Raw genomic sequence first — 72,089 nt, forward strand, 5'->3', positions numbered from 1 at the left:
GTAATTCTATATAAAATATAAAAATCCAGCAAAGAGAGCAGAATCCTCATACAATGCCCACAGCGGGTGTGTAGACCCAGAAACAAATCCTCAAAATATGAATCATACAATTGGGCTAGATTGACCCTTGAAGACCCCTGTTTTTTTTAAATGGCTCTATTCATTGTTGCAATATTGTAGAGGTAAAAATTACAACAAAGTATCTTTTATCAATTGGGTTGTTTCCTGAGGACTGATTATGGCTATTCATCTAATACACATAGTTTAATTCTGGGTGAGCATTAACCAATCTGTCTAGTCATTGTAATAAGCATGGGATTGGATCTCCGATTTGGCTGTATGGCAATATTTGGAAGTCTCAACTGGAACTTTGGAGGGGTATGTTAGCCTCTATCACTAAACAGATGTTGGAAAGGTATTCTTATATGGTCTATATAGAGTCAATGGTTGTCTGACCAAAAATGTACCCATTCACATAGAGATAACCTGCAGGAGAAATGCATTTTACACTTTATCTGAGACCTTATCTTCTTAAAACTGTGAAAAAGGAATATAATAGCAAAAAAGTAGAGGTGTTCACCATACTGACCAATCAAAACTTTTACTTTACATTTCCAAAAAAATTCAAAGAATTAACGTAACTGACCGCTGTTAACAACTTCTACACATTAGTTCTGATATTCTTTATCCCAATATTCATGAAGTAGCCCCCATGAGCCATTTGCCCAAAAGTCCATATTTGAAATATGATAACTAGTTCCCTTCTATATTGTACCAACAAATACATTACTACCATGAATATGCTACATTTCTCCGCTATTCCATAAAGAAATAACAATCTATAAAGAAATCTCCTAAATAAAAATAATGTTTCAAAGACAACCACCAAGTACTGGTTCACAAAAACTTCCACTTCTTAAAGTAGACCTGAAGGCAAAACTTTTTTCTTTTTGATACGGTATACAGGTACACAGGGGAGAGAGATTGGGACTTTAAATGAGGTGTGTGTAGACTAGATGGTTGGAAAGTATAGGCACGTAAGCAATATATATATATATATATATATATATATATATATATATACAGTGCCTTGCGAAAGTATTCGGCCCCCTTGAACTTTTCAACCTTTTGCCACATTTCAGGCTTTAAACATAAAGATATAAAATTTTAATTTTTTGTGAAGAATCACCAACAAGCGGGACACAATTGAGAAGTGGAACAAAATCTATTGGATAATTTAAACTTTTTTAGCAAATAAAAAACTGAAAAGTGGTGCGTGCAAAATTATTCGGCCCCTTTACTTTCAGTGCAGCAAACTCACTCCAGAAGTTCAGCGAGGATCTCTGAATGATGCAATGTTGTCCTAAATGACTGATGGTGATAAATAGAATCCACCTGTGTGTAATGAAGTCTCTGTATAAATGCACCTGCTCTGTGATAGTCTCAGGCCGCGTACACACGGGCGGATTGTCTGCCCAACTTAGTCCGCTGAACCGTGTTTCAAGTCTTTCGGAATTTCTGTAATTTTGTCCGTCCAAACTTGGTTTCAGCGGACAGTCCGCTCGTGAGTAGGCAAGTTGGACGGACTAAGTATGGCGCATGCTCAGAAAGGATTTACATGGCGAAAGGTTGCATTGCAGTGTATTGGACGTCGTATTTCTAGTCCCGTCGTACGTGCTGTACACGTCATCGCGCAAGCTTTCAGCGGACTGTCTGTTCGTCGTGTGTGGTCAAGTCCATCCATTTAAAAGTTGGACGGACTGTCTGTCGGATTGTCTGACGAACGTAGTTGGGCAGACAATCCGCCCGTGTGTACGCGGCCTCAGGGTTCTGTTGAAAGCGCAGAGAGCATCATGAAGACCAAGGAACACACCAGGCAGGTCCGTAATACTGTTGTGGAGAATTTTAAAGCCGGATTTGGATACAAAAAGATTTCCCAAGCTTTAAACATCCCAAGGAGCACTGTGTAAGCGATCATTTTGAAATGGAAGGAGTATCAGACCACTGCAAATCTACCAAGACCTGGCCGTCCCTCTAAACTTTCAGCTCAGACAAGGAGAAGACTGATCAGAGATGCAGCAAAGAGGCCCATGATAACCCTGGATGAACTGCAGAGAACTACAGCTGAGGTGGGAGAGTCTGTACATAGGACAACAATCAGTCGTACACTGCACAAATCTGGCCTTTATGGAAGAGTGGCAAGAAGAAAGCCATTTCTCAAAGATATCCATAAAAAGTCTTGTCTAAAGTTTGCCACAAGCCACCTGGGAGACACACCAAACATGTGGAAGAAGGTGCTCTGGTCAGATGAAACCAAAATCAAACTTTTTGCCCACAATGCAAAACGATATGTTTGGCGTAAAAGCAACACAGCTCATCACCCTCAACACACCATCCCCACTGTCAAACATGGTGGTGGCAGCATCATGGTTTGGGCCTGCTTTTCTTCAGCAGGGACAGGGAAGATGGTTAAAATTGAGGACCATTCTGGATGAAAACCTGTTGGAGTTTGCAAAAGACCTGAAACTGGGACGGAGATTTATCTTCCAACAAGACAATGATCCCAAACATACAGCAAAATCTACAAAGGAATGGTTCACAAATAAACGTATCCAGGTGTTAGAATGGCCAAGTCAAAGTCCAGACCTGAATCCAATCGAGAATCTGTGTAAAGAGCTGCTGTTCACAAACGCTCTCCATCCAACCTCACTAAGCTCGAGCTGTTTTGCAAGGAAGAATGGGCAAGAATTTCAGTCTCTCGATGTGCAAAACTGATAGAGACATACCCCAAGCGACTTGCAGCTGTAATCGCAGCAAAAGGTGACTCTACAAAGTATTAACGCAAGGGGGCCGAATAATTTTGCACGCCCCACTTTTCATTTTTTTATTAGTTAAAAAAGTTTCAAAAATCCAATAGATTTCGTTCCACTTCACAATTGTGTCCCACTTGTTGGTGATTCTTCACAAAAAATAAAAATTTTATATCTTTATGTTTGAAGCCTGAAATGTGGCAAAAGGTTGAAAAGTTTAAGGGGGCCGAATACTTTCGCAAGGCACTGTATATATATATATAATGTGGGTTCATGATACAAAGCAATGCATGTTAAATATTGAAAGCATATTTTATTGAAGAGCTTAAAAAGCATTATAACAATACATACATATTGAAAAATTCACTGATTTACTAATGCGGGTGGACCATAACACAATGGCCCATTGGTAAGGATTAAGAGCTGGCTTGTATGTCAATTGATTAAAACAGTACTGTCAGATCACCTAAATCCAGGTGACAGATGCACCCCCTTTGGGGTCTGGAGTGCACCTCAAGGTAGTGGACCCTATGGCTGACTGCTGTGGATCAAGCCCTGGGTGGCTCAGGAAAGCAGGTACTCTGGAGCACCAACATGGATCACACTGGGAGCTAGAGCATGAGATTTCCCAGGGCATGGAATTTAAGAGCAAGCGGGTGTTCACCAGGGCCCCTGATGGTGGGGATGGACTTTGCTGCAGTCTGGCTCCAGGTCGCGTCCCCCAGGGTCTTCCAGATCACGCTCACAGTAGAATACAGGAAGGTAGAGAGGGAGCAACAGATTGCGACAATAAAGAATAGTCAGGAGATAAGCCAAAAGGTCAGGGCAACAAGCAGATAGGAATAGTCAGAGAACACGCCAAAGGTCGGGATATGAAGCAGACGAGGACAATCAAGAACATGCCAAGGTCGGTAAACAGGATCAGACATAGGACACAGAGTAATGAGCACACAGGAGCCAAAACATATAATATTGATCAGCAGAGCTGGCTTGCAGTGTAATGCCGCGTACACACGAGCGGACTGTATGGCGTACTTAGTCCGTCATACAATCCGACGGACAGTCCGTCATACTTTCCACTGAACGGACTTGACCACACACGGATTCCCAAACAGCCCGTCGAAAGCTTGCGCGATGACGTGTACAGCGCATACGACGGGACTAGAAATAGGAAGTCCAATACACAGCAAAGCACCCTTCCGCTGTGTAAATCCTTTCTGGGCATGCGCCATTCTTAGTCCGTCGAACTAGCATACTGACGAGCGGATTGTCCGCTGAAACCAAAGTATGACGGACAGAATTTCGAAAAATCCGAAATTCTTAGTACGCCGGACTGCACGCTGAAAAAGTCCGCTGAAGCCCACACACGAGTGGACTGTCCGCTGAAATGTGTTTCGACGGACTAAGTACGCCATACAGTCCGCCCGTGTGTATGCGGCATAAGGGTTAATATAGAGTTTCCTGATAGGGGCTGGGGTGAAGCCATGCTTTGAGGAGAGATTACTTAAGCAGCCAGGTGAGAGTGGCTGGCCTCTTAATCTGAACGCATGGAGAGTTAAGCTAACAAACAAACATTACTACATAACCATGACAAGTACATAAAATCAAACACATGTTTGTAGTAAAAAATGCATCCTAAAATCTTGACGGGTTTCGTGGAAACATTCCACTTCCTCAGGAGAAAATGCAGTAGAGCTGTAAAAATTATAGACACAGCATTGTGCAGGCAGTCCCCGGGTTACAAACAAGAAAGGGTCTGTAGGTTTGTTCTTAAGTCAAATTTGTTTTTTTGTTGGAATAGGCACATTTTTTAAATGTAACTCCAGCAAAAAAAATATAATTTTTAAGTTTATTGGATAGCATAGGGAAGGGTTAAAACCCCTGTAATGTTTGTTTTGCTGTCTGTGGCCCTGTTCAGAAGATGTCACCTCACTTTATATCCCTATGACAACTGGATTTTAAAAATTGTGGGTTGTTGTGGAAACAAGGATTGGTGATAAAGCTCCAGTGGAGACACCTTTATCCCATATTAACTCTTACAGTAGTGAATTTCTCTTCCTAGGGGGTAGACTTCCGCTCGCTTCCTGTTGTCTCCCTCCGTTTATAAGTAGGAGTCATTTGTAAGTCAGATGTTTGTAACCCGGGGACCGCCTGTAGTCTGATTATGAATCAAAAATAGTAATAAGAAGGGGGAGAGGGGGAAGAATGAATCCCCCCCCAATAAAAACATACCCCTTTCTAATGTACTCACAGCTCAGTTCTAGATATGACACGCGGGTGTGCTATGGACAGCGGGTCGATGGGGAACGCCTGCACCGGGAACTGTGGAAGTATACTTCTGGACCACCAAGGCACAGATGGGGACCTCACATAGAACGCAGAACTCCATTATATGATCAGTGGTAGCATAGGTAGCAATCTTAAAGGGATTCTATGAAAAATATAAATTGTAACATGATCGGTGTGAGAAAGGAATAAAAAAGAGCTCCATAGAGAAGTGAGATGCAATGAACTAATTGTAAGGGTGATCAAACTATAACCTCATTTAAAGTCCCAATCTCTCTTCCCCCCTTTTTAAACAAAATTAGCGATGGGGGCATCGGGCACCACTATGCCTTATGCCTCATTTAACGTCTCAAAACCTTTTCCCCCCTTTTGAATTTTTGATACAGTAGTTATTACCCCCTGTCAGTTTTTTTGCCATGTGTTTTCTCATTGAGGAGATTTCCCACGAGAGGAAATTCCTTCTAAGTTCTGGAAATCGCTGGTAGTCACCAGTACTGGTGTCCACATTGGAACATTTCCCCTCTATTCCTGTTCTGGTGACAACCCAAAATTTGGGATATTCTTTCACTTTCGCTCTCCATTATAACGGTTACCAGGACAAGTAGAGAGGATGAATCTTCAGAATGGAGACACCGTAATACAAATTCCCCTCCCTTTCATCTAAAACTGAAAAAAAATGTTTGCCTTTGATATTTAATGATACTCCAGAGAATGGAAACTGCAGGCAGGGGACGTTTAGACATCTTCTTGCAGCCCTTTGTAAGGGTCAGTGAGTTATCTTTATTATACTAATCACAGGTATGACAGATCTCAAAGGCCTAACAAGTAGGGATGAGCTCAGGCATGTTTGGATTCTAGTCCTAACCCACCTAGGCAAGCCCACCATGTAAGTGTCACTGTACTGGGCCAATCATAAACACTTGAGGCATTTCCCACCCTATACCCCTTGTATACCTGCAGCTGAGGGACATAGAATGTCTTAGCTGCAGATTGGTCCAGTACAGCAACAGCTTCCTGGTGGTAATGCTCAGATGAGTTTGGATTATGACCCAAACACACCTGAGTTTAACAGCCTTTGGAATACAGAGTAAAAATAAATAATTAAAATCAATAATTAAAATCAATAAACATCTTTTGGGCAGATTTCTGCCAGTCACAAGCTGCGTCACGCCCCTCCAGCCTGCGTCTTAAAATAAGAGGGAGGTGATTCCTCCATTAATCTACATGTAATACCATGCCCCCATTGTGTTCAGTTTAGTGGGCATGGAGAAGGGGGGAGGCATTTAACACTGTGTATACACCCACATGTGTGACTTTATGTCAGGGCTGGCTTAGCCCTTCCTTCTCTGGGCTGGCCGCTCAGCTGTTGGCTAATTGCCAGCTCTCTTCTCTCTCCACAGTTACCAGCTGTTCCTGATGATACTCGTCTGAACTGCCTACTTATAGCCTTCCAGCTCACTTCACCTCTGCCTTCGCCTTGGTCACATCACTAGAAACCATCTCCTGCGATTTGTTTAAAGACGGGCTTGCTGTCATCCCTTCTGGCTCTTTATCCTGCTTACTGTTGCTCTACTTGGATCCCTGACTTCTGGCTTGGCTGACTACCCGATCTGGTTACTGGACTCTGGCTATGCTTGACTACACTTTTTCTATTTACCCTTTGTTTTTTTATTAATAAACAAGTGTGATTTAATTGTACTTCTGTCTCAGTCTGATTCATGGTTTCCAACACTTTATAGTCACATGGGCTGCTCAGATGTGATAGGGAGGAAATGATCAGCATAGAAACTCAAAGAAAACTGAGCATGTGCAGAGCTGCCAACTCTGCTTTGCAAAATCCCTAGCTGAAATAGGGGCTTGGACAGTAGATGGAGATAGAGAGCACCAGGATCAATCAGGTTTTTTTGCAGAATAAAAAAAAGAAATGTCACAGTGACTGAGTGAGTATGAACAGCATGTAAATCACAATTTCTTGATCGTTTTTTATGATGTGGGTTTAGTGACACATTAAGGATGGAAATTCAAGTTTTCAACAGTAAATTATGTCACTGTAGTAAAAGAATTTCTGTGTCTTTAAAAAATGTGCATGCACCATAAAAGTGGCCATAAAAGTGGGACGCCTGCTCCCGACACATGTCTTAGTCTTCACGACACCTGTCAGCGCCTGTACTTGTTTAGTGCTGATGTAGTCACATCCTTCAGCATTGTATGCTTATCTTAGAACACGTCCTTCCAATAGTCAATGTGTTAAGAGGTCCTGGCCTTCACGGTGAAAAGGTCAGCTCTGTTCTTGCCAACAAAGCAAACCTAGTTGGCAACCTGGAGGTAACCCCCTTTTTACCGCATACAGATAAAGACTATTTTTTGAACTTTATGGAGAGACTAACACAATTGGCAGAGAACTAGACAAGACCTTTCTGGAGACTGTGTACAACCCCGACTGACCACAGTAACCCTGTTGATCTAGTCCCTTAATGCTGATGTAGGATGAAAGGCAAGCCACAAAGCCCTGTGGACATACAACAGAGGTCACTTTCACATCCCAAGGAAAATATCTGAGGCGGAGCGGCTGTGACCCAGGAGATTAAGTCATGGTGAAACTAGGGATTGTTCCTTCAGCAGTCTAGAGAGAAAGTCACAGCGGCAGCTCCCCTCCTCTCACCCTCCCCGGCTGAGCTTCTAAGAGGAAAAGAAATCTTTTGAAGGCGCCAGGGTGTTATTGCACCACAAAATGCTATATGTAGAGTGCTAAGCTTTGTCACTACTGCTGCAGGTTTCAGTGCCAAGCCAGCAAACAAATACAAACCCTTCTGTCTCCTGGAACTGGCTTCTACCTCCTGTGGGGAGAACTCGCTCACAAGCCAAGTCACTTCCTTAGCTTTATTCCTTCTTCTACTTATGCATACAGGCTTCATTTATTTATTTCACTAAAGAAAGAACAGTCAATCCAGCCTGTCCAGCTTCATGGTGACAGTTTTCTGGGATTTAACTGTGTTCATCCGATCGCCAACGTTATTTAAAAAAATGTAATAAAAATGTTCTATTTTTTTCCAGATTTGTGGTGGGGGGGGGGGGGGGGGGGTGAGCCGTGCTGTTATCACGCCCCCAGAGGTATACACATGCCGAGGTTACAATATTATAAAAATAATTACCCCCGCCCCCCTCACGTTCATGGGCAGTACTACCTGCCAATAGAGCTGTGTGGCAACTACTTGCAATGCACGCAGTTGCAGCATGGTGGTTCCGGTTTTTAGAGGTTAAAACAGATGGGGGGGGGGGGGTATAATAGAATGTCTCATCATTGTGTGCCAATCACCCTCTGAAATGCAGTCCACTGCAGATCATTCTTCAGAGGGCAACATTAGTGTAAATGAGCCATTAGAGCAGCGTTTCTTGATCTTTTTTTCAGTCAAGGCACCCTTTAAAAATTTTGGACAATCTGGAGGCACCCTTTAAAAATTATGGACTCGAGGCACATTTAAAATGTAAAAACTCTTCTAAGCCCTTGTACACACGGTCGGACATTCCGATGGAAAATGTCCGATCGGACCGCATTGTCGCATAATCCGACCGTGTGTGGGCTCCATTGGACTTTTTCCATCGGAATCCTCCGACAATTGGACTTTTTCCATCGGATGTCCGACCAACAAAGTTTGAGAGCTGGATATAAAATTTTCCGACAACATGATCCGATCGGACTTTGTGTGTAGAGAATTCCGATCGGACAAAGTGCCACGCATGCTCAGATCAAATTAGGAGACCAAAGCTATTGGCTACTAGCCTGAACGTAGTCCCGTCGAAACGAACAAACGTCATCACGCTCCGAACGATCGGATTTTCCGAAAACTTTGTCTGACCGTGTGTATGCGACACCAGTTTCGGACAAAATCCGATGGATTTTGTGGTCGGAATGTCCGACCCTGTGTACAAGAGCTAATAGTTTTACATAATGCAGCAACATCCACACAAGTAGGATACCCTACAATTTAGAGGGGATTTATTCTTCCAAAGGAAATACACTTTTGCAAACTGGTACTGACTAGTATTCCAGTGTTTCTCTTCTGCCTCAGTTTTTCTCCATCACACAGCTAAAGTTACTCCAACGCTAATGGAAAGGAGCAGGAGAGGGGGATACAAAGATGCTGTGCAGGGGACTTCAGGGGCGGACTGACAATTCATGGGGCCCCCGGGCAATAGGAGATTATGGGGCCCCCAGGCAATCAGAGATTATGGGGCAACACAGTAGACACAAACACACACAGAGTATACAATCACACAGTATACACAGACAGGTTTCTATTGGCTGAGAAGGTACTGGAGAGGTGGGGCAGCTATAATCTCAGGATTTTTAGACCAAAAGGATGTCGGTAAGGGACATTTCAGAGACAGATGTAAAAAAACAAAAAAAACACACATTTTTACATACTGTCCCTGGTTTACTGAGGCTGGCAACCCTGATGGGGCCCCCTAGTGGCATGGGGCCCTCGGGCAGTGCCCGAGTGGCCCAATGGTCAGCCCGCCCCTGGGAGACTGACACCATCCATATTAACTGATGATGTCATTGGATGTTAGGATGCCGGCAGCTAGAAGATCGTGGTGCACAATGAAAACCTGTGGCTTTGTGTAACTAAAAGGCAGGCTTGTATACAATTTATGGTCAATTTTTAGGCATTTTGCCAGGGCACCCCTGGAAAAACCTTAGGGCACCCTGGTTGAAACAGGCTGCTTTAGAGTAACTTTCCAGAAGTACCTTTCAGCTCTGGTTTGAATGGGACGTATGATTTGCACTTGGCCCTGTCATATAAATTAAACATATAAAGAAACCAAGTACCTGTAAAGAAGACAAGGAATACGTATTTGACTCCCTGAAGTCTGCTGGGGAACCAAGACTTCTGGGAGTGTTGATCTCCTGAAAAATGCCTGCATCTCCCATTGGTTCCTCCTGCTGACTTCCATGTCATTGCTGTCTCCTCTTGTGATGTTAAAGCGGTGTTCCACCCTAAAGTGGAACTTCCGCTGATCGTAACCCTCCCCCCCTCCGGTGTTACAGTTGGCACCTTTCAGGGGGGAGGGGGGGTGCAGATACCTGTCTAAGACAGGTATTTGCACCCACTTCCGGGCATAGACTCCCACGGGAGTCTATGCCTCTTCCTGTCCTGGCGCACTGTCTGCTAGGACACACACGGGTCCCAGAGACAGCGCGGATCATTCCTATCGCGCTGCACGACTCACGCATGCGCAGTAGGGAACCGGGAAGTGAAGCCGCAATGCTTCACTTCCTGATTCCCTCACCTAGAATGGCGGCGTCAGCAGCCGAGAGCCAAGCGATCGCTCGGCCTCGACTGGATCCTGGGACAGGTGAGTGTCCATTTATTAAAAGTCAGCAGCTGCAGTATTTGTAGCTGCTGGTTTTTAATATTTTTTTCTTACAGTGAAATCCCTCTTTAAGTTCAGCAGAAGGGACCTGTAGATCCCTTTCTCACCATTATGCTATGATAAAGTGTGTTGGTGCAGTGAGGTGCCATGCATTCTGAATGTCACCCTTAGGCACCTTGCCAACAGATATGGTTATAGCCCACCACAACGTACAGTAACTCACTAACATACATTGTAATATGCAGAATTACAAAAAAATTGTTCATGCACCTTTTTTGGTGTGTATCAAATAAGTGGCCTACCTTAACACAATGCGTGTTAATGCGTGGCGTAACATGCATGTGCACCAACACTGCAGCAGTGTGTACAGGACTTTACAGGAAAAGAATTACAGGTAAAAAGTGCTAGAGTCCCATTTTGCTTCATAATACTAAAGAAGGACTTTAATGGCTGCCACTCAGAACTCAACTGTCCCATTTTGCTTCAGTTCTTCATAAAGAACTACAGTATATACTACTTGGCTTTAAATATTGTTCGCTTTTTAGGACATCCTTCTCTAAATAATTAAACTCCAGCAATGAACAGTGTTGACTCATAATACAAGAAAAGAGATATCTATGAGCCGTTGCCACATATTTAGAGGTTTTTGCCCAATTATTTTTGGATATGTATTCTTGAAACTAATTTTAGAATCATTTTTTTCTAATGTTATTTTAAAACTGTTTAGACATGTCTTTCCCAGCTTGTGTTTATATATCCCAGATTCCCAGGCAAATGCAAGTCTGCCATTAAGAAATCATTTGAGTGTTGTATATTGCTAAAACTAGCTAGAAGTGTGACTTGTCATATTGCGTGGCAAACTATTAGAAACTAGTTATAGCATTATTTTATTTAAAATAAAATACTGTGTTCCATGGCTCGTTATATACATTTCACAATGAATCTAAGTTTCACGAGTGCAGACATCTATCCCAAGGACCCAAGAAACCAAAGGCCCAACATTTGCTCAAAGGGATGGGGTGCAGCAGGGGATTAAACACCCCTCCATGTCAGGGGAAGAAAATGGGGCAATAGAAGCCAATGTTGAGCACCCTTAAAATGCATGCTGGATGACAGTCAACCACAGCTTACAGAGGGAATAAACGCCTGCATGCATGGGCCTTATATACACTGTTAGGCCCCTTTCACACTGAGGCGTTTTTCAGGCGCTACAGCGCTAATAATAGCGCCTGAAAAAAGCAGCTCCTTTCACTCCTGTGTGAAAGCCTGAGCGCTTTCACACTGGAGTGGTGCACTAGCAGGGCAGTAAAAAAAAGTCCTGCTAGCAGCATCTTTGGAGCGGTGAAGGAGCGGTGTATTCACTGCTCCTAAACCACTCCTGCCTATTGAAATCAATGGGGCAGCGCAGCTATACCGCCGCAAAAGTGCCACTGCAGCAGCACTTTGCGGGCGGTTTTAACCCTTTTTCTGCCGCTAGCGGGGGGTTAAAACCACCCCGCTGGTGGCCGAATACCGCCGCTAAAACGACTGTAAAGCGGGGTTAAAAATAGCGCCACTTTACCCCCAGCTGCACCACCCCAGTGGGAAAGGAACCTTAAGTGCCCGTTCACACTACCGCGACTTGTCAGGCGACTTAGCCGCCTGACAAGTCGCGCTCCGTTCTGTACTATGGAACCGTTCTAATAGGAGCGACTCAAGTCGCTCCGACTTAGAAAAAGGTTCCTGTAGTATTTTCGGGGCGACTTCAGGCGACTTGCATTGACTTCTATACAGAAGTCATTTTGCAAGTCGCCGCTGAAGTCGTGTGCAGGTCGCGTCTGTGAGTCGCACTGCAAGTTGCGTCGCCCCTGTGTGAACGGGCACTAAAGCTTCACAGTTTCCCGATGAAGAAGGTGTCAACCTGTGAAATGTGCTGAAGAGTCACATGCCCCCTACCCCAGGATTGAATCATGATGTAACATAATGTATCATGAGATGATCAATATTTGCATACTGCGGGTTGAGGTGCTTGGGGGTGCCATAGGGAATGAATGGCAGCCGCACGTATCTCTGTAGAGCAGCACATTTTGGCTGGGTGTGATTGCGGGTGCAGGAACAGGTGTGACTCCCACACCACAACCCCCTGCACAGATGTGAACCTAGGTATCAGCCACATCCTCTTTAAGACCGGGTACACACGATAAGTTATTTTTTTGTTTAACCCACTGGGCTGAATTTAAAAAAACTGTGAGATCGGCGTACTAACACAGGTGATGTTAGTGTGACGATCTCCCCCACTGTGCCTTTGTATTCTGACAGGAGACTGCCCCCCCCCCCCCCCCCCCCTCAGAACACACTGATCACCACGCACAGCCATTGGCCAGTCAGACTTTTGTTTTTTCGCACACCTGTTCGACCAAAGACAGTTGCAAGTGCGGCTTCTGTAGAACAGACAGATGTATCCATGGGCTGAAAGTCGGCCAATTCCTGCCGAACCAAAACCATTGTTTTCAGACGATTTTCCTCCCATGTGTACCCCGCTTAACCCCTGCTTGCAAACTCTATAGGACTTGTACCTCTTATGCCCTGTACACACGGTCGGAAATGTGCGATTGGATCTTGTTGTCGGAAAATCCGATCGTGTGGGGGCTCCATCGGACTTTTTCCATCGGAATTTCCGACACACAAAGTTTGAGAGCAGGATCTAAAATTTTCTGACAAAATCTGATTATTTAAATTCCGATCGTGTGTAGACAATTCTAACGGTCAAAATGGCACGCATGCTCAGAATAAATTACGAGATGAAAGCTATTGGCTACTGGCCTCTTTATAGTCCCATCATACGTGTTCTACGTCACCGCGTTCTGAGCGATCGGATTTTCCAACAACTTTGTGCGACCGTGCGTATGCAAGACAAGTTTGGGCCAAAATTCGTCTGAAAAATCAGACGGATTTTGTAGTCGGAATGTCCGACCGTGTGTATGGGGCATTACAATATTTACCAGTGGCGGCCCATCCATTAGGGGCGCCCGGGTGCCACCCCTTCTATGTGCAGCCGCCACATCCTAATTGATGCTATATGATCCACGGTCACTACCTCCTATTCGGGCGTCTGGCTCCTTTCAGGACGCCGGGCGCATTATATAAAGCGACTGGGTTTTTCTTTTTTTTTAAAGCTCCTGATTAGAGCCAGAGGCTCTAATAGGCTTCAAAATAGGCTGGGTTTGTGGCGCAGAGCATTGCCAACCGCCACTGTTTACCACCATTGTGACTTGATTAATAGAGTGCAGCCCATCACCAGCGTAGAGTGCAGAGTGGGGATATATTTGATTAACGTGAATGTATACTACTCACTATACTATACTCATACCCAGTTATGTCTGTGTAATACACAGCTTTTCAAACATGTTTTTATTGTCTATAATAACTTTTGGGTGCATAAATATTTTAAGTAAAAAAAAAAATATTTTTATGTCAGTCATTGATAATTGTAGTGGCATCAAAAAAGTTTAATTTTGTTCCTTTTCTTACTGGACAATCATGAAAAATGAAGAAATTGGGACTGAGTTCTGGACCACAGGAGGCACACCAAAGCACCAATATTCAGGATATTTAATCGCACCGCTCATCTGGTGTAATGGCACTTGGAGAATCTGTTTGCGTCTATGTCACTTCAGCTTTGATTTAAAGCCTTTGTTGTGGGTGGCAAATTAGTCTATATTTTAATTTCCTCATTATTTATTTCTTACAGGTATTTATATATCACCATCAATTTACACAGCACTTTACAGTCAAATTAGTATCTGTTGTCAAAGACCTTACAATTTAAAGTCTCTATTTCACATATTAGGGACAATTATCCTACCAGCATGTCTTCGAAGTGTGGGAGGAAACTGCAGTACGCAGAGAAAATCCATGAAGGACATGCAAACTCCATGCAGACAGTATTTTGACTAGGAAACAATCCAATAACTCCAGTGCTGCAAGGCAGGCGTTCTAACCACTCTGCCACTGTTCTGCCCCCATAGACACTGCATGCATGTCAATATTGCAAGTATCGCAAATGTCATATTTAGTACGTTTATATAATTGTTCATGTCAAAATCTGAAGCCTCATAAATAGAAAAGAAAGAAAAAACATTTGTTTTACATGTCAAGCCTGCCTCTTCGTATGCATTTTTATATATTGTACACTTTAAAAATGGCACTGACGGTGGCATGGCAATTCGAGGTGCTAAATATCTTTTCTCATCAGCAGTATATAGCGGTCTTGTGACTTCTATCACAAGCAGTGGTTAAAACTTGTAGGAGTAGGAGGAGTTTTCATTCTCCTCTGACTACTCTATGAGGCTGCAGGACCCCTGACTTTCTGTCTGGACAGTGCTGATTAGTCTTTTGCTAAGCACATGCACCCTCCCTTAAAAAAAAAAACTCTCTAGCAATACACACCAAACTGAGCATGTGCAGCGTGCCTCCTTCTATCAGCAGATGGATTGGGGACTGTGGAAGAAGGGTAGGATCGGAGAAGGCAGGATGAAGCCGCCTTTTTTACACAGAGGATTAACCCCTTAGGTTCCACAGTGAGTTTACCGCATATACAGACTGATTTTGCTGTTGTTGGTTTAACTAGTTGCCTACCAGCTGCTGCAGTTGTACTGCGGCAGGTTGGCATGGCTGCGCAAATCAACTTCATTGTACGTACGTCGGCGGCTTTAAGAAGCTATAAGGGGCACCGGCCACCTGCGATCGCTCCTCAGAGGGCGATCTCTTGCCTCCTCCAGTCAGTACACTGCCCCACAGTTGGAAACATCTCCTTAGAGGACAAATGACCCCTAGTATTAACCCCTTCCCTGCCAGTGACATTTATACAGTAATCAATAGCTCTGATCGCAGTATAAATGTCAATGGTCCCAAAAAAGTGTCCGATTTGTCCACTGCAATGTTGCAGTCCCACTAAAAATCGCAGGTCGCCGCCATTACTAGTAAAAAATAAATAAATAATAAAAATTCCATAAATCTATCCCCTATTTTGTAGATGCTATAACTTTTGCACAAACCAATAAATATACGCTTATTGTGATTTTTTTTACCAAAAATATGTAGAAGAATTCATATCGGCCTAAACTGATGAAGAAATTTGTTTTTTAACAAAAAATTTTGGGGATATTTATTATAGTAAAAAGTTAAAAATATTGTTTTTCCTTCAAATTGTCACTCTTTTTTTTGTTTTATAGTGCAAAAAATAAAAGGTACAGAGGTGATCAAATACCACCAAAAAAAAGCTCTATTTGTGGGGAAAAAAAGGACATCGATTTTGTTTGGGTACAACATCGGACAACCGCACAATTGTCAGTTAAAGCGACGCAGTGAGGTATCGCAAAAAAATGGCCTGGTCATTAAGGGGGCAAATCAATCCGACCCTTAAGTGGTTAATAACACTTTACTACTGGAGCTCTTTTTGAGCTTGCTGTGTAAATATCCCTAACCTTTCCCATAGACTGTAAATCAAATACTATTTTCTAAAAGCAGGTGTAAGGAAATGAGGATATTGTCCAGTGCTGACAGGTGGAAAACATTAAAGAAACTGAGATGGAAAGTTTGCAGTCAAGCACAATATGGTAAACATCCCCCCAACAACACTAGAATTTATCAGATTGGGACTCTATGGATGAGGGTGAAATGTGGTTGCTCCAAATTACATAATGAAATTAAAGCTGAACTCCAGGTATGCATTTTTCTTGCATAGTTACATTGGACCAATGTAAGTATACATTTTCCATGCAGTAGTCTCCACCACTACAGTGATTGCCTGTCTGTGCCGAGCAACTGCCCTGCTGCCTAGTGAACACCGAGGGTCACTCCCTCAGCCCAAGTTCCATTCACAGATTGCCTTGCATTTTTTTCAATAATGAAAAGCATTATTTGATTGGACGAGGTGAAGATTGTGATGCCTCTCCAGTGGCATCACTTGGGGGGGCTTTTGGGGCTATAGCTCCGAATCTGGGGCCCATAGCCCTGAGTCTCTGCAGGGGTCCTCAAGGGGAGGGGAAGCTCTCTGTGTACCCTGATGTAAGCGGGGGGGCTCTCTGGGGACCCTGATGCAGGGAGGAGGCTCTCTGGGGACCCCGATTTAAGGGGGAGGCTCTCTGGGGATCCCAATTTAAGGGGGAGGCTCTCTGGGGACGCTGATTTAAGTGGGGGCTCTCTGGGGACCCTGATTTAAGTGGGGGGCTCTCTCGGGACCCTGATTTAAGTGGGGGGCTCTCTGGGGATCCTGATGTAAGGGGGGGTTCTCTGGGGATATACACACACACAAACACACACATATACGTGTATGCCCACCCAAGTGTATGACTTTCTTTACTACGCTGCTATGGGCTCTAGCCCCAGATCTTTTGTAGACCTAGCAATGCCCCTGAGCCTCTCCATCTCGTTTAGCCATCAAATTGATTGTAAGCTCTTCTGATCAGGGCCTTCTTAATCCTCTTGTATTTTATTGTATTGTAACTGTATTGTCTCCTTTTTATATTGTAAAGCACTGTGTAAATTGCTGGCGCAATATAAATCCTGAATAATAATAATAAATAACCTGTGTTCATTATGCAGCATGGGACCCGGAAGACAGTAGTAATCACTGTAGTAGCTGTGACTACTACAGCAGTTCTTTGCTTCAATAGGGATCCCACAGGTATGGCATTTGTATACTTACAAGGGTCCAAGCTGGACCAATGTAACTATGCAAAAAAAATACATAAATTAAGCTTTAAAGAATCTCTGCCTGAAATATTGTTGGAAGAGTCAGGCAGGCTTATGTGCAGAACTTCTCAGACATGAAAGCATAGCACTGGATAACAAGCATGGTTTGTCACATCATTATATTTATTATAGCCTTAGAGAAAACTGAATAGATCTATTTAACTGTCTGAGTACCAGTCCTTATTATTGGGAAATGTAATACACTTCCCAGTCAGTTCTCCTGCATTTAGATATGTTTGCCTTTATGAGAAATTATGTACATTTACCTGTGTTCAAAGTGTCAAATCTGACCGTGGATTTATAGAATTCTCTTTTCTCCGCACATCGCTAAACTGAATGCATCTAAATGTACGGTGTAAATTTTACCATAAAGGCCTCATTCACACAGGCGCTGAGGCCCATATACAATAGGCAGATTTTTTTTTCAGGGTCACTAGACTCCAGGGGTTGCATGCACACAGCTCATTCAAGTTTATTAAAGCAGAACTGTATCTGAGCACCACAAACAAAAAAGGCAATTTAATTTGTTAATATTCAAAGCAAGCTTATATTTTGCTTGGAAATTACCTTGAAAAACAACCCCCTAGCATTTCTGGCCATGGCTATCTTGAGTAAGGGCATGTAGGCAAAGTTGCCTACAGTGTATTAGTTAGACAGTTGACTTGCCCAGGCTGGGGAAGAGGTTAACATTTTGCATCTCAGTTCACAGGCTTTTTGGGCCCTGCCTATCCGCCTGGTGGTATAAATGTTGGGGGAAGTCCACTTTCGGGGGCCTCTGTTCCTGGAGATGCTGTAACTGTCATGGAGCACTAAGAGGGATTGCTGCACCCAGCAGGCCATCGGAAGACACCGGGAGTTTGGAAAACTGTCAAGGCTTGTAAGGTGCCACTAATGGACTACCACCTTGAGGTTGAGGTATGCCTGGACAACTTAGTTCAGTCATAGAGGGACATGTTGCACTGGAAATGTACTTGTTGGACTTTCTCACAAATGTTCAAGTAAAAGTTGCATTAATGTAAAGCCTAGTCTGAAGTTATTCAAAGGGGTGCATGATGGTTTCTGGCATGTGAAAGAACAGGGTCAGTAAAGCATAAAATAAAGAAACAAGCTATTATGGAAGGTTAACTCGGCAAGGACTAATTGGAGGAGAGATGCAGTTGCTATGGGTAATCAGAAGTAGTGCAAGGTACATTGCAGCCAGTCATGCAGCACAGTACCTGGTGTAGGTGGCAGGTCCTCCGGTAGTAAGGGGCTAGGTAATTGGCTCCCTTTCCAGCAGTTGGTTTCCCAAAGCCACCAGGACCAAACTTGCGGTACAGAGACCTTGTGTGTCTGGCCACATGGTATAGGTGAGAGAAGGAGGTAATCTTGAGCATGCATTCGATCCTCACCAGTGAAAGGTGGAACCCCATTCTGGCACTGGGAGTGAGGTGACAGAGGTATGCTAGACTGGTGGAGTGGGCCAGGGCTCAGCATCATCCTTGCTAAATGAAACATCCATCAAACTAAGGACTGTAATGACATGGCACTTCACAGAGGGGCTATGTACATCTTTTGCACACTTTATGAGGCTTATCTTGGAAAAACGCCATAATGTTTGGCTTTCACATAAATGTGGTCCCTGTCTGGTCCCCGGGCATTGATGAGCACTCTCTGCCCAAAAGGTACCCCGACATGCAGGGCAGGTGGCCCCACCCACAGGCAGATGTAGCATCTACTTCCTGGAATTCACCATCCCTTAGCTCAGGCACATAGGCAAAGGGGTGTGCTTAGCTGAGAAATCACCTCCCCTCCTTACAATTCCTGGGATATATGACATAATTTGCCTAGCCCTGGAAACCAGGACGTAACTGAAGAAATGTAAAAAAAAAGTTTAAAACAAGTACATATAATATACCTTCCTTTTCTATTTACTAATAGTAGCAGCATGAGGATTAAAAATAGTCAATATTTCAATATCAATTTCATCATTGAGAGAAAGAAGTTCTGCTTTTAGACACATCGGCTGCACGGAAACAGTCATTCGTCCTAATGTGACAGCCTTGTGGGTGCAGATGAGGTGCCCCGACCGCAGACAGTGTACAGCCACATTTTACTGCCTGTTACATTAGGATGAGCAAAGGTGTCCATACCTCACAACTTTTTCCCCGCAGTGCACTGTGATGTGGTGTAGTACATTGTATGTCTCAAAATATGAAGGGATAAGTAAAATGCAACATATCCAACCTTTTCTCAGCTCCCGTTATGGCGTGAACAGAACTAACAAGACTTAAGAAAAAATGCTTTATATATGTAGATTTGCCCGATGCATATGGTGTGAATGGGCCCTTAAATTCATTATATGCTTTTAGAAATGTCCAATAAATGCATATAATGGCAGAATGGTTGATGCGGAGTGAATGCGGCCTAAGGCTATAATAAAAATAATGAAGTGACAAACTATGCTTGTTATTCGGTGCTATGCTTTCATGTGTGAGAAGTTAGTCAGGCGGGGTGTACACTGAGGCGGCCATGTTGCACACAGCTATGCAGTAATGAGGTTAGCTGGTAGCTCTGGCCTGTTGCACTGCAGCTGCCCTCCCGCCTCTCTCTCTGTGGCTGTGTGTGTGTGTTTAGGAGGTGCTGTTTCCCACAGCTCTGATCTAATTCAGTTGTAATTCAATCTCCGTGTGACCAACACGCAGCCAGTGCTCTCCCACCCGCCGACAGTCTCCTCTGTCCCAGGCTGTGCGTGATACACATTTACACTGTCAATCTGACAGGCTCCCCTCAAACAACCTCTGTGGATAGACTTACAATGTCAATCGCTCAGGAGTTGGGGGCTGTCTGCGGCAATAACACTCATGTGACCTGTCCAACCCCCCCTCTCCATTCCTTCATGGACCCCCCCTGTGTTCTGGCTGCCTACAGTAGACACCCTATACCTGTCACTCAGCCCCTGTAAAGGGACCTTTGTTTGATGGCCTTTTTCTGAGCCACCAGTATGAGGGGGAGAGAGAAGCACATAAAGCTGAGGAGACGGAGCAGATGTAAAAGAGATCAGCGGGAGAAAGCTGTGTGCACATTGTAAAAGTTTTTTTTTACTGAGATTTGTTGTAGTCCGTACTAGGTTTTCTATAAACAGCATAGGGCTGGCCGCACGTGTACGCTTATAGTCTATGTAAACCCAACATCTGTTTTTCAGCATGTTTGGCTTTATGCCTCACTCTCTGTATGCACAGTGGCTTAGTGGTTAGCCTTGCAGCACTGGAGTCCTTGGTTCAGGTCTTGGCCTGGACACTATCAGAAAAGGCATTTTATCCTTGTGTTTGTGTAGGTACTCCTAATTTTCCCCCATAAATCCAGCTGCAGTATTTGTAGCTGCTGGCTTTTAATATATATATTTTTCTGCGACCTCCGCTTTAAGTAAATCAATCTCCATGTGTATTAAAAAACTGCTACCAAATACAATATTCACTAGAACTAGATGAGGATGCGCTTCCCTACGCACCAAAAGGCCACTTAACTAAAACTTTAAAAATGTAAATGACCATAACAGGTATACCTATAGCAGTGATGGCGAACCTTGGCACTAGGGGTGCAACGGATCAAAAAACTCATGGATCGGAACGTTCCTCGGATCAGAGTCACGGATCGGATCATTTTTCGGATTAGCAAATAATGATTGAATTTGCAAAAACCTGTGAAAATTCCACCGCCGTATAGTCCCCATTGTAATATCCACAATCTCCCCCACTGTAATATTGGCTGAGCTTGGCTGGGTACAGCTGAGGATGGCTGGGTATTGCTGAGCATGGCTGGGTATTGCAGAGCATGGCTGGGTATGGCAGAGTATTGGCTGGGTATGGCAGAGTATTGGTAGGGTATTCAAAAATAAAGGGAAAGTGGGGGGAGGGGGAAGAAAGTTGGGACTTTATATGATAACACAACCCTCAGGGTAGGATGGGACATACAATATAATATCTAAATTTAATCAAAGATGACGATAATGGACATAATACTATGATAAATATGCATTTAATTGGTACAATAAATATGATACACATTAGTAAAACATTGTTGAAACATCATATAAAATAGCATAGTAAACAACGTATCATATAATGAGATCAATATAAGCAGTACGTCCAGAATAGTCAGCGGAACAGTATAAACATGTAGTATTGAATAAATTGGTGACTCATCCAAATAAAACCCATGGTATGGACATGGTTGCTGTGACGTGACATCAAATATATAATCTCTACGCGTTTCGTGGATTTGTATCCACTCATCAGGAGCAGTTAAAATAGGGATGTCTAAAATAAATAAAATAATAAATAAATAATTAGTATTCAATTAATTCACACAGGAAGAGAGGGAGCAGCAACTACAATCCTAACACTCTTACCTGTGAATGTAAAAAGAATTTATAAAGAAACATTACAATAGGACTGTTGATGATGAAAGGCACCAGGGGATGCCAGAATCATCCACCCGGGAGCTGAGGTGGTAACACACAGGCAGCAGGGCAAAGCCAACCAGGGAGCAGGAAAGTGCATAAGCAAGACCCCCCTTCCAATACTGTAGCAATCGGTGAGAGCCCCAATGGGATCTAAAATAAAATAAAATAATAACGTATATATATATATATATATATATATATATATATATATATATATATATGATATATATGATATAATATACCCACGTATATATATTGTACAGGACCATAGAAAGGAAGGTGGGAAGGAGGTGAAATGGTGAGAGGTAGGTGTAAAGAAAAGTGAAAGAGCTGATAACCAACACCAAGGTGGAAAGAAAAAAGAAAGCTAGTCAAGGTAAGATTAAATGGAAACAGTGACATAAACGATCAGAAACACCAAGTAGCAACATATAGAGCAGTGAATACCTCGGTTTGATCCAGGTGAGTGGAAAGGAGTGAAGTGGAAGTTTCGGTAAAGGCATAGTAATAAAGCCCCTGGATGCTGGAAAGAAAGCCAGCCCGCCCGCCAATGGTGACCCACCAACGTCACGCTGAGCCATGCACTACGAGAGGAGGCGGCCGCACACAGGCGACCACACGCCTATATGTAGGCGCTTAAAACTCCACCAGAATGCACGCAGATGGTCACATGCACGTCAACACGCGGCGCCGTAATGACGTCAGCTGTGCGGGCATGCATGGGGCGTGGCGTCGACGTGCAGCGAGCATGGGCCCCCACCCCCACAACCAGCAATATCAAGGGGGCGGGGGACAAACCTGGCGCGCGTTGCAGCTCCCGGGAATGAACGAAACCATCCCCGGGTATAAACCTCTCAATAATACCAATTAATTAAGGCATCCCAAAAATTGCAAATACCTAAGGTAGGCACCTGGTGCATATCAGCAGCAGACCATGGAGTATAAACAATAAATGAGAGGTGTGTATCCATCCCTGTTCAATATGAGAAGAAAGAACAGATGGGACTTTATATGAGCCCAGGACTATCCAGCACCTAGGTCTCCATCCCTAATAACATCAAAAATAAAGGGAAAATGGGGGGGAGGGGGAAGAAAGTTGGGACTTTATATGATAACACAACCCTCAGGGTAGGATGGGACATACAATATAATATCTAAATTTAATCAAAGATGACGATAATGGACATAATACTATGATAAATATGCATTTAATTGGTACAATAAGTATGATACACATTAGTAAAACATTGTTGAAACATCATATAAAATAGCATAGTAAACAACCTATTATATAATGAATGTTTTACTAATGTGTATCATACTTATTGTACCAATTGAATACCACATATAAAAACGAGATGAACAAAAAAAGAGAAAGTATACTACTAAATACTGTCTTACTGAAGATATGGGCTATCTGTCTTCTGCCCTATGAAATTATCTATCTCTCAGATATTTAATACAGTTACATTCATCCATGTGGACACAAATAACCACTGATGGATGAGCCCCATCGATCACCATATCCACAAAAAATCTTCTCTATTTATCAAGACTGCATTGACACAAGGCATATCTCACCCCACACAAATGAAAAAGGGGGGGGGGGGATGGGGGAAAGAACGTGTCAGGACAAAAATTTAATCATGTGAACCTAAATGAAAATAAAGTCAGAAGGTGCTCCAAAAATCCAATCACCCAACCTAACATGTTTCACTCCTCAACTAGAGCTTCGTTGGTAAAAAAAAAAATTGTTGAAGGTAAGAAGAAAAAAAAAATTGAGAAAATGAGCAACCGAGAGTAGCTGACTGTCAAATGGTGAAAAGAAAATGACTGCAATATTTATTAATTACTCATTTGTCCCAGGTCACAAGACCCAATTCTTTTTCTGATGCTCACAGCTCAGACAGTGAGCCTAACCAGTCAGCCCCACCATGACGGAAGGTCCATCTGTCATACGCTTACCTGCCCCCATTGACCAGCACTGCCGGAGACACGGGCAGCTGGGAATCCGACAGGGCAGAATAAGCCGTAGACTATTATTTATTTATTTTTTGTGATCCAGAGCATGTGCACAATCGGTGGCAATGCTGCAGAGGGGAGATGAACCTGCAGATTGTTGCCACCAACAATATATCTAAAACCAAACCTTTTTATTTTGGATACAATAATGAGGGTAAAAACCATGGAAATTGTATTTATTGCCATCTGTGTCTCCGCAGTACAGGAATTAGAGGGGACGTCTCCCAATAGGGACACTTGTTTTTGTCACAAGTATCTATAGCTGGCCAAACACTAGTACAATTTGGTTAGAAATCCTTTCATTTAAGAACATTTGATTTTCTAATCATTAGCGGGGTTCATTTTCAACCACAATAAGAAAATTCAAAGGACAGAACATTTTTCTCAAATGAATATCTAACAGTGTATATTGAAATCAGGAAATCACAGTCATTCCGAAATCAAATGGTAAAAGCAAACAAAATTTTGAAGTGACCAACTAATAGATATCCACCAGCACTGTTCTTGTTCAGCTGCCAATAATCATTTTTAAATACTAGTGTCGGCCGGTGCTATATATATTACCCCCAGTCCTGGTCGGTCAGATCAGTCGGATTTATGTGATCAGCACAGGGCCAGTCAGCACTGTCTAGTCAGAGGGTCGGGGATCCTGCAGCCCCATAGGACAATCGGGGGAAAATGAAAGCTCCTCCTACAACCTTTTTTTTATTTTTTTTTATTCTTTATTAAATAGAACATTTTTGTTCAAGTATTTGATCACCTCTGTGGTTGTTATTTTTTGTGCTATAAGCAAAAAAATACTTTTTGAAAAAACAAACATATTTATACATATTTTTGGTAAACAAAAAATAACAAAAATCGGTTTGAGCAAAAATGATAAGTTTGTTATTCTACAAAATAGGGGATAGATTTTTTTTTATCATTGTTTATTGTTTTTACTAGTAATAGCGGGGATCAGCATTTGGTGCTGCGACATTGAGGCAGACAAATCTGACCCTAAGTGACACTTTTTGGTGACCAGTGACACCAATACAGTGAGCAGTGCTATAAAAATGCACTGATCACTGTATAAATGGCACTGGCAGGGAAGGGGTTAACACTAGGGGGGATCAAGGGGTTAAGTGTTCCCTAGGGAGGTGCTTTCTAACTGTCAGGGGGACGGACTGACTGTGATTAGAGAGCGATCGCTGTTCCTGATCACTAGGTCTGATCTCTCTCTCCTTCCCTGTCAGAACGGGGATCTGCCTTGTTTACAAAGGCAGATCCTGTTCTGCCTCTCTTCACCGCCATCTTGGGTGGATGGTGGAAATTGAGTCTGTCGGACCCACGGGCGAGGTCCCGTGGCACGTGTGCCCGCAGTACTACATGCACAGACAGGTACGTTGTTTTGTGCAGCTGAGCCGCCTTGCCGCAGTATATATGTGGAAGGCAGTCGGCAAGTGGTTAAACGTGGTTCAACCCACAAGCTTTAACCAGACACTGATAGAAGTCACAAAACTGCTATATACTGCTGATGAGAAAAGGTATTTAGCAGTTTATATTTACTAAAATAATTGCATTTCCATGTTCTGCGTACTGTGAGAGACCAGATATAGTGAATGCAGGGTCCTGGGTTTAGTAACACTTTAAGGGCCAAACACACAAGCCGAATATCGGCAGCAGCGACAGGTTCAATAGAAACTGCCTGACATTCGGCTTGTGTGTATGACTGCCAATCCGACAGAAGTTCGGCCAGCTTCTGTTGAAGGGGAATGACAAAAAAAAAAAGTTTGCCAATCAGCAGACCGGTGTGCTCTAGTGGGCGGGAGGCCTCCCCCTGTCAGAACACAATAGTTTAGCGGGGAAGACCACTGTACTAACATTGCATAGTTAGTACAGCTGCTTCGCCCGAGCTGGGCTGAGCAAAAAAAAAAAACTATTAGTGTGTACCATGCTTTAACTTAATTCTACAACATGTTATGACCTCACATCAATTGTACTGGTTTGTTTTCGGTTACCTTTACACTTGTGTGTGTGTATTTTAGGACAAGTTCATGCACGTTTTTGAACGTTAAACACATGGTACAACAAAGCACAGTGTATACAATGCCTTGTCTTTGATTTTCAATGGCATCCCAATGTGCATAGATGGACACTCAGTGCAAAAAATAAGCTGCACAAATTTATTAGTCTGTATTAGTCTGTAGGCTTGTGTCTAGAGTTCATTAAAAATGATTGGGCACACTGAACACAAGTGTAAATAGGTCTAAGCAGAAATGCACAGAATTGTCTTAAAGCAGAACTTTACCCATAACAACTTGATGAAAACAATGTAATTTAGAAAGGAACATACATAACACATTAATAATTATGTTACCAAAATGAGTGTGTGCTGTAAATTTCCTCCAGCATTGCTTATGTTTCTTCTTGCTGGAGGCTGACATTTTTTGGAAGCCCAGAGCCCCTGAACAGTAGTAAATCATAAAGCAGAACTAAACCTACTGATTTAAGGGTTTCAAAAAACATTTACATTCCTAGAATGCTGGGAATGCTAACTGTCACATTTGCTTAAGTCCTCAACCAAACTGTCAAACCATCAAATGGCTGGTGCCATAACTGATCACATGTTCAGCACCATGGCAGTTGCAGATCAAACAGAAGCAGCTTCCTTGGCTGTAAAAGATAGGAGGGGTTCATTTTTCTTTAAGACTGTCAGCAGATCAGCCTCTATAGATTCAGCAGTGCCTAAAAGTAGAGAGTAACTGAGCATGCTCAGAGCAGGGTGAGACAGTGTATTACTGGATTTTATGCAGTATAGACACTTACTTTCAATGTTTTATATAGCTATACCTGCAAAAGGGGCCAGCCTGAAGTGATCTAGCAGGACTTCATTTTTTGACTAAAGTTCCACTTTAACAATGCGTCATTGGGTACACATATTAAATCATCTTGAGCCAAACAATCTTATAATATGTTTAGATGGGGTGAACACCCTGTCACTGCTGCAGAAACGTGTAGAGAAGTTGAAAGGAACGGCTCCACTCCCAATTCGATGCAATGAATTTATTTCCAGGAGATCATAAAAACCGATGTACAGGCATATGACAAAGGCAGAAAAAGGTAACGCGTTTCACACAACTAGCATGCTTCGTCAAAGTGTTTTGATGAAGCACGCTAGTCGTGTGAAACGCGTTACCTGTTTCTACCTTTGCCATATGCCTGTACATCGGTTTTTATGATCTCCTGGAAATAAAGTAATTGCATCGAATTGGGAGTGCAGCTGTTCCTTTCGACTTCTCTACACATGTAGATAAAATAGGTGCCATTGGTATGGATGGATTTTTAAAGCACTATAACATCTGCTTGCATTTAGAAAGCAGCAACCTACATGGAACTACTGTACATCTATTGTAAATGGAACCTATGAAAGATTATCTCATATTGAGAAAATGCTTTCAACTGGCACATATGTGGATTGTTTTATAGTGCAATAAGTTAGAAATGTTTTTACTGTGAAGACTAAAATAATTGATTATAAACACTAACCTATTTTCCAAAGATCTTCTTAGCATGGTTAGATTTATCTCTGCAAACATTAGCATGTACGTGGGTGACAGATGTTATTATTTTACTAGTGAAGGAGAGTGAATAGGCCCACCATCTTTAGCCGTGTGCCGCCATCTCTGGCTAGCCAAGTGGAGATAATGAGTAAAATGATTGCAGTTCTATATCAATCCTGCTGGTGGCAGTATATAATTGTTGGTGTGTTGCGCGTGACAGCAGAACTGTACACATTTGTATATATATATATATATATATATATATATATATATATATATATATACATATATATATATATATATATATATATATATATATATATATATATATATCTTGTAGAGGACTGAATTGCCCTCTGCACACAACTCCAGCAGCCATCGTTGGTTTCTGATTAGAGCTGCATGATTCTGGCCAAGATGAGAATCACAATTTTTTTTTTCTTACAATAAAAAGATCACGATTCTCTCAAGATTCTCACAAAGTAAAACCCCTCACATTATAGAAAAAAAAGGCTAACTTTAATGGTTATTTTTTTTTTTTTATTATTCATTAAAGTCATTTTTTTTCTAAAAAGTACATTTGAAAGACTGCTGCGCAAATACAGTGTGACATAAAATATGGAAACAACCACCATTTTATTCTCTAGGGTGTCTACAAAAAATAAATATATAATGTTTGGGGGTTCCAAGTAATTTTCCAGCAAAAAAAAAAAAAATGATTTTAACTTGAAACCAACAAATGTCAGAAAAAGGTTTAGTGTTTAAGTGGTTAAACTTTTCTCACTTACACAAAATTGACAAATTGTTACAATATTTATATTCAATATAAACTGATTCAAGTTCAACTGATAAAGAATGTTTTGATTCTTGGCAGACTGCCCAGTTTTTCTCTCCCTTTCTTTTGATGGCTGTGCCTTCAGAAGAGCGGAGAGAATTCTTTGCATAGAAAGAATTGTGAAACACTTTAGTCAAGATCGCGATAACGATTCTTGACGATTAATTGTGCAGATCTATTTCTGATAGGACATGGAGTTCCCCCAAGATTTGGGTGGTCATCTTGTGCCCCAGAAAGGATAAATAGAATCCCTGTTTTGGCCATGTGGTGAGCCCTGAAATTTGTAGAGACCTGCTTTTAAGGGAGAGACAAACTTAGTCTAGGACAGGTTCCTGTGTGGGGAGGGGACAATTTAGGGACATCCCTGTGTGTTGTCGACGTGCCTTGTTGAAAAAGTTGATTTTGGAAGAAATTGTAATGCTATTTTCCACTGTTGATTGCTCAGCACAGTAAAAGAAAATTTTAAAGAAAAGCTTGTGTCTGTCGCCTGATCCCTCTGGATCGTAGCCATGTGCAAGCCCCATCCACACAACAGCTTGCTTTATGCTCCTGGGCATTCTGATGTCAGTTTGTGAGGCATGCATAGGCTTATTGAGGCCATTTTGTCTGCTAAAGGTAGAGAAAGAAAGAAGCGGATTAAAGCAAGCCTAAACCCCAAAAACAAAAATGTAATACAGTGTATGTATATGGTAGCTTGCTCATCCTTAGATGTGGTGGCTGCATTTGTTTTCTTTTTTAACTTGCGTTTCACCTGGAGATTCTGCAAATAACACACTTCCTGTCCTATCTATGGAGGGAGCTATGATTGCCACCCAGGCTGGGCTTCAAACATTGTAGACAAATCCATCCAGCACCAGACTCGTACCCCCACAATGGGATGGCTGGAGCTGACCACACACTAGTAGAATTTCCTTTGAATTTTCTTGTATGAAAAACGTTCTCTCAATTTTCTAATCCTTATTTGGGTTAAACCAATGTTAAATTTTGACTGAAGTAATGAGAATTTGAAGGAACCCAGGTAGCAAGCGATTGTGTTGCAAGTTTGAAAATGATTCACTAAGCTATTGCTGGACTTGCCAGGCTTCACAAGTTTGTTGCATAATTGCATCAAGTCCCCATTTAATGACTCCAGATCAACTTTCTTTGCAAACATTCTGCAAGTCTGCTGCAAGTTCTGATTCAGTTATGTTGTGCAATAATCCTCCACCACAGGGGGCACTGTGGCTGAATTTTCATGCTGTAGCTTTGCAGAGCTCTTGCTGTAGACTCACTACTGCAATTTTGCTCTTGCTAGAGACATGCCACACTAATTTGCAACAATTTGGAAAACAGACTTACAATTCAACATTGCCACAAATTTGTGGCGAGTTATCCTTGCTATCTGGGAATAGAATGGAACCATTTTATAGAATGAACACATTTCTAACAGTGAATGTGGTTTTTGTTTGGTAAGGTCCATTTGTTCCAAAATCAAATGTTAAAAGCAAATGAAATTTTGAAAAATTTCAAACGACTTTGACGGGACCATCGAATGTACTGAGAATTTGTATACGAATGTTTGTACAAAAATCTATTCGTGTATAGTCAGCTTAAAGAGGAAGTAAACCCCGATGGGTTTACTTCCTCTCTCATTCCCTACAAAGGTAAAGCATAATGGACTACTATGCATCGCATAGTAGTCCATTATGTGTCACTTACCTGACACAGGAGCCAGCGATGTCACCGCTGTCCCCTGTAGTCCGGCGCATCCATCTTCTCGGTGGGTCTCGCCGCTCTGCCGCTGTCATTCGGCGAAGCCGCGATGACGTCACTCCCGTGCATGCGCACTGGAGCCACCACATGCAGCATATTCGCCGTTGACTGCGCCGCGCTCAGTGCGCCTGCGCGCCACTGTCTACGGCGCATGACATCGGTGCCTGTCTTTCGGCAAATATCTCCTAAACCGTCTAGGTTTAGGAGATATTTCTTGGACCTACAGGTAAGCCTTAATCTGGGCTTACCTGTAGGTCAAAGTGTGTTGTAATGGTTTACAACCACTTTAATGGTAATACCATTGATTACATATGTAAACTTGAAGAAAAAGCCAGCACTCGCAGACTAATCCTTAAAGCAACTTTTATGAGGTCATTATACAAAAGTATACACTGCATATTATGCTTGCTTCTACTTTTTGGAACTTTTGGACGATGACCTCATACAAGTCACTTTGAGGTTTTGTCTGTGATTGGTGGACTTCAAACATGTCTGCGTTTGTTCACACCTGTATATGAGGGATGATGAGATTGGAAGTTTACACAAATAGAATAACATTATTTTATCCTTCCAGTTCAGCTCACGGGATGTGACAAGGACACCGCATTATTGGCAAAAGCAAGTTATTTTCTGTACTTTCTGGAAATGTTCTTAGCCTGAAAAATGAATGCAGCCAAAACACATAAAAAGACTGGTAACCTGCAATATATTGCATTGTTCTTGGGTTTAGTTATGCTTTAACCATACCTCCCAACATTTTGAGATGGGAATGAGGGACACCTACTAGCAAGCATATGTAGGCATAGGACATGCCCCCTGCCACACCCCCTTAAAGGAGAATTAACCCAAAAAAAGGTTAATTTAATCCACAAGGGTTTTTTTTTAACCACTACTATTCCTTTATATTGGCTTTTCAAGTTTACAAATGCAGCAATTTAGAATTTGGATGAAAGGTTTAGCGCTGGGAAACACTTTTTGAAAGATAAAAAGTGCGTTTTATATACAACTATATAGATCAGACTAAAATGAGGGACAAATGAGGTACAAGTGAGGGACAAGTGAGGGGAAAGAGGGACAGAGTGACATTGCTCGAAATCAGGGACAGTTGGGAGCTATGCTTTAACCACTTGAAGACCAGGTTTTTTCTGCCACTTTTTGATTATACCTTTAAATCAGTATTTTTTGCTTGAAAATTACTTACAACACCCAAATATTATATTTTTTTCCTTAGCAGAGACCCTAGGGATTAAAATGGTTATCATTGCAAAATTTTTTGTCACATGGTATGTGCGTAGCGGTTTTGCAAATGCAATTTCTTGGGAAAAAATACACTTGAATTAATTTTTTTTTTTTAAATCTATTTTTTTTTGTAAAATGTGAAAGATAATGTTATGCCCATCAAATAGATACCTAACATGTCACACTTTAAAACTGTGCACGCTCCTGGAATGGCGACAAACTACAGTACTTAAAAATCTCCATAGGCAAAGCTTTAAAAATGTTTACAGGTTACCTGTTTAGAGTTACAGAGGAGGTCTTCAGAATTATTGCTCTTGCTCTAACGTTTGCAGTGATACCTCACATGTGGTGTAAACACAGTTTACATATGCATGACTTACGTATGTGTTCGCTTCTGCACGCAAGCACGGCGGGATGGGGCCGCTTTCAATTTTTTTTTTCCTTATTTATTTAACTTTTTTATTTGCACTGTCCCTTTATTTTATTTTTTTAATCACTTTTATTCCTATTATAAGGACTGTAAACATCCCTTGTAATAGAAATAAGGATTACAGGTCTCAAAAAGACCCCAAATCTTTCCTTTACCTTTAAAAGTAACAGATCCAAATATATATATATACATACATGTAACTGTTAAGTTGAATATGGAGTAAGGGCATTGGTGGCACAAACATACTTTTGAATATTTCAGGAAAAAAAAGCAGGAGGTCATTTTTCAGGCTGTAGTTGGCCTGATTATTTGGGGAGTTTGCCATTGTGGTGGCTACTGAAAGTAGAGATGATCAACGAAATCTGGAGCAGCTGTGTATGGCAACCAATCAGCTTCTATCTTCAGCTTGTTCATTTAAGCTTTGGAAATAAAGGATAAATGCTGATTGGTCGCCATGCACAGCTGCTCCAGATTCTATCTTCTCCAGTCTAAGGCCTGGTTCACACCTATGCATTTGTTAGTGCATTTTCCGTTTTGCAGAGAAACACTACAGTCCATTTAACATGGTTTCCTATGGATGTTTCATAGTGGAAGTTCACATCTGTGCATTTTATGGAAAGGGCCGGGGTTCTTTTTTCTGGTTTTTGGTTCCATAGACCATAGCTCCCAACTGTTCCTGATTTCGAGGGACTGTCCCTGATTTGAAAAAAAGTCCCTATGTCCCTCATAGCTTCTCATTTGTCCCTCATGTTGGTCAGATCTATAGAGTTGTATATAAAATTTAATATTTATCTATCAAAAAGTGTTTCCCAGCGCTAAACCTTTCATCCAATTTCTAAATTGCTGCATTTGTAAATTACAAAGGCCAATATAACAGGAATAGCAGTGGTAAAAAAGCACTTGTGGGTTGAATCAATTTCTTTTGTACAATTCTCCTTTGGGGGGGCGTGACAAGGGGTGTGTCCTATGCCTACATACTTTTTCTAATAGGTGTCCCTCATTCAGAAAGTTGGGAGGTATGCATAGACTTCAATGGTTTAAAGATGTGTATTGAAAAACGCAAAATGCACCTGCAATTTGAAAACTGCAACCTGCACAAGTGTGAATCAGGCCTTAGTAAATCCCCCTATAGCCTTGTACACACGATCAGATTTTCTGTCTGCTTTTTGTTGCATGCTAGTCTTATGTCAAAAGTGAAGAAGTTACTCACAATACGAAAATTCTAGTACGACAGAATACAACGTCAGAAGCGTTGTCACGTGTTGACTAGTTTTGTATGTATTCGTTGTGAGCATGCGCAGACTTTGGCTTGTGTTTTTTTTGTACGAAAACCGTACAAATTAAACTGAAATCGGGCGTTGAGTTCACATACGACAAAAATTTTATAGTCTGCAAATCCAGCTTTTGTCTGACCAAAAAAAATGGAATTTGCTGTCAAAAGCACCATACTAATGATCCGAAAATCGGCAGATCGTTCTTCGGACTAAATTTTTCATCTGATTTTCGTATCGTGTGTGTAGGACCTTTAGTGTCCAGGGCAAAGACTGTTGATAGTTGGTGATATAATACATTTTATCCAGAGCTTTCCTGAGACCGGAAACTTTTTGAAAGGCTCCTACAGGATAGAATGTCTGCCCTAGGCACTGTACATGTCAAACACCTAGCCAGGTTCACAGGAACTTAAAAAACACATAAATATCCCCTGAGCCTGATTGGGGATTTAAAGTGAACACCAGTAAGGATGTCAATGAGGTCCTTAGCATCTGCGAAACCCTGTCCATGTGTCAGATTAACTGGCAGCAGCTCAGTTAAGCATTGCATAGAGCAGGGAAGCCTGGGTGTTGTAAAATGTGTTATATGACATGCATCTGCCAATGCCTGATTGAGATCTCTGAGATGTCATAGTGGTGAAGTAAGCACTCAGCAAGGGCAGAGGATCTAAACTATAGGTGTGTGTTACGTGAAGGCTCCTCCAGCTCAAATCACTGTCAAAGATTCTAAATAAAATAAAAATTTAAATATGGGGCTGATAATATTCACTGTGATAAAAAAAAAAAGACATACAGAGATCTGATAATTAGGGAGGTTTATGCTTTGCTGATTTTTTTATTTGTGTGTGTGAAAATTAGAACATATTTTTATGAAATTTGCCATTTTGAATAAAGGCAATAGGGGATGTGAAATTAAGGTTGTTTTTAAGTGTGCAATGGGCTTTAAAGTGCCCCTGAGCAATAGGGGAAAGTCCATTCAACTATCCTGGACCTGTTCCACAAAACGTTAGCCCTAATGTAAACCCCAAGCCTAGCACTACGTCTAATGTTAAGCTTAAAGTGGTTATAACTTCTGAAAATAAAAATGAGCAGAGTATATCCCTCTACAGTGCCTTGAAAAAGTATTCCTACCCCTTGACATTTTCCAAATTTTGTCATGTTACAATGTTAAAACGCAAATGTATTTTATTAGGATTTTATGTGATAGACCAACACAAAGTGGCACGTAATTGTGACGTGGAAGGAAAATTATAAATGGTTTTCAAAAATGTTTGCTAATAAATATTTGAAAAGTGTGGCGTGCACACCAGCCAAGCCAAGAGGCCCATGGTAACTCTGGAGGAGCTGCAGAGATCCACAGCTCAGATGGGAGAATCTGTCCACAGGACAACTATCAGTCGTGCACTCCACAAATCTGCCCTTTATGGAAGAGTGGCAAGAAGAAAGCCATTGATGAAAGAAAGCCATAAGAAGTCCCGTTGAAGTTTGCGAGAAACCATGTGGTGGACACAGAAAACATGTGGAAGAAGGTGCTCAGGTCAGAGGAGAACAAAATGGAACTTTTTGACCTAAAAGTAAAACACTTTGTGTGGCAGAAACCTTACACTACACATCACCCTGCACACACCATCTCCACCGTGAAGCATGGTGGTGGCAGCATCATGTTGTGGGGATGCTTTTCTTCAGCAGGGACATGAAAGAGGGTCAGAGTTGATTGGAAGATGGGGCCAAATACAGGGTAATTTTAGAAGAAAACCCTGTTAAGAGTCTGCAAAAGACTTGAGACTGGGGCAGAGGTTCACCTTCCAGCAGGACAATGACCCAAAACATACAGCCAGAGTTACAATATAATAGTTTATATCAAAGCATATTCATGTGTTAGAATGGCCCAGTCAAAGTCCAGATCTAAATCCAAATGAAAATCTGTGGAAAGACTTGCAAGTTGCTGTTCACTTATTAGATATTTATTTGTAAAAAACATTTATAATTTTTTTCAACTTCACAATTATGTGCCACTTTGTGCTGGTCTATCACATAAAATTCCAATAAAATACATTTACGTTTTTGGCTGTAACATGACAAAATGTGGAACATTTCAAGGGGTATGAATACTTTTTCAAGCTACTGTATAGTTTGTACTTGCCTCAATCCAAAGCACTGTGATTTCTGTCTCATCTCTCTTCCCTCTGCAGAAGTGCATCACTCCTGACACCACATCATTTTCACAGATGTTCCCATCCCCTACCAGCACTAAGAAGGTGAGTGACAGTCTCAGCTATGTATGTTTTCCTATGAGACTGTGTGTGTGTGGGGGGGGGGGGGGGTCCTTTCCCTCCACTCAGGTCTCAGGTTACTCTCAGCTCCCTGCTCTTTGATGTGTACTGTGTGATGTCAGATCCCTGCCCCCACTTCCTGCTGGCGCTAAGAAAAAAATATTTTGATCTGCGTGAAGGCAGTGAAGAGAGGGCTACAGATAAACAGGTACAACTTATGTAGGAGGATTTGTTTCATCTCTGTGTATCACCTGAGGCTTGTTAGTTTGGTGAGCATATGTAAGGGTTTACAACTGCTTTTATTTTAACCCTAAACCTTTGTTTAAAAGCAGTGTCTTGTGATTGCCACGTCAGTCTGTCAAGACAATCATGTGGCTTTGTTTATAAACCAATGTATACTGTGGCTGCTCAGTTTGGTCTATTCCAAGGTGCATTGGGCAGCATACTTGTCAAATCTTTCCTCATGTCAGCAGCCCAGCCCCTTAGGCAGATAGAGGACACCACCGGTAGATCTACAATTGAGGTCCTGTAGAGATGTCCTAATATAAAAGTTATTTTATTGCAAATGAAAGCTCTGACTTGTCAAAGGATTGTGTGATTTGAAGCATAGTTGTACTTGGATGAGCGATGTTAACAATGATGCCAGAAATAATACTGTGATTCTGTATATGCTATTTTTCTAAAAAAAAAAATACAGTAGCTTTATTAGTAGATCTTTGCATTACCTGAATTGTGGGCCTGCTAAATTTGGTCTGGGCATCTAGATTTGGTATGGGCATCTAGACGCTTGTTTATGAAAGGGTTAAAGCAAGCCAGTGTAGCACCTACATAGGAGAACAGTCCCACAAAACACTAAAACAGCCTAAGGTAAGCTGCAGAACTGGCAAATAAAGACCATCCCGATAGACACTTTTAATGCTGTGCTGTGTCACTCTGTCTTGAGGCATATGTTGAGGGTCTCCATAACCTGTAGAGCTGGGATGCAAGGACCATCCTGACAGACACTTTTAATGCTGTACTGTGTTATTCAGACTTGAGGCAAATATTGAGGCTTTCCATAACCTGTAGAACCAGTATGGAAGGACCTTCCCGATGGACATTTTTTGGTGCTGTGCTGTGTAATTCAGACTTGAGGCATACTAAATGTTGAGGCGTTCCATAACTAGTAGAAGGAAGGACCGCCAGAATGGGCACATTTACTGCTGTTCTATGGTATTTAGACTTGAGACATATGTTGAGGCTTTCCATAAACTGCAGAATCAATAAGGAAGGAACATTCTGATGGACACTTTTAACGCTGTGCTGTGTTACTGAGTCTTGAGGTACATGTTGAGGCTCTTCATAACCTGTAAAAAAGAAATGAAAGAACTCTCTTGATTGCACTTTTGATTCTGTGCTGAGTTATGCCGCATACACATGACCAGACTCGAGTCCATCAGAAAGATTTGAAACATGTTTTAAATCTAAAGTCTGTCTTATTTTTGGACAGCAAAGTTCTGATGAAGCCCATACACGATCGAATTGTCCGGTGGATTCGTTCCTTCGGACCTAGTCCGTTAAAAAGTCCAGTCGTGTGTACACGACATAAGTGTGAAAGCAGTTGAGGATTAGAGTGCACCCCGATGAGCACTTTTTATGCTTTGTTACTCTTTCTTCAGGCATATGTTGAGGTTTTCTATAACCTGTAGAACCCAGATGGCAGGATCATCCCAACTGGCACTTTGTATTCCGTTCTTGGTTACTCTGTTTTGAGCCATTTGTCGAGGTTTTCCATAACCTGTAGAAGTGGGATGGGAGGCCATGTTGATAGGCACTATTGTGCTGTCTGTCTTGAAGACTTTGCTATGCTGATCACTTTGAACATTCTAACCGATATCTTCAACTGCTCAAAAAGTAATTTTATTTAACCACGAAACTTACTGTATGTACATGGACCTTGTCTTGAAATACAAGTGCCACTGACATTGTGTCCTTCAATCACCAATGGCCTTTTTTTAGCGTCTCATCCTACAAAACACTTTATTACACCAACAACTGTGTAACACAAGAATCTATCTGACTGGATGGAATTAAAAGACTGGTTAGACAGGCATTCACAGATCATTTATTTTAATCTGACACCAAAATCTGTCTGTTGCCAGAAACAATTGCATCATTGTTTAAAAAAACCTCCACAGTGTAATAAGCCTGTCAATGCCTTTTTTCCACATACACAAGATTTTGCCATGATCTGCCTACATTTAAATCTAAAATGAACCAGAATGGTGGCCACTATCATCATTACTATGTGACCATCCATGCTCTTGAGAAGTACACTAGAAGTACTATTCTGCATGCTACAAGTCTCAGCATTCAGCGCAAAAGTCACACATCTTCTCAGCATTCACCCGCTCCATATTCTACCTCATCAGTGTGGAAAGTAAGAGTGATACACCCATCTCTGGCATTACACATTCATTTGAAGATAAATATACAGCAAGTAAGCAAGATTTAGTAAAGCTCTACTTCCAGCCAATCAGTGTCTGCTCTGGTTGCCCCACCCACCTGTTTGCCGATTTAGAGGAGCATGCAGGAGTGAGTGCCGGGACTAGGTAGACCACAGGAGCCCAGAAGGTGAAGTGAGCGGCCACTATTTTGATCATTTTTACCAATGGAGTTAAAGCGGATCTCTGGCTCCAATTGTTTGCCACTCCCACTGTCCCCCTCCCTAAAGCTCCTCCCAATATATATATATTTTTTAACCACTTCAGCCCCCAAAGAATTGGCCACTCAATGACCGGGCCATTTTTTACGACACTGCAATTGTGCGGTTGTACGACGCTGTACCCAAACAAAATAGATTCTTTTTTTTCCCACAAATAGAGCTTTCTTTTGGTGCTATCTGATCATCTCTTTTTTCCTCAGTTTAGGCCAATATGTATTTTTCTACATATTTTTGGTAATAAAAATCGCAAAAAGCGTGTATATTGATTGGTTTGCGCAAAAGTTATAGCATCTACAAAATAGGGGATAGATTTATGGCATTTTTATTATTTCTTTTTTTTTTTACTAGTAATGTCGGAGATCTGCGACATTATGGCGGACAGATCGGACACTTTTGACACATTTTTGGGACCATTGGCATTTATACAGCGATCAGTGCTATAAAAATGTACTGATTACTGTGTAAATGTCCCTGGCAGGGAAGGGGTTAACACTAAGGGGCGATCAAGGGGTGTTCTAAATGTGGGGGATGGGACTGACTATAGGAGATGAGAGATCGTGGTTCCCTGTTCATAGGAACTCACAATCTCTCTCTCTCCTCTCCTCACAGAACTGGGATGTGTGTGTTTACACACACGTCCCTGTTCTGCCTCTCGTGCCTGCAATCACTCGTGGCCGGCGGTCATCGCCACCATCGGTCACGAGCATCAGCACTCCGGCTGTGCAGCAGGCACCTGCGCCTCTGGTGGCCTGCTAACCCGCTTAAAGGGACCGACGTACAGCTACAACGGTTCGCGGGATCGAGCTGACCTGCCACAGTATAATGACGGCGGCTGGTCGGCAAGTGGTTAAACACCTTATTTTTAGCTTTTTCAGTAAAGTGAAAGCACAGGTCCTTCTTCTTTATCCTTGGTTGTAAAAGGAGATGATTCTTCCTCCTGAACTGAGTAATGATCACACATCATTTCTGTGAACCCAGCCAAGAGGCAGTGTCAGTGATCTCCACTAGATGCTGGATCATGTGTCAAGAGGCTTCCCTGCTTCACTAAAAACACAGGAGGTTGCCCAATCAGAACATGCGCCATTCAATTAATGCTTTGCATTTTCTCAATAAATGTAAGCATTTTCTGATTGATTGAGGTTGAGAGTGTGATCCTATCACCCTTGCTCTCCACCTCATCTAATCAGAAATTGCTTTGTATTCATTCAGAGAATACAAAGCGATTTCTAAATAGTCTTCTGTGTTCATAATGCAGCAGGGAAGCTTCTCAGTAGGGGACCTGGAAGCTAGTAGATATCGCCATAGTGGTGATTTCCAGCTCCTAGAAGGATCCTCCCACTCTTCCACACACATCTAGAATAGAGACAAATATTGTATTAACTATGATTGATAGTGCTGGTCTAAAGCGCCATCACTACCCTGTTTCCCCTAAAATAAGACCTAGCGTGATTGTCGGTGTTGGCTGCAATATAAGCCCTACCACCCAAATAAGCCCTACTCTGTTTCCTCAAAAATAAGCCCTACCCTGAAAAGAAGACCTAGAAGGACTTTAACTAGGGCTTATTTGGGGGGTAGGGCTTTTATTGCAGCTATCACCGACAATCACACTAGATCTTATTTTAGGGGAAACAGGGTAGGTATGTGGGTGGGGGGGTTAGTTCCCCTGTTTCAACCCCATGTCTTTTAATTAGACAACACCCCCCCCCCCCCCCGAGGAGAGTGTGCCACATCAAATTGTGGGTGTGGCCAAATTATATTAACAGTGGGAGGCTCTTAAAGGGGCATTGTTAGATATCAGGAGTGCAGGGTTCAGGAGTGCGTTCCATACAGAGTGTAGGTTTCAGGAGTGTGCTACGTATAGTGTACAGAATTCAGAAGTGCATATCTCACAGACCACTTTACAACCAAACATTATCCCCCCCCCTCCCAAATCGCCCCCCTCCCCAGTACAGAGCTTTCCCCCTCAAACCCAGTACAGAACTCTCCTCCCACCCACAAATTGCCCTCCTTGAGAGCACCAGAAAGAGGGGCTGTTGCAGGAGAGCAACTATAACTTTCCTCAAGAGAAGAGTGGAGAGTGCAGGTTGCAGCTACACGATTCAAAAGGAGCTGCTTCTGCCAGACTTTGGCTGGGTACGTCCCCCCGCTCTCATTGGGGTGTGCAGGGCAAGGAAGGTTCTGTGGAGCCATTGGGAGAGGTTTGCTGTTACTTCTAAACACAGAAGCCGGGATTCCGTGTTTACAAGTGATGGTAGCACAGGACCAGTGGCAGCTGTGGCGGACCTGCAATCCACCATGTTCCAGCAAAAAAAAAAAGCTCCGCTTATATTTCTCTTAGCACAGGTTTTGGGCAAATCAGGTTTGCTTCATTCAGGATGAAGTAACAGGTTTGCTTTAATCCCCCAGTCCTCCCCACAATATACTGACTTCTTTCATTCCCCCCACTGCTCTGTTCAGCCTCAGGAGCCAAAGGAAATACCAGGTATGGAGGAGCATATGACAGCACTGGGCCAATCAACGTCCATAGTCCCGTGTAAGCTACCACTCCAGGCACTCATAATTTACAGGTGGCTTTCCTTTCCTCCCATCCGGTGAAGAAGTGACAGGGGAGCGAAAGGAAAGCTAATATATGCTGGTAGGTAGAGTTAAGGTAGACCTGTTGCTTTTTACAAAGTGAACTAATTAAAGATATGGTCCTGAAAGCAGCAATAGCCAGAAATAAAGTTTGTGTGGAACAATTACGGACATTTAATTGGAACCGGTATCCTCATTCAAGGTGTACACGTCAGGCTCTTGTGCTCCTTGAGCAAGAACAGGGTTAAAATGTTCCCTGACCTCTGTAAATTACCCTCAAGGGCTGTGTGTTCCAATTCTGCGGATGACACACAATCGCTCTTAGCTAAACTGACTGACTGTTCAACTGGGCCTTTCCAGCACTATAGAAATGAAACACTATACTTGATGATCCAGTCTCGGGCGGGCTATTGACAATGTCACTTGCTTCCTTCAATCCACACAAAGCTGGTATAGCGCAGGAAGCTGCGACGGACAAAGAAAGAGGTAAAGGACCTGGAAACCTTTGCCAATTTTTTTTTTTCTTGAAAATTTATAGTCTGCCACTACTTTATCACTGTGAGCTGTCCCCTTGTTTTCTTCTTTTACAGGCGTTTTTCCCAGTGGACAGGCCATGCCAGCTGTCTAGGCAGCAGGAACGTCCTTTTTTCCCAAGCCTCGACCTGTGGGAAAATCTTCATTGGCCAGTAATTGATTCCACCCTGCCAGCTCCATTACTTTAGGCCACAGTCAAACTGCCAGCAGTCTGGAGACAGCCAGCCTTTACCCCCCCCCCCCCTCCTTCCCGAGCACTCTTAAGGGGCACAGTTCCTGGCAGCACACTTAATACAGGGTCCTCTGGCTGATGTGTCAGCCCACCCTGCAATTAGAACTAATCTGGAAATTGCCCAGTGCTTTCAGAGCCGTGCACCTGACAGCTAATTGTGTGTGTGCGGATAACAGAGAAAAGTCACTTAGCAAATATAGGTTTTTTTTTTTCCACAAGGTACACGTGGGCAAGCAGCACCTCGCTCTCTCCTACCGAAAACACAAACATTATCTGACAAAAACCTTCCATTAATAAAGACAATAGAATCTTAAAGGACCATTCAGGCTTAATTAAGGTCACATTGCACAAATATGCTTGAAAGGTTTTCCAAATCCATAGCTGCAGAGTAAATGAGAAAAGGCAACAGTTACAGTAGTAGTTTGAGAAATGTAGTTACCTTTAGTGGCACAAGTGACACACCACCTCATGATGGCTCTTTTACACTTTCTGGCACCCTATGTGGTTTCCCATATTGAAGATGGCATCTATACCCATTTTAAAAACTTGGCATGTCCAATTTTATTCTGCATTTTAGTGCATTGGGAGGCCCGTAGAAGTCAATGACAATACATCAAAATGTATATAACAAGTTTTGATGCAGTGTAACAGGTATTAACAAGTCTTGGTCATTGGCTCTTATCCCTATCCATTCCAAAGTCTAAATTCAAAAAAGGCTTTGAAAATGTGCACGTGATTATACAGCCTAATATTTTTTACCTTAATGCATTCCTTGCATTAACCACTTCATAACCACGATATAGACGAAAGACGACTACAGCATGGCTCTGTTGTTCCTTCAGACACAGCTGATCACAGATCGTGGTAAAGTGCCAATCGCAGGGGCCTTTTACCATGTGATCAGCTGTGTCCAGTCACAGCTGATGACAATGTAAACACACTTGCCGGTTATCGGCAGTACTTTCCTCTTTTCGTTGTCACAGCATGAGGAAAGCTGAGCCAGTAACCGGGAGGTGCCACGGGGGACATTTACACAAATAATAAATGCCCATCAGTTCTGCCTATAAGTGCTGCCTCATCAGTGCCACCTCATCAGTGCAGTCTATCAGTGCCCATTAGTGCATCTCATCAGTGCCGCCTATCAGTACCGCCTATTAGTGCCTCCTCATCAGTGCCGCCTCATCAGTGCAATCTATCAGTGCCCATCAGTGCCGCCTATCAGTACCGCCTATCAGTGCCCATCAGTGCCTCCTCATCAGTGCTGCCTCAACAGTGCCTATCAGTGCCATCTCATCAGTGCCCATCAGTGCATCCTTATCAGTACACATTAGTGAAGTAGAAAAATTACTTAACAGAAGCTAAAAAAAAGTTTATTTTTTTTTTTCAAAATGTTTGGTATTTTTTTGTTTGTTTAGCAAAAAATAAAAAAAAACATAGTGGTGATTGAATACCACCAACAAAAAAAAACTCTATTTATGTGGAAAAAAAAAACTTTAAAAATGTCATATTGGTACAGTGTTGCATGACCACGCAATTGTCATTCAAAGTGTGATGCTGAAAGTTGTAAATTGGCCAGGACAAGAAGGGAGTGAAAGTACCCATTATTTAAGTGGTTACTGTAAAAGATGTTTAGGTAGTAGTATCCTGCCTCACCCCCCTTATACTTACTTGAGCCTTCAGTTGATAAAGCATCTTTAGCAGCTCTCTTCCCTCACTTCCTAGTCCCACAGGCTTTGCCATTGGCTCCTGCAGCTGTCAATCAAAGCCAGTGAGAGCAGGGGGAGGGGCCAAGCTCCACTCTCTGTATCTATAGACACAGACAGCAGTGCTTGAGAGTGAGCCTGCACAAGTGCCCCCATAGAAAGCAAGGGGGAGCCAGTAGCACTGGCGGAGGACCCGAGAAGAGGAGGTTCAGGGCCGCTCTTTGCAATTCCATGGCACAGAACAAGTGAGTATAAACCTGTTTGTTATTAAAAAAAATTGCATTTACAATCACTTTAAAACAAATGACAATGACAAGAGTACACTGAATTCTTATCAGTTCTTAGGGGTAAAGCTGTCCATACATGGGCAGTCTTTGTGCTTGATACATCCTCAGCCCATCAATGATAAGCCTGAGCATGTTCGGACTAGGATCAAATCCACGTGTGTGAGCATGCCAGGAAGCTGTCACTTGTACTGGCCAATCATCTGCTATCAGGGCATTTCCTGGCCCACAGCCACAAGTATATACTCCATCTGTATATTCGTGGGGTGGGAAATGCTCTGATAGCAGATGATTGGCCAGTACAAGTGACAGCTTCCTGGCATGCTCACACACGTGGATTTGATCCTAGGCTGCAAATGATTGGCTTTTACAGGTCAGTGGCATTAGGGAGGAGGATGGTGTCACCTGCAAAGGACACTAGGATTTGTATTTCTCCTAGGAGTCCTGTACAATGGAAGTGAGTAGGGGCTTGGACTATATGGGACACAAATCCCTGCACATAGAGAAGAGGCATAGGACTTTCTTGCTGGTATCCTGGAGAGATCGTGATCTTTTGCAGAGGGGAAGCAAAGCTGAGTGGACATTTTGCTGGACCTGCTACAGCTACACCAAAGCGACAGTCACAAGAACCAGTTGCAAAGAGCCTATATGCCACGATTCTGCCCTCAAATTCAAAGCACCCAGGTGTGAATGACAAATCGCAGAATGCACTTTTGAGATGCCATTCATTTAAATGGCACGTAAAATTGCAATGCGCTTCTGCCGCTGAAGTGCTAATGCAGCCTAATGTCCTGTACACACAGTCGGAAATTCCGACGGAAAAGGTCTGGTTAGATTATATTGTCAGAAAATCCGATCGTGTGTGGCCTCTATTGGACTTTTTCCGTTGGAAATTTCCAACAAAAAAATCCGATCTGACTTTTTCCGATTGGACGTTTCCAATCGTTTGTAGAGAATTCCGAACGATCAGATTTTCCAACAACTTTGTCCAACCGTGTGTATGCAACATCAGTTTCGGACAAAATCCGTCTGAAAAAATCCAACGGATTTTGTGGTCGGAATGTCCAACCATGTGTACAGGGCTTAAGAGAGAGGACCTGCTGCGTGTGCCTGTCTGCCTACCTCTGAGAGAGAGGGACCAGAGGGCTAAGACCTTCCTTGTGAGGATCTGAGCAAAGAAGCTGAGCCTTGTGGGACCTGACTTCAGAGGACTGCAGACCACCATGTGTGATCTGGATTTGATTCTTGTGTACCAGGAGGATGAGCTGTACATGCATATCTCAACAATGACACAGTTAACACAGAAGAGACAACTCCCCCCCCCCCCCCCATTTAGCAGCCCAATAGAATAGCCATCTGCTGCATACTCTTAAAGGGACAACTACATGGGCATCACCTACAGAAGGGCCCCCACGAAAGCCTGCAAACACTGACAATTAGGCGCTAGGCTCTTGGCAATCACCTCCAGGGGTACCACTTTGTCAAAAACGCATATACCCACACACTATTGGGGCTGTATGCATAGTGTGTACACGGGGACCTTTATTTTATGGGATTAGTTAATGCAAATAATTTCACCCTGTTTGCACCAGTTATAGTTTGAATTAGTATTGCTACAGTTCAATTTATTAATGGCTTATAGACCAGTGATCATTTATTTAGAACCCTATCTTTAAACCTGTTTGGTTGCTTGTTTGTTGATTTATGCATTTTTAACTGCATTGCTTTAATACATCCATTTAACCTATCACCCATTGCTTGGCTTATTTTCTGTGTACCGAGTGCTAGCAAGCTAACACTAAATTACTTAGATGCGCCAATGACCAAGCAGCTTTCAGAGTCATGACAGAACAGAGAACCCATCATCACCAGCTCCTGTGGGGGTTGTGGGGGTAAGTACTACAGTTCAGTAAAGCAGGCCAACTGACGCAATTAATATTGTGACGCTGGCCATACACTATTACACTTTATTTTTGTTCAGCCTGCAGGTTGAAATCAAAAATCAAATAGGCTCCTGAACCCATGCTAATAGCATAGAGGGGCAAATCCCCCTGCTGGGCTATTGTATTCTAAAGGCTGCCAGATGCAGGTGACAGAATACCTGAACAGGGTCCTCAGCCAAATGGATGCAGCCACTGTTTGGCCATCAATTTTCCATGTAGTACCTTCTGTTTTTCAAACAAAGGATGTGGGGTAGAAGACGGTCAACGGGGCCACCCTCTAAGCAAATTTAGGCTAGCTCATCAACCAGAAGAAATCTGAACAGTGCATGGCCAGCTTTATTCGTATTCCTTGCTCAAAGTAATAGTGCAGACACAGGCAGGTAAATAAAAACAATGGAGTGTTTACATTGGTATGACAATGTGATGACAGCTCTCGGTGCACAGGAAAAGGAAGGCAGAGGTAGAAGGATACATTTACAAATTTGCTTGGTATTCCTGGATAAATGTGTTGTACACTTTTTTGTTAATGCTATCTGCTTGAAAGAACTTTTATTTATTATTAATTTAAGACTAAATGCACTCAGAGTTGATTTTGTAGTTATGTTAGTTATGTTTAAACACTTCTTGCTTCTTCTACCTCTAGGAGGTGATGGCACATTTAGATAATGCAATTTCCAGCTCTCTTCCCCACTACCACAGCCCTTCCTAAGATGAGCCAGGCCTCCTCCTTCTGCAAATTTATAATGCATAAAAATTGAGAAATCTTGTTGCAATAGGAACACATTATTGTATAAAAACAGCAAGTGAACTTAAATGCAAAAAATCCACCAGGTATGAGAAAAAGTGTGCTTTATGCGGTGCTTTGTACCTTAAAAAAAAAATGTCCCAAACATCTACCCCCTCAGGATGTTTCTGAAGCTGTCCACCGGCTCTCCCTCTTTCTCTCCAGCCTCTTTTAACCTCTGCACTGAGGGGTGAAAGAACTAATTTCTTTTCAGTAGTGATTACGATAATAAGAGAACATTGTTTCTAAGCCGACCACAAAAGTAGAGGTTTTCCTTGAAAATAAACACAAGAGAGGAAATTTGAAGAAAACCGTGAGGCATTCTCTCTGATCTCAGACTTCTCAAGGGTTGCGTGTGAAAGTTGATTCCTTTCTCAACATGGCCGACAGCATAAAAGAGACACGGAGTCAAAGGGCAGGAAACGAAGAAAAAAAAAATAGAAAAGTGGTTTTCATTAGGAAAGGAGGTGAGAAAATATAGGCGAGATTAAAAAATAAAGTCCAAAATCGTAATTGAATTTAGTACTGAGATTTCTTGTTGGTACTAACGATAAATAAGCTTATGTTAAAATTTAGCAGATTATTAGCTACACCCAAAATTTATATTCCAGGTCTGGACACCAAGGGCATGAACCATCCATTGGCATCTCTCCTGCAGTTATTTTTCATTGTACGTCTGGATACCTAACCAACCCAGATAGCAAGCAAGTTTGATATTACTTGCTAAACTATTGCTAGACTTGCCAGGCATCACAAGTTTGTTGCACAATTGTAGTAAGTCCACATTGTAAGACTCCAGATCAACTTTGCAAACATTCTGCAAGTCTGCTGCAAGTTCTGGTTCAGTTAAATTGTGCGATAGTCATCCCACCACAGGGGTCACTGTGACTTGCCGAACTCTTGCTGTAGACTCACCACTGTAACTTTGCTCTTGCTAGAGACTTGCCATGCAAATTTGCTACAAATTGGAAAAGTGTCAAACAGAACTGCTGCAACAAGTTAACAAGACTTCAACACTATTATTGAATAGTTAATACAATATTAATAATAAAATATTATTCAACACTGCCACAAATTTGTGGCAAGTTATTCTTGCTATCTGGTTCCAATACAAGATGCCCAGTCAATTGGTATTCAAAATAATTGATCCGAGTTTGGCTTTTACAGAGTTTCCTACAAAGAAGTCTTGATAACTCTTTTATATATATATTTTTTATTTTTTTCTTAAAATAAAAGGTCAGAACCACTGTCACTGTCTGTGACAGTATCCATTAAAAAGATTCAATCTTCATCCCTTCCACGCTGAACTCCACAAGCACTTCAAGCCTCGCTTTCAGATCGCTCTACTGCAGGGTAGTCTTCCCGGTCACGATTGCAGACTGACAGTGGTAAGAGCCGCTGATGTGGCAGATGGTCTATGTGGACGGCTTTACCCCGGATGCCTGCATACTTATATTTGCCTCTTTTAATCATCAACCATGTGAGTTGCTAAATGTTGTACCTTCATTAAATGTAACCATATTGCTCCAAAAAAAAAAAATGATTCACTCTCTCTAAAGCCTCGTACACATGGGCAGAATGTGAGGAGACATATGCTAGTTAAAAAAAAAATGACCGACATTCTGCCTGTGTGTATGTAAGTTTGTCCATTCAGCTGACTTCTGTCAGACGTGCATGCTGGAAAACCAGCAGCCGACCGATTCCCAATCAACGCAGAGTTGCCATCTCATCCCTTTAAACCCGAACACCTTTGACATACACAGGTTCTGAGGCTAATTCAATGGAGACAAGGCACCAAGTAAGTTTAGTTACCACCTTAATAAGCCACAGAACCTGTGCAATTCATATTTCTCGGTTTTAAAGGGATGAGGTGGAAACCCTAGATCAGGGGTCTCAAACTCAATTTACCTGGGGGCCGCTGGAGGTAGATTCTGGGTAAGGCTGGGCCGCATCAAGTTTTCCACAAAAACCTTTAGGGTGGGCACGCACCTGTCTGGTTTATAAAAATAGCACTCCTCCACTCTGCTGTGCCCCCCTGTATATTTCTTGCCCTGTATGCTAATACTGAGCATCAAGGAGGAAGAGACGCCGGATTTTCTCAATGGGCGTCTCCTTCTCCATGTGCCTCAATCCAATCACAGTGAGAGTCACAGCCAGGAAGAAAAAAACTCCTTGTCTGTGACACTCTTTGATGTGATTGGATCACAACACAGCCAGGGAGAAGGAGACGCCCATTGAGAAACCCCTGCGTCTCCTCCTCCCATGCAGGGCCTCCAATGGCAGAACGTCCTGTCGCCTGAACGGGAAAGAGAAGAAAAAAAGTGAGGCGTGGAGAGCGTGACTGACAGGCTGGTACTTGCCTCTCCGTGTCCCTCCCATCGAAGAAGATGAAGTCGCCGCTCTGAACGCACTTGGTGCAGGTCAGCGTCCGGCGGTGTTACACAGCGGGCAGCGCTCCACCGCCACTTACTCCCCCTGGTGAGACGCCGAGGTACTGTACTTGGCGGTGGAGCGCTGCCCGCTGTGTAACATCGCCGGAGGCTGACCTGCACCAAGTGCGTTCAGAGCGGCGACTTCATCTTCTTCAAGTACCGGAGGGAAGGTGGCTAAGTGCTTTTCCAGGCGGGGGGCCGCAAAATATTGTCCCGCGGGCCGCAGTTGGCCCGCGGGCCGCGAGTTTGAGACCCCTGCCCTAGATCAACGCTCTCAGCCAATGGCAGAGAGCGCTGATTGAAGTGTTCTGGCAGGAAGGAGGGGGGGTCTCCATGTCAGAACACATAGCTCAGCAGGGGAGATTGCTGGACTAGTCTTGCATGGTTAGAACAGCGGCTCTGACCGGAGCTGACAGTTTTTAAAACTATAGTATATTCCCAGCCTAAAGCTGCTCTCCAAAGCTGCAAAATCTTTCAGAATTCAAGCCATGGGTGACTTTGTCTGCACCACCCGACTTAAAAAAAATTGATTTCAACTGAACAATGACTGCAGCTATCAGAACACAACAGGCATGCTCAGTGCACCAGAAAAATAGCCAAGCAACTGCCATTTTCAAAAGAGGTTTTTCTTCAAAGCGTGAATGTACTTCCTTGGTTTCTCACAGCTTCTTTTCAGAATTTGCTGTGCCAGGCTCACATATGTACTTAACTATCTTTATTTAATCCTATAGTGAGTTCAAACTGCAACAGACTGATAGGAGATTGTGGTGTGCATTTGTGGGCCTAGGGAGAAACAGTTTTGACAAGAGGTTGTGTGGCCTCCTTGGGATTGGGAACAAGTGAGTATAAAACTGTTGGGAGTGCTGGGTTTTATAGAACAAGTGTGCCACTTGTTCTATGAGAGCAACAATGTACCGTATGCTCCAACCACGTACAATGTGGGTTTACCTGGTGTGCATGGATCCAGAGCCATGTGTTTTCTTTAGATGCAGCTGCACAAACTGTCTTCTCAAAACTTTGCATTTATTGCCAAAGTCCTCAAGGAAGATCAGGGCTTGTCATGTAATTGGCTAGTAGTGTCAACCTTCCTAACAAACGGCAAGTGACATTATCTACACTGAGCACAGGAAGAGAGAGAAAGAGGAGGCCCTATCTTCTACTAACATCGTCTACAGAAGATTGTGTTCAAGGATGGGCATTACAACAATTATGGGTACCGTCTTCCGTATGTGTTTAGGGCACATGATCTCTAAACAGACAAAACCTGTGTATCAAGAAAGATGTAGTTACACTTGGGTACCTTTTAATGACTACAAAACAAACAGTGTATTTTGTGTTCTATTTTCTGTGGGCAGCGATGGTTGGCTGGAGGTTTGGAAATAAGTGTACCATGTCATAACACTTGTCACTTTACGGTAGCTGAGGATTATGGGACATTGTAGACATTGCTGCAATAATGTTTAGAGCTGAAGGGGTGTATTCAACACCTTAATATAATAATAGGTGTTGTCCTCCATTCCAGCCCTCTTTTAAGGGTAAATATAAAGGAAACTTTTCAAGAGGGAAATATATGGGCTTCCACTGCTGACCTTCTCTCTCTGATTTCAAGTATGTTCTGAACCTCTGGTCCTAGAACCAGTAATTTAGAACTCCTGTACTGTGTGTTCTTGATTAGTGATTAAAAGATATTGGAGCCATTGACTAGCATTTTCAGAAGAGGATGTCATCAGTCGTAACCAGCTATTCTCTACCAGGGTTCCTCCAGAGGTTGCTGGGGGGTCCTTAAGCTGTGGCTGATTAGCCTCCCATTTGATGATGCCTACATAGTTGTCATGACACCAATGTATCTTTTGGGTTGTCTGTAAGGTGGCATTCTGACCACCACTGTAAGCCTAGGTTTTCATCTGAGTTTGAGCTTCTTTAAGCATTTTTTAAGCTTTTTTATGCACCTTAGTCAACAAACAGCACCATGAAGGGCAAGGAACAAACCAGACAGGTCAAGGATAATGTTGTGGAGAAGTTTTAAGCAGGGTTAGGTTATAAAAAAATATCCCAAGCTTTGAACATTTCACAGAGCATTGTTCAATCCATCATCCAAAAATGGAAAGAGTATGGCACAACTGCAAATTTACCAAGACATGGCCGTCCACCAAAACTGACAGGCCTGACAATGAGAGCATTCATCAGAGAAGCAGCCAAGAGGCCCATGGCAACTCTGAAGGAGCTGCAGAGATATAGCTCAGGTGGGAGAATCTATCCACAGGACAACTATCAGTCGTGCACTCCACAAATCTGGCCTTTATGGAAGAGTGGCAAGAAGAAAGCCATCGTTGAAAGAAAGCCCAATTGCAGTTTGCAAGAAGCCATGTGGGGGATACAGCAAACATCTGACAGAAGGTGTTCTGGTCAGATGAGACCAAAATGTAACTTTTTGGTCTAAAAGCAAAATGCTATGTGTGGCGGAAAACTAAGACTGCACATCAACCTGAACACACCATCCCCACTGTGAAAAATGGTGGTGGCAGCATCATGTTGTGAAAATGCTTTTCTTCAGCAGGGACGGGGAAGCTGATCAGAGTTGATAGGAAGATGGATGGATGGAGCCAAATACAGGGCAATCTTAGAAGAAAACCTGTTAGAGTCTGCAAAAGACTGGAAACTGTGGCGGAGGTTCACCTTCCAGCAGGACATCAACCCTAAATATACAGCCAGAACTACAATGGAATGGCTTAAATCAAAGCATATTCATGTTTTAGAATGGCCCAGTCAAAGTCCAGACCTGAATCCAATTAGGAATCTGTGGCAAGACTTGGAAATTGCTGTTCACAGACGCTCTCCATCCAATCTGACAGAGCTTGAGCTATTTGCAAAAGAAGAATGGGCAAAAAATGTCACTCTCTAGATGTGCAAAGCTGGTAGAGACATCCCTAAAAAGACTTGCAGCTGTAAATGCAGTGAAAGGTGGTTCTACAAAGTATTGATACAGGGAGGCTGAATACAAATGTACCACACACTTTTCACATATTTATTTCTAAAAACGAATTTGAAAGCTATTTATCATTTTTCTTCCACTACACAATTATGGTCTATCACTTTAAATCCCAATAAATTTCATTTACATTTTTGGTTGTAACATGACAAAATGTGGAAGATTTCAAGGGGTATGAATACTTTTTCAAGGCACTGTACCTTTTCAAGTTTTGAGTGACAAACTTCAAGTTACACAACGCTCAGGTGTGAACAGGTACCACAGAATACAATAAAAATCCTGTTGAGCATTGAAGCGCTTGTAGATAAATGCTTTAATCACGTCAGACCCAGGCCAATTCTGACATTTGTCTCATGCACGTAAAAATCTGCATTAGTTGGCTAGAAAATTACTTAGAACCCCCATACATGATATATTTCCTGAAAGCAAAGGCTCTGAAGAATAAAATAACGACTGTTGCAATTTTATGTCACATGAGCATTTTTTTTCAGGAAAAAATGAAATTTATTGAATTTGATACATTTTAGTGTATACAAACACAATATAATACCCAGTTCTTTGGTATAATATAAAAAAATGATGTTATGTCTAGTAAATAGATACATAACATGTCACGCTGCAACATTGCGCATTCCCGTGGAATGATGATAAAATTCAGCACAGTAAATTATCCATAGGTGACGCTTTAAAAGCCTTTACAGATTTACAGTTTACAGTTACACAGAAGGAGGGGGTACTTTAATTTTTAAAACGTTTTTTTATGTTTTGTTTTTTTTACACAATGTTTTTTAAATAAACTTTATTGCTATCACAAAGGATGAACAACATCCCTTGTGTTAGCATTTGCAGCAGTGCTAACCACCAGTATTTTTTTTTTAAATGGGCACTTTTCTCCTGCCAGTAAATGCCAGTGAATGAAAAAGGTTGCCAGCACAAAATATGGCTGTGACGCTTGACCGAGACCATCCAAGTGCCTGCTACAATGTGTTCGGACTGTGCCGGCAGTGTGTCACGTGAAGTCATGGTGCAAGGTAACGGAGCAGCTGGAGCCTCATGTGCAGGTCTGCGGAAATGGAGGAAGGCAAGCCGGGACTGGACTGAAGGGACCACCTGGCATGGAGAGAGAGGGTCACTGTGACTCAGGAGGGGACGTCATGTCGGTGAGGTGTAATCATCATCTGTGGTGCTGCACACTGCTGTCAGTGTCACTGTGAGAGTCAATTTCATGTGTGTGCTGCTCATTCTAATTTCTTGCCATCTCTATTCCTGTTCCTGAGCTACTTACTTACTATATTGAAAATAAAGTAAGAAATATGTTTTTGCCTTAATATCTACCTTAAATCACTTTGCTAATTTCATATTGTACTTGTTTGTAGCCTAAATACTGAAATTTGCACTTAAAGTGGTTGTATACCCACATTTTTAACTTTTACCTACAGGAAAGCCTATAATAAGGCTTACCTGTAGGTAAAAAAAATATCTCCTAAACCTGTACGGTTTAGAAGATATTCCCCTCGGTATGCGCCGCTGACTGCAGCGGCGCATGCGCACAAGGGGTTTCGCGCCGTCAAAATCCGGCAGCAGCCGAGCGGCCGGACTGAAATCTCCCGCGCGCATGCGCGGGAGTGACGATATCGCGGCTCCGGCCACTCACAGCGCCGGAGCCGCGATACCCGGAAGAAACGCCGAGGGAGCATGTCAGCTCCCTCGGCGTGGATCGGGCCAGATGTCGGGGCCTCGTTCTAAGGTAAGTATTTCATAATGAGCTAGTATGCGGTGCATACTAGCTCATTATGCCTTTTGCTTTGCAGGTTTAAAAAAAAAAAAAAATGTGCGGGTTTACTACCGCTTTAAAACTGTCATTTTGTAACTTTTGGATATGCCAGTAAAAACTTGACTGTGCCAGTAAATTTTGGGTGTCGTGTCAGTAAATTTCAATCTAGTAGGATGGCAACACTAATTGGCAGTGACAGGTATTTTTTATTGAGAGATCTGGGGTCTATTAGATCATATCTCTCCTTTGAACAAGCTGGTAATGGCTTGTAAACAACAAACCGAAACCAGAAGTGACTAAATCCTCGTCACTTCCAATTTAATTTGGGACAGAGGAGGGAGTACAGATGTACCTACTTTTCTTCTGTGTTCACCAAGCCTGACAGGATTCAGCGGTCCCAGGCTCCCCAGTCACACCAGAGAGCCTGGGAACATCAACCAGCAGAGGTGCGGAGGGGGGGGTGTCCCTCCTACTGCACCCTGAAGAAGTAATCAAGCGGCTGTAGAGTCACTTGGATCACTTCTACAGGAATGCCCATACCTGCCCATACACTGCAGCTTCACTCATGTGAACTGAACCTAATGCCGCGTACAAACGACCGGACTTTCCGTCAGAATAAACTCTGACGGTCTTTCTGACGGAGTTCTGACGGAATTCTGCTGTAACTGACTTACCTACACATGATCACACCAAAGTCCTTTTGTTTAGAACGTGATGACATACGATGGGACTAGAAAAGGAAGTTCAATAGCCAGTAGCCAATAGCTGGCCTTTGCGTCGTTTTTGGTCTGTCGGAATAGCATACAGACGAACAGTTTTCCCGATAGGAATTGATTCTGTCAGAAAGATTTAAAACGTGTTCTATTTCTACGTCAGTCAGAATTTTTGAAAAAAAAAGTCAGATGAAGCCCACACACAATCGGAATATGCGATTAAATGATTCCGTCTGACCTTTTCTGCTGTGAAGTCCGGTTGTGTGTATGCGGCATAAGCCCTTGTACACACGGTTGGACATTCCGACTGAAAATGTCCGATCGGACCGTGTTGTCGGATAATCCAACCGTGCGTGGGTTCCATTTGACTTTTTCCGTCGGAATGTCCGACCAACAAAGTTTGAGAGCTGGATATAAAACATGATCCGATCGGACTTTGTCCTATCGTTTGTTGAGAATTCCGATCGGACAAAGTGCCACGCATGCTCAGATCAAATTCCTAGACCAAAGCTATTGGCTACTAGCCTGAACATAGTCCGGTCGTAACTAAATAACGTCATCACGTTACGAACGATTGGATTTTCCGACAACTTTGTCCGACCGTGTGTATGCAACACCAGTTTCGGACAAAATCCGACGGATTTTGTTGTCGGAATTTCCGACCGTGTGTACAAGGGCTTAGGGTTGCCTTCTTTTGACTGCCTACAAATATAAAGGCATTGAGCCTTTTTGAATTAATGCTAGTAAGGGTTCCCCAAGACCCAAATATGATAAGGGTTCTTCTAAAGTAAAAAGGATGAGAAAGGCTGGTCTATATCCATGTATTTATCTTAGTAGCAGGTTTCCTTTCACTAAAGGAAATCAGTTTATCTTACTTTTATGCATTGAGTTTGGATTTCACTACAGACAACAGAATTCCATGACGGCCGGCAATGACCCCTACTTGAAAAAATTCTTTGTTTTCACCTGCACACTTGTTGCTATTTATGTGCATCCTGAGAACCGAAGCTTTCAAGGGCCACCAAGCATGAAAAGCACAAGTGCCTGCCCTAGTTTCAACAGCTGAGTGTTTCAATAGGGATACTCACCTCGTCAGCACAGTTAATCTCATGTTTCCACAAGCTGACAGCGTGTCTAAGTTTCTAGCAAACATGATCATCTGAGAAAGTGGACTTCGTGTTTCCAGCAGCGGAGCGAATGCTAAAGGATTTATCCTTTGTTAAAAAAAAAAAAAAAAATGGGAAAAACCTTTTCCAAGAAGTAGTTTGCATTAGCCAGTCATTGGTATGAAAACGTTAATGAAATAAAATATGTACATGTCTTAACTGTGTTATCTTTCCGATAAGATTATAGAATAAAGTCAGTCAACAGTTTGTGTTGTAAGAAAACATAAATGTAGGGAAGAATTCCATCTCACCGCTTGTCATTCACTATTGATATTCAGCTGCGGGTTCAGCGGAGGGTCAGACACTCACGGAACAAAGTAGAATTAGGAATGTGGTGACAGCAGCAGGTGCTAAAATTCTATGGGCTGTACTGATAGGACCTTGTGTATGAAAACTGAAGGAAAGGAAACGTGGAGCGCTGCCCATAGTAATCAATCAATGCTCTCATTTTTCTAGGGCAGGTGAGAACATTTAAGTGAGCACGTATGATTCCTTGTTGTAGACAATACCTACAAATTTTTCCAGCATGACCCAAACAAAGGTGCCTTTCCGAATCACGACCTTGGGTGATCGAATCTCAGCTTGAGAGTTGACCAACTTGACGCCTCTTGAGCGGACGTATGGCGAGAAGGCCACTGTTACGAATGGACAAGCTGTCACGGTGGCCTATGATTGGGACAACGCTGTACTGATTATTTGGCCTAGCGACTAGGGGCCCTCTTTAAAGAGGCTGTTTGCCCTATACCCCAGGATTTAGTTGTAGCTCACTATACATTGTACATCTTGCACCGTATATTAAACCCCGCGGCTATGATTTTATCCAAGTACATTGTCCCTCTACTATCCATTATTGATATCTGATATTCTGGATGACAGTTTGCACACCCGTTGCTCCTCTGGTTGTTTTAAAACTATCACGCTAGTTCTACAGTGCGTTAACACATACTAATACTTAACCTAAGCTCCTGAAGAAGCGCAATGACACGAAACATGTAGAGCTTCAATTTGCTACATCGACTTACCGCAAGTCCGCCCTGATATTGATGACCACAATTCACTGGCACACTGATTATGGATATGATGGGGCCTTTTTGGTGGTTTTGTTAATGTTCATGCTGTAGTTTGGGTAGTATACTATTGTGAGAATTTTGGGATGTGGCACTGTTTTAAAGAGGAAGTAAACCCTGATGGGTTTACTTCCTGTTTGATTCCCTGCAAAGGTAAAGCATAACGGACTACTATGCATCGCATAGTAGTCCATTATGTGTCACTTACCTGACACAGGAGCCAGCGAAGTCACCGCTGTCCCCTGTAGTCCGGAGCCTCCATCTTCTTGGTGGGTCTCGCTGTTCCGGCGCTGTCATTCATCGGAGCCGTGATGACGTCACTCCTGCGCATTCGCAGGGAGCCGCCACTCGCGGCATATAGCCGTTAACTGTGGCGCTCCTGTCTTTCGGCAAATATCTCCTAAACCGTGTAGGTTTAGGAGATATTTCTTGAACCTATAGGTAAGCCTTAATCTAGGCTTACCTGTAGGTCAAAGTGGTTTGTAAGGGTTTACAACCACTTTAAACTATATTCGCATTCCACAGTACTACCCTGTGAGGATGCAAATATACTCTATTGAATTTGTAGGGCAGATGCCGCACTCACCCAACTACTCAAGGCCTAGTATCTCCATTATATTCCTTGCTCTTATGTTCCTCAATCCTCATATATCCAGGCCCCTTTTTACTGTGTACGATGGGAATTAGGTCATGGTGTAGCGCAATCCCCTGAAGACTGGAATAAAATGTGGGAGACTCTCTTTCACTCTTCATGCAATGTGGTGGCCTTGAAGAACTAGTTTAAGGTAATGTCCACACAAAAAGAGGTGTGGTTTTCACATAGGAAAGGTATAGCCTCCACAGAGCGCAACCAAGCAGTTAAGATGGCAGAAACTGGACTTGTTGGAGTAAGTATAAAATATACTTTATTAAATCAAGGTATACCAATAAAATTGGTGTCAAGACTGATTGACATATAAACATATGGTGCAGTCAAATGGTCCCTCCACCACATATAAAACAGTGTCACCATATGTTAATCTGGATCAATTAACATGTGAGGTACATACTAGTGCATGAATCACACAGTGTGTCCAATTACTGTGTATGTAGCTCATGTGTGCCCTGGGGCCACCCTGAATGCTCCACTGTTGCAATAGGGTCTATGACCAAAGGATGTCAATCCTGTAAAATAGTATGATTTCAGTGAAAATCTTCCTGTGTAATAAACTGGTCAATAGATATTGGGGGAATTTCAATCCAAAGCCCATATATTGGATGTATATAGTCTATTAGTACCCATTGTCCATGTCCACGGTAAGGACTTGAATGGTAAGGGCTCAAATATATGGCTCTGATCTGGGATGGCTGTGCAGCATTGGCACCTGTGAGGATGCAAATATACTCTATTGAATTGTAGGGCAGATGCCGTACTCACCCAACTACTCAAGGCCTAGTATCTCTATTATATTCCTTGCTCTTATGTTCCTCATATACCCAGTCCCCTTCTTACTATGCACAATGGGAATTAGATCATGGCGCAGCACAATCCCCTGAAGACTGGAATAAACTGTGGGAGACCCTCTTTCACTCATCATGCAATGTAGTGGCCTTGAAGAACTGGTTTAAGGTAATGTCCAGGTGATACTACATCCCAGCAAGAATTGTGAAGTATCTCCCTACCTATCCAGCCTCTTGCTTTTGGGGATACTCAGACCAAGGTGACATGAAACACATATAGTGGACCCAGGGTCAGGCCAAGGGGTGGGCAGGAGGGGCGGCTATAACATTATCAATACAATTTTACATTCAAACCTGCATAAAGATCCCTGGGAGGCCTTGATTTATAAGCCAATAGAGAGCCTAAGAAAGAACGCATCCTGACAACTCACATTTTTATGACTACAAAACAGACAATTACAAAAGCATTAAAAACGCCAGTCAACTCCTTCAACGAAGAGAAGCAGTGAGTTCACGGCACGATAGTGAACAAAGCGCTCACAACGATTCTTGCCAATGCACATAAGTTCCTGTGAACCTGGCAACCTTGTTTGGACCAGTTTCCGAGTATGCAACCAGCCAAATGTCTTCTGGATGTGTAATTCTCAAAGAATAGCCGACCACACAGACGGGCGCCCAGGGATTGCCCTTTCCCAGCCCCCTCCTCCTTCCCGCCCTCCCCTCTTTATTCTCCTTCCTTTCCTTTTTTCTATCTGTACTTATCTTCCTTTTTTGAGTCTTGCTTTTTCCTTTTCTTTTGTTACCTTATTGACTAGCATGCCTCCCATCTTGCCCCTATTGGCTAACATCATCACGCTGTCAGGCTCCACTCGGCCATCAGCCACCCACTGGATAGGATGAACCCTGCACTGGCTACTTCTTATACGCCATATGGACGTATGGTGTATAAGAAGTGTATGTTTGCCAACCTCAATGCTGCTTTGGGTCCATTTATAAGCTGTTGACTGCTGACTTGAATGTGCGTTCTGTCATTTCTATCAGGTGTCACATTTGGTTTTGATTTTCTTGTTACATTATGTTTCTGTAATGGCAATAAGACATTTCTATGTGCTGAGCTTTATTCTTATAAATGTTATATGTTACTTATTCTGCGACTGCTCCATTATTTTCTTTCAATAAAAACATTGCAAAAGAGAGTTGACTAGCTTGGTTGGATTTTCCCAGCTGGTCATTATTGATTTCTTCCATGAAAGGTCGGCTCCTTCTTCACTTTCCATTGGAACAAAGTCTTATTTAAAAGTGTGTGCTTGTTCAACAACCATTTGTGAAAAAGTGGTTACAAACTCCACCTAGGAAGAAATGGATGGCTGCACTCCAAGGTAAAATGATAAGTCTCTTTAATGTAAAATGACATCACAGGACAGGAAAGCAGGTACAGGTAGACGCGTTTCACACAGCGACTCTTATTTATTACCTCCACCTAGCAGCACTAAGGTCGTTGATTTGAATCCCAACCGTGGCACTACCTGCCTGGAGTTTGCATTTAATCCCTGTGCCAGCGTAGTTTTCTCCCACACTCCAAAGACAATCTGGTGGGTTGTCTCCTGTCTAAATTGGCCCTAGTATGTGTATGGATAAATGTGAGCTTAGGGACCTTAGATTGTAAGTTTCTTGATTGCAGGGACTGATGTGGATGTACAATATATATGTAAATTGATGGCACTATATAAGTATCTCTAATAAATTAAATATTTAAACCTTCAGGAATTATATTTTTTGCATACTTACACTGGGCCAGCATGGCTTGGTGTAAGTATTCATATCTGATACCTGGAGGGCTGCAGTAAATCACTGTTGTAGTGAGTGCTACACCCTGTGATAGCTGTTATCTTCAGGGTTCTGTTTGAGCAGCTTCCCCTCGGCACCCTGACCATGAAGGGTCACTGATTTGGCACCTCTGCCATTTATAGAACACCTTTCTTTATGAATACAAGCTGCTTTCTGATTGGACAAGGTGGAGATCGTGACATCACTGGTCCTCCTCTCCACCTTGTCCAATCAGAGAATACTTTAAAAAAAACCTGTTACTTGAGCGAGTAACCACTTGTGAAGAGTGTGCAGAGGGAAAGAAGCTCTCCCAGAACCAAGATGATCACAGCTATCACTGTGTATAGCTTGAAATTCAGTGATTTACAGCATTACCAGCAGCCCTCCAGATACAGTATCAGATATGGATGTTTACAGGAAGCCAAGCTGGCCCAACGTAAGCTTGTCAAAAATATAATTCCCTGAGTTCAGGTGTAAACATTTCCATTCCCTTCAATTAACATATTTATGTTTGCCCACCCCCTTTTTTTTATTTTACAAATGGTTATTGAACAAGCATGCACTTTCAGTTAGGGCTTTGTTCAAATGGAGCACTTAGAAGATATCCCTGGAGCTGGCCTATTTTGGAAGAAATCAATAATGGTCAGCTGGAAAAAAAATCAAGCAAGGTGGTCAATCATTGTTGAGCAAAGCTTACTCTTTCAAATTAGATTGATGCCCCCCCCCCCCCTTCCTCCACTCATCCCTGCCAGCCTCTAGCCTAAGGAGCGTATGCAACTAAGGCCGACCATACACAGAGCAAATTTCTTTCCTGCAACAGTGTTGATGCTGGGAATCCATCCTGCCGGCCACTGTCTTCTCCCGGGGGTGGGGGAGGCCGGGGGAAGACAGTGGTTTTTGCTAGCGGCTATAGCAGTTTCTAGTGATAATCACTGGCATGTTGGTTGCACCCAAGTTGATCGATTGATCAACTTGGTAGATCAGCCTGCCCATACACGGTTCAAATGGCGGTCGGTTCCTGCTGTGTGTAGGCCTGCCTAAGGTTAAATGGCTTTTTTATATAAAACTGTAGGCAGAGAACCCTGTGCTTGCAGAAGACTTTATCAGGAATTAGTCAGTTAGAAATCTCAACTGCCAGGCAGTTAATGATCCCAGTATGGCTCCCAAAGGACAGCAGGGACAAGGAAAAAATGTATATATTTACAAACTTGCTTGATATGTCAGGATCTACTAAAGGAGCCAAGGTATGTTAACCACTTGCCGACCCCTGCACGCCGATATACGTCGACACAATGGCAGCGGTAGGCAAATGGACACACCTGTATGTCCCCTTTAATTGGCGGGTTAGCGGGCGTGCACGCACACCCGCAGCATACAGCGTGACCATGCCCGCGATCTCCCAGCGATGGTGTCACGGAGCCACAGAACAGGGAGATTCCTATGTAAACAAGGCATTTCCCCGTTCTGCCTAGTGACATGACAGAGATCACTACTCCCTGTCATCGGGAGCAGTGATCGATGTCATGTGAGTTGTAGCCTATCCCCCCCCCCCACAGTAATGCCACATACACACGACCGGATTTTCCATCAGAATAAACTCTGACGGTCTTTCCGACGGAATTCTGACCGAACGGACTTGACTACACATGATCGCACCAAAGTCCATTCGTTTGGAACGCGATGACATACGAGGGGGACTAGAAAAGGAAGTTCAATAACCAGTAGCCAATAGCTGCGCTTGAGTCGTATTTGGTCTGTCGGACTAGCATACAGATGAACGGTTTTGCCAACAGGAATTGATTCCGTCAGAAAGATTTAAAACATGTTCTATTTCTAGGTCCATCAGACTTTTTGAAAAAAAAAAAGTCAGCTGAAGCCCACAAACGATCGGGAAATCCGATGAAATTATTCCGTCTGACCTTTTCTGCGAGAAAGTCCAGTCGTGTGTACGCGGCATTAGAATCACTCCCTAGGACACACTTAACCCCTTGATTTTCCCCTAGTGTTAACCTCTTCCCTGCCAGTGTCATTTACACAGTAATCAGTGCATTTTTATAGCACTGATCGCTGTATAAATGACAATGGTCCCAAAATAGTGTCAAAAGTGTCCGATGTGTCCGTCATAATGTCACAGTCATGATAAAAAGATTGCCGTCATTACTAATAAAAAAAAAAAAAATTATAATAAAAATGCCATAAAACTATCCCCTATTTTGTAGACGCTATAACTATTGCGATTTTTTTATCTTTAGTAAAAGACGAAAGATTTATTCGATCTGAAGAGAAACCAGAGTATATTATTGCGATTTTTTTACCAAAAATATGTAGAAGAATACATATCGGCATAAACTGAGGAAAAAAAATGTTTTTTATATATTTTTGGGGATATTTATTATAGCAAAATGTGAAAAATAAAGCTTTTTTCAAAATTGTCGCTCGTTTTTTGTTTATAGCACAAAAATTCAAAATTGCAGAGTTGATCAAGTACCACCAAAAGAAAGCTGTATTTGTGGACATCAATTTTGTTTGGGTGCAACGTCGCACGACCGCGCAATTGTCAGTTAAAGCGACGCAGTGCCGAATCGCAAAAAGTGCTCTGGTCAGGAAGGGGGTAAAACCTTCCGGGGCTGAAGCGGTTAAAAACCACTTATTTCTTTAGGCGCAGGCTTCAGAAATTCTCCCCCAAGGCACACGGGAGTCCATAGCTACTAAGATCTTTCGATTGGTACAATAAACTGCAGAGTTAAAGGGAAATTGAGCCCTGTACACTTCTGTGCAAACACTCCAGACCTGCGGTGAGGAAAAACACAGGCAGACTGGAGCAGTGTTGACATGTCCAATTTCTCTTTGATGAATAGACCCCTCAGACTTGAAAGGACACCGTCTGAGACTGCAGGCTAATTCCTGAACATGTTGAAGTCACGTGCGGCGCAGTTCGTGGATATAATTATGGATGTCTGAAATTGATCATTTCCCGGGGAAAATTAGGACAATTTTGATAATAATAGACGGCTGACTCTTTATCTTGGGAAGCATCTCTTTAAGAATTTGCGGCTACATCTCACATATGTTATGTTTTGTGTTTCTGGTTTATTATTATGTACTGCCCCAGCCGTGTATTTTACAGTGACTGGCCTCATTACCCAAGAAGTGTCTGTTCTGCAGCTGTCAGTGCGCAGCCACTTCACTGAACCCAGAGACGTGCAGGAGCCCTAGATGGCCTCAGAACGTCTGGGAGACCTCTAGGCACAATAAAAATAACATTAATGCTGTATAATGTCAAGGTACCCGATGCTCTTTTTTTTTTTTTTTTTTTAATTAGCCACAGAATACATGCAATTATATGCATGTATAGGACATTTATAAACACATATAAATGTGCGGAATGACTTTAAAGTGGTTGTATACCCACATTTTTAACTTTTACCTACAGGAAAGCCTATAATAAGGCTTACCTGTAGGTAAAAAAAATATCTCCTAAACCTGTACGGTTTAGGAGATATTCCCCTCAGTATGCGCCGCTGACTGCAGCGGCGCATGCGCACAAGGGGTTTCTCGGCGTCAAAATCCGGCAGCAGCCGAGCGGCCGGACTGAAATCTCCCGCGCGCATGCGCGGGAGTGACGATATCGCGGCTCCGGCCACTCACAGCGCCGGAGCCGCGATACCCGGAAGAAACGCAGAGGGAGCATGTCAGCTCCCTCGGCGTGGATCGGGCCAGATGTCGGGGCCTCGTTCTAAGGTAAGTATTTCATAATGAGCGGTGCATACTAGCTCATTATGCCTTTTGCTTTGCAGGTTTAAAAAAAAAAAAAAAAAAATGTGCGGGTTTACTACCGCTTTAAGGTGTCCTTTTATGAAGCAGTGAAATCTATTCACTGCTTCATTCTCCGGCATTCACAGAGGAGATCTTTCTCCTCTGTGTGCCACTATATGAAGCGGAGTAGATCGCTTCACCCTTGGAGGAGTGAAGCGATCTACAAACGCTTCTAACACTGGAGAACGGCCCCTAATACTGGAATCTCGTGAGACTTTACGAGATTACAGTACTAGAAATTCACTGATACACAGAGATGTCAATATATTAAGCAGTGATAAATTATCACAGCTCAATACACTGACACGCGGTGTGATTAATGTTAGTGAAATAAAGCGTCCCCCTACATAATATATACATGTATACACACACAGACATTATATATACATGTATATACACACACATTATATATATATGCATATACACATTATATATATATATATATGTATATATATGTATACACATACATATGACAGGGGGACATGGTTACAGTTTTGGGGGGTCTGAACGAGGCATAAGGAAGTTAATTATCTTCCTCTTTCCTCCTTAGATCCCCCCGATTCCCTCTTCACTACCCCGGTTCTCCACCTCTGAGTTGGTGAATCGGGGCGTGTGAATTCTGACACAGATCACAAGTGAAGCGCTGAGATCACAGCTTCATAAAGTGACCGTTACTGTGTCAGTCTATGTGGATTCTCCATGTGCGGAGATAATCGGCGGGAGAACAAGTTCAAACACATCTCCCCCCGATTATCTCTGGTTTATATACTGTTTATGGGCTGTGATCAGCGGCGATCCTCTGGATCTCCACTGATCATTGCTTCATAAACGGACACCTAAGGCCTTATGCTCCCTGGTGCATGAGATCCCAGCGTTTTCGTGAACGCAGGAGGCTCAGGCGCAGCTTGTAAATCTATGAGAATGCAATGTGATTGGATGGTGTACAAAGTGGTACTAACATTAAGTATGCACCCAGGGATGAATACCCAAAACGCTGCATCCCGGGCATTGGTCCTTGGGCGTATACTGCCCTAAATGTTGGTACCACTCAGTGCACTGTCCAGCCACAGCAGTTTTCAGACTCTCATATGCCCCGTACACACGGTCGCATATTCGCGACAACAAAATCCATCCGATTTTTTCCGATTTTTTGGGTTTACAAGCTTCTTTGATTTTATACTATGAGTGTGAACATGTGTACATTTAAAGTGGTTGTAAACCCTTACAAACCACTTTGACCTACAGGTAAGCCTAGATTAAGGCTTACCTGTAGGTCCAAGAAATATCTCCCAAACCTATACGGTTTAGGAGATATTTGCCCGAAGACGGGCACCGCTGTCTACGGCGCATGCGCCGTAGACAGCGGCGCGCAGGCGCACTGAGCGCGGCATCTTCGTCATCGCCGCGCTCGGCTCCCGTGCGCATGCGCGGGAGTGACGTCATCGCTGCTCCGGCGAATCACAGCGCCGGAGCAGCGAGACCCACGGAGACCCACCAAGAAGATGGACCCTCGGAACTACAGGGGACAGCGGTGACTTCGCTGGCTCCTGTGTCAGGTAAGTGACACATAATGGGCTACTATGCGATGCATAGTAGTCCATTATGCTTTACCTTTGCAGGGAATGAAAGAGGAAGTAAACCCATCAGGGTTTACTTCCTCTTTAACATGCACATAAACTCAGGAGGAATTGATCTGGGAAGTATAAAGTTTGTTTATAATTCTCATCTCTATTTTTTCTGCATTTAATCCCTTAGGGTCCTTTCACACGGGATGGATCAGTAATGATCCTCCCCGTGAACATCCGCTTGCTCAGCGGGGATCGCTCCGTTGATCCCCGCTGAGCCGACGGATAACAGGGCGGTCCTGGCACACTGTGCAGGGACCGCCCTGTCAGATCTCCGCTCTCCTCTATGGGGGATCAGATGAACACGGATCGGCTGTCGGTGTTCATCCGATCCGCTCTGCAGACGGATAGAAAAATAGGATTTTCCTCCGTCTGCAGAATCGGACTATAGCGGAGATGGATGAAATCGGGTGTCAGCGGATGAACATACCCGCTGACACCCGCTATCCCATAGGGATGCATGTATGTCTGTATTTCATTCGAAAACGGATGCATGAAATACGGAAATACTGTCCGCACGTGTGAAAGGGGCCTTAGTGTCAAGTCCCGCTGACCCCTTAAGTTTAAGAGGTTCATTCACATCTCAAAGTTTATTCTCCAGTAAACAAATGTAGTATGGTGTATTAATTCCACACGGGCATACACTCACTGGCCGCTTTATTAGGTACACCTGTTCAATTGTTTGGTAACACAAATTGCTAAACAGCCAATCACATGGCAGCAACTCAATGCATTTAGGCATCTAAATGTGGTGAAGATAACTTGCTGAAGTTCAAACTGAGCATCAGAAGGAGGAAGAAAGGGGATTTAAGTGACTTTGATCGTGGCATGGTTGTTGGTGCTGGACGGTCTGGTCTGAGTATTTCAAAAACTGCTGATCTACTGGGATTTTCACGCACAACCATCTCTCGGGTTTGCAGAGACTGGTCCAAAAAAGAGAGAATATCCAGTGAGTAGCAGTTGTGTGGAGGAAAATGCCTTGTTGATGTCAGAGGTCAGAGAAGAATAGGCAGACTGGTTTGAGATGATAGAAAGGCAACAGTAATGCCGCGTACACACGAGCGGACTTTTCAACATCCAAAGTCCGAAGGACTGATTCCGTCAGACTATTCGATCGTGTGTGGGCTGCAACGGACTTTTGACTCGCCAAAGTCCGAAGGACTTTAGAATATGGAACATGCTTCAAATTTTCCCAAAGGAACTCCGCCGGACCCGGTCCCCTTCGAAAACTCCGCTCGTGTGTATGCTACTCCGACGGACTAAAACCGACGCTAGGGCAGCTATTGGCTACTGGCTATGAACTTCCTTATTCGAGTCCAGTCGTACGTCATCACGTTCGAATCCGTCGGAGTTTAGTGTGATTGTGTGTGGCCAAGTCCGTTCGGCCGAAAAGTCTGTCAGAACTCCGTCGGAATTCCAGCAGAACTCCGACGGAACTCCTTTGGAAGTCTGTCGGACATAAGTCCGCTCGTGTGTACGGGGCTTCACTCACTTGTTACAACCAAGGTATTCAAAATACCATCTCTGAAGGCACAACACATCCTTGAAGCAGATGGGCTACAGCAGCAGAAGACCTCACCAGGTGCCACTCCTGTCAGCTAAGAACAGGAAACTGAGGCTACAATTTGCACAGGCTCACCAAAATTGGGCAATAGAAGATTGGAAAAATGTTGCCAGGTCTGATGAGTCTTGATTTCAGCTGTGACATTCAGATGGTAGGGTCAGAATTTATCAAAAACAACATGAAAGCATGGATCCATCTTGCCTTGTATCAACGGTTCAGGCTGGTGGTGGTTTAATGGTGTGGGGAATATTTTCTTGGCACTCTTTGAGCCCCTTAGTACCAATTGTTCATGGTTTAAACACCACGGCCTACCTGGGTATTGTTGCTGACCATGTCCATCCCTTTATGACTACAGTGTACCATCTTCTGATGCCTCCTTCCAGCAGGATAATGCACCGTGTCACAAAGCCCAAATCACCTCACCACTGGTTTCTTGAACATGGCAATGGGGGTTATTTACTAAAGGAAAATCCACTTTGCATTGCAAGTGCACTTGGAAGTAAAGTCGCTGTAAATCCGAGGAGGACATGCAAGGAAAATAAAAAACAGCATTTTAGCTTGCACATGATTGGACGATAAAATCAGCAGAGCTTCCCCTCATTTCATATCTACCCCTTAGATTTACAGCGATTGCACTTCCAAGTGAACTTACAGTGCAAAGTGGATTTGCCTCTCGTAAATAACCCCCAATGAGATCCCTGTACTCCAATGGCCTCCACAGTCACCAGATTCCATCCAATAGAGCACCTTTTGGGATGTGGTGGAACTGGAGATTCGCATCATGGACATGCACCCGACAAATCTGCAGCAACTGTGTGATGCTATCATGTCAATATGGAACAAAATCTCTGAGGAATGTTACCAACACCTTGATGAATCTATGCCACGAAGAATTAAGGCAGTTCTAATGGCAAAAGAGGGTCCAACCCGGTACTAGCAAGGTGTACCTAATAAAGTGGCCAGTGAGTGTATATACAAGTTATTATTTGAAGTGAATATATGAATTTATGATAATTTTGGAGAGCGAGCTTTACAAGGTAGTAACTGGAAACCACTTTTATGAAAGTAGCATATGCACAGGAATTTTTTTCTTTTTTATTCTATATTGTGTTTAATGTTTTCACATTGATATTCACAGATATCACAAGGACACATCCATTGAAGATAATTGTCCGCAACACAAGTTTTACAAGATAATAGCCGGCAAAGCCCCATACACACTATCAGATTTTCTGCAGATTTTTGTCTTCAGATTTACCAAAACCATATAATATGAGGTCAAACCTTAGGAGTTTCAATGTGTATGCAATCAGGCAGGCCCTTGTACTACATGGTTTTGGTAAATCTGAAGATAAAAATCTGCAGACAATCTTATAGTGTGTATGGGGCTTTATTTTGATTTTGGTTTATTTATGGTTTGTGTTCAGAGCGCTGTACCAATTTTTAGCACTTCATTGAAAATCTGACCATGTATGTCCAGCTTTACACTCTGCTACACTGTTATCAATTATCATTGTTCCCTCCCTATGTTATGATGATGATGAGTAAAGGGCGTTCTATAGTCCTGCCCCAGGGGGATAACACTACTCCTCCTCAGAGATAGTCCTTGAGCATTGTCATCCTAACACAGGAAGTGTGTTACCGGCAGGATCACCAGGTGAAAAAATAAAAACTGAAAACTAATGCAGCATCTAAGGACTGGTAAGCTGCAATGTATTACTTTTTTGTTCTTAGGTTTAGATACACTTTGCCCTCTGGGATACCCAGCACTATATTCAGGAAGGTGGAGGGTAGTGTCCCTGCTTACCCCAGAATTATTATTAGGGGCTCCAGTAACCCCTTGCTGACGCCCTATAGCAGTTTTGCTGTTTTTAGCTGTGTGCGGGATCATATACAGTGCCTCGAAAAGTATTCATACTCCTTGAAATGTTCCACATTTTGTCATATTACTACCAAAAACATAAATGTATTGTATTGGGGTTTTATGTGATAGACCAATGCTCAACATGAGGATTTTTATTGTATCCTGCGGTACTTGTTCACACCTGAGCGTTGTGTTGCTTGAAGTTTGTCACTCGAAACTTGAAAAGGTACAGTGCCTTGAAAAAGTTTTCATACCCCTTTGAAATTTTCCACATTTTGTCATGTTATAACCAAAAATGTAAATGTATTTTATTGGGATTTAATGTGATAGACCAACACTAAGTGGCACATAATTGTGAAGTGGAAGGAAAATGATAAATGGTTTTCACATTTTTTTACAAATAAATATGTGAAAAGTGTGGGGTACATTTGTATTCAGCCCCCCTGAGTCATGACTTTGTAGAAACACATTTTTTGGGATGTCTCTACCAGTTCTGAACATCTAGAGTGCCATTTTTGCCCATTCTTCTTTGCAAAATAGCCCAAGCTCTGTCAGATTGGATGGAGAGCATCTGGGAAGAGCAATTTTCAAGTCTTGCCACAGATTCTCAATTGGATTTAGGTCTGGACTTTGACTGGGCCATTCTAACACATGATCTAAATCATTCCATTGTAGCTCTGGCTGTATGTTTAGGGTCAGTGTCCTGCTGGAAGGTGAACCTCCGCCCCTGTCTCAAGTCTTTTGCAGACTCTCACAGGTTTTCCTCTAAGATTGCCCGGTATTTGGCTCCATCCATCTTCCAATGAAATCTGACCAGCTTCCCTGTCCCTGCTGAAAAAAAGCATCCCCACAACATGATGCTGCCACCACCATGTTTCACGGTGGGGATGGTGTGTTCAGGGTGATGTGCAGTGTTAGTTTTCCATAGCACATAGTGTTTTGCTTTTAAGCCAAAAAGTTCAACGTTGGTCTCATCTGACCTGAGCACCTTCTTCCACATGTTTGCTGTGTCCTCCACATGGCTTCTCACAAATTGCAAACGGGACTTCTTATGGCTTTCTTTCAACAATGGCTTTGTCCATTCACTCCCAATTCCTGTGATTAAAGTGCTTTGTGAATCCTATAAAGTGCTCTCAGTGCCCTTACCTCATGGGCTTGTAAAAAGCGCTCTTATAGAAATCTTATCCCCATGTCCGTGATTGTAGGTCAATCCAGCAATACAGGTTAAGTTGGGAAACGAATAGTCACTCAAACTCCATAATGGTATATTCACATGTAAAATAAATGGGGCTCCGCTGAGTGCATTACCCAAATAATACCCAAATAATATACACTTTATTAAATAAAAATGGCTGCTTACATGTCAGTACGAGTACCGATACTTTTTTTCAAGTACTCGCTGATACCGATACTTTTTTTTTTAATGTCAAGTGACAGTTTTCAAAGCACAATACAGATACACAATACAATACAGGCAGTGATGGTTGGCACTGATAGGTGGCACTTACTGATGGGCACTGATTTGCAGCACTGATAGGTGCACTGACTGATGGGCACTGATGGCTGGCACTTATAGGTGGCATTTATGGGCACTGATAGGTGGCACTGACTGATGGGCACTGATGGCTGGCACTGATAGGTGGCAATTATGGGCAATGATAGGTGGAATTGATTGGTAGGCAGTGGCACTGGTAATTGCTGGCAGTCTGGCATTAAAAAATGTAATTGACGCTATAAAGAGTAACTATACGTGAGCCCATCTTCATATACCCTGCACTCGGCCTCAGTAAGCCTAGTCAGAATGCAGCAGTGGCCATCTTGTTACACCCAGCCCATATAATTAGTGAACTATATGGGCTGGGTGTAACAAGATGTCCGCTGCCGTCTTGTGACTGCAGGCTACTGAGGCCCAGTTCAGGGTGTACCAAGATGGGCGTTGCCCTGTACAGCTTCTGACGGAGAATCATTAACTTCCGTTAATGATCCTGATGGCCCGGTCACCGATGCTGGTGATGGATGCACAGGGCTGCGACCCACACCCCTGCCCACAGGCTTACCTTCCTCCGCTGCACTGCAAAGGCTCACTGTGCCAGGACCCGCACTCCGCCTTCTCCCACCCACTCCACCCACACACTGACTTCTGGGAATTCAAGGTATTGGGGGAAGCATCGGGAGCATTTGCCCGAGTACAAGCACTTGGGGAAATACTCGGTATCGGCGCCGATACCGATACTAGTATTGGTATCAGTGCAACCCTAATAATAATTCATAAATATAATTATTACTAGTCTCATACAACATTAGAATTCTACTATAGCTTGTAGGCGGAACATTCGATCAGAAATGTACGATTGCGGCGTCTTACAGGTTAGCTGCTCTGTTGAATCTTCTTAGAACATCCGACAGACACCATAAGCCTTCAATGACAGATTCGACCTTAATTATTTCGGATTTTTGGACTAATGCATTTTTTAACGAAACAAAATAAATAAAACGAATTTCGGGAGTAACTAAATAAATTTATTTTTCGGACGAAAATGAAATTCTGAAACAAAATATTTCAGTGTGCACATGTCTACAACATTAGCAGAAAGTAAAAAATATTGTTTTCTTTTCAAATTTGTCGGTTTTTTTTGTTTATAGCGCAAAAAATAAAAAACACAGTGGTGATCATATACCACCAAAAAAAAAAAAAAGCTCTATTTGTGGTAAGAAAAATGACAAACATTTTATTTGGGTACAGTGTCGTATGACCGCACAATTGTCAGTTAAATGAATGCAGTGCCATATCTCAAAAAGTGGCCTGGTCATGAAGGGGGGTGGTAAATCTTCCGGAGGTCAAGTGGTTAAGGTACCCCATGGCAATTTCGAGTTCTTCTTATACAGCATCACTAATTTCATGTCCAAAAATCATGCAGCAAATAATAACAAACAGACCTAGGTAAACATTTTTTCACTTTGCATATGCATTATTGAATTTCGTGCTTTTGTTTCTATAGTTCTTCTTTAAGAGCAGCCCAATTCATCATACAGCATATGGGGATTGCTGATTTGATTAGATTTCCATTCACTTCCACCGCAGGAGGGAGAAGCAAAGACCGGGAAGGGGACAGGGGGAGGGTGGTGAAGAAAAATAATCCCAGCAGTTTTCATACAGTCATATAATTGCACCTAGCCTCGCTGTCTGCACCCGCGCTGTCAACACAAACCAGCAATTAGCATTAATGCACTTTGGCAACTGGATCCCAATTCCGAAAGAGACTGGAGGTTGCACCATTTGCATTCAATAAATTATTAAAGGTTGTCAGCTGTTCAGACGAGAGTGGGTAATAACGTGGTTAAAGGCCTACCACATGTCTAATTTGATGTGTGCGCACCGGGCCTCGTTTCCCTACAAGCCTATTCACATCTGTGTAGCCGGAGCTCCGGACTAATAGCTAATAGCTTCACAATGAAGAATACATTAGTTGGATTAGAGGCTAGTTCAAGGTGATTATTAAACCGCATGCAAGAAAACAGAAAGGAACAAAGGACCATCAATGTTTTACTGACATGTAATAACAGGTTCTTTTATTAATTGTACTGAATAAAGTATAGGCAACTTTACACTTGTACGGTAAATGCCAGCACCACTGGGTACCTGGCTGAAACACGTGGCCAAGAACGGAGACTCATGTATGTGCAAGTCTCTTATTCCAACTGCCAGGAGGGCCCGGCTTTGTCCAGCCAGTCTATCTGCAAAAATGTTCCAATATTTTAGAACTAGAATGTCCTCATCTCTCTATATGCAAAAGTGTTCTAATATCTAATGTCCTCATCTTGTCTCCATTATTGTCTTGTATACCTGATTTTTTTTTTTTTTGGGGGGGGGGGGGGGGGGGTGTGTATTTAAGGTAGGTAACCACTTCCCACCCGTGGGCCATCATATGACATCCTGGATTTGAGTGGGGATATCTGAATGATGGGTGCAGCTACAGGCATCATCCAGATATAATCTTTTGCACCCCAATATGATTCTGTGCACTATAAGAACAATCATAGC

The sequence above is a fragment of the Lithobates pipiens genome, unplaced genomic scaffold (genome assembly GCF_037356315.1).
Source record: "Lithobates pipiens isolate NorthernLeopardFrog02 unplaced genomic scaffold, aLitPip1_a1.2 Scaffold_19, whole genome shotgun sequence".
Classification (NCBI taxonomy): Eukaryota; Metazoa; Chordata; class Amphibia; order Anura; family Ranidae; genus Lithobates; species Lithobates pipiens.